At 63.9% G+C, this 62861-nt stretch overlaps 1 protein-coding gene across 2 annotated transcripts; it reads left to right on the top strand.

Annotated features, from left to right (window-relative positions):
* Nucleotides 1-2591: 2591 nt before the first annotated feature.
* Nucleotides 2592-21631, top strand: LOC147086811 (cyclin-Q-like). Of its 2 annotated transcripts, none has more exons than XM_085978987.1 (6): nt 2592-3255; nt 5429-5603; nt 7895-8078; nt 14057-14189; nt 20873-21100; nt 21452-21631. In XM_085978987.1, exons 2-6 carry the CDS (start codon nt 5492-5494, stop codon nt 21536-21538), a joined length of 744 nt encoding a protein of 247 aa, XP_085835113.1. In that variant the 5' UTR covers nt 2592-3255; nt 5429-5491; the 3' UTR covers nt 21539-21631. The 2 variants fall into 2 exon arrangements, with proteins under 2 accessions (XP_085835113.1, XP_085835112.1); XM_085978986.1 differs by having other exon boundaries at nt 2592-3283.
* The last annotated feature ends 41230 nt before the right edge of the window (nt 21632-62861 follow it).

Here is a 62861-nt window from a genome sequence, read left to right as displayed (position 1 = left end):
TAGGGGCTGGAGGAGGTTACAGAGATAGGGAGGGTTGTAGGGGCTGGAGGAGGTTACAGAGATAGGGAGGGTTGTAGGGGCTGGAGCAGGTTACAGAGATAGGGAGGGTTGTAGGGGGCTGGAGGAGGTTACAGAGATAGGGAGGGGTGTAGGGGCTGGAGGAGGTTACAGAGATAGGGAGGGTTGTAGAGGCTGGAGGAGGTTACAGAGATAGGGAGGGTTGTAGGGGGCTGGAGGAGGTTACAGAGATAGGGAGGGTTGTCGGGGGCTGGAGGAGGTTACAGAGATAGGGAGGGTTGTAGGGGGCTGGAGGAGGTTACAGAGATAGGGAGGGTTGTAGGGGGCTGGAGGAGGTTACAGAGATAGGGAGGGCTGTAGGGAGCTGGAGGAGGTTACAGAGATAGGGAGGGTTGTAGGGGCTGGAGGAGGTTATAGAGATAGGGTTGTAGAGGCTGGAGGAGGTTACAGAGATAGGGAGGGCTGTATGGTCTGGAGGAGGTTACAGAAATAGGGAGGGTTGTAGGGGGCTGGAGGAGGTTACAGAGATAGGGAGGGTTGTTGGGGGCTGGAGGAGGTTACAGAGATAGGGAGGGTTGTAGGGGCTGGAGGAGGGTACAGAGATAGGGAGGGATGTATGGGCTGGAGGAGGTTACAGAGATAGGGAGGGTTGTAGGGGCTGGAGGAGGTTACAGAGATAGGGAGGGTTGTAGGGGGCTGGAGGAGGTTACAGAGATAGGGAGGGTTGTAGGGGCTGGAGGAGGTTACAGAGATAGGGAGGGTTGTAGGGGCTGGAGGAGGTTACAGAGATAGGGAGGGTTGTAGGGGCTGGAGGAGGTTACAGAGATAGGGAGGGTTGTAGGGGCTGGAGGAGGTTACAGAGATAGGGAGGGTTGTAGGGGCTGGAGGAGGTTACAGAGATAGGGAGGGTTGTAGGGGCTGGAGGAGGTTACAGAGATAGGGTTGTAGGGGCTGGAGGAGGTTACAGAGAAAGGGAGGGCTGTATGGGCTGGAGGAGGTTACAGAGATAGGGAGGGTTGTAGGGGGCTGGCGGAGGTTACACAGATAGGGAGGGTTGTAGGGGCTGGAGGTGGTTACAGAGATAGGGAGGGTTGTAGGGGCTGGAGGAGGTTAGAGAGAGAGGGAGGGTTGTAGGGGCTGGAGGTGGTTACAGAGATTGGGACGGTTGTAGGGGCTGGAGGAGGTTACAGAGATAGGGAGCGGGGGAGAGGAGGCCACGGAGGGATTTGAAAACAAGGATGAGAATTTTTAAATCGAGGCATTGATGGACTGGGAGCCAGTGTAAGTCAGCTAGGACAGTGGGGTGGGGGGTGAACGGGACTGGGTGCGAGTTAGGACACGGGGCAGCGGGAGTTTCAGATAAGCTGATGGTTACTGAGGGTGGAGGTGGGAGAGCGTTGGATGAGTCGATGGAGGGTGAAATGTTGGGGATGAGGGTTTCTGTAGTTGTGCTGTTTGTCCACGAGATGTCCCCACTAACACTGATCAGAATTATCAACATTGGCAAGTCACCGATTGTGAGACGTTGAGTTGCAGCTGAGAAATCAACCGAGACCTGAATAAATCAAGATGGTAGACAGCACCGAGCTGGGCCTGTCGTACTGAGGGAGCGCCGCACTGTCGGAGGGGCGGTACTGAGGGAGCGCCGCACTGTCGGAGGGGCGGTACTGAGGGAGCGCCGCACTGTCGGAGTTGTGGTACTGAGGGAGCGCCGCACTGTCGGAGGGGCGGTACTGAGGGAGCGCCGCACTGTCGGAGGGGCAGTACTGAGGGAGCGCCGCACTGTCGGAGGGGCGGTACTGAGGGAGCGGCGCACTGTCGGAGGGGCGGTACTGTGGGAGCGCCGCACTGTCGGAGGGGCGGTACTGAGGGAGCGCCGCACTGTCGGAGGGGCGGTACTGAGGGAGGGCCGCACTGTCGGAGGGGCGGTACTGAGGGAGCGCCGCACTGTCAGAGCGGCAGTACTGAGGGAGCGTCGCAGTGTCGGAGGGGCGGTACTGAGGGAGCGCCGCACTGTCGGAGGGGCGGTACTGAGGGAGCGTCGCAGTGTCGGAGGGGCGGTACTGAGGGAGCGCCGCACTGTCGGAGGGGCGGTACTGAGGGAGCGCCGCACTGTCGGAGGGGCGGTACTGAGGGAGTGCCGCACTGTCGGAGGGGCGGTACTGAGGGAGCGCCGCACTGTCAGAGGGGCGGTACTGAGGGAGCGCCGCACTGTCGGAGGGGCGGTACTGAGGGAGCGCCGCACTGTCGGAGGGGCGGTACTGAGGGAGCGCCGCACTGTCGGAGGGGCGGTGCTGAGTGAGCGCCGCACTGTCGGAGGGGCGGCACTGAGGGAGCCAGTATTGGAAGAAGGGCAGTGGGGTGTTCTCCCCTCTATCCTGGGGCCAATATTTATCCTTACTAAAAACAGATGACCTGGTCATTATCACATTGCTGTTTGTGGGATCTTGCTGTGCGGCCAGCAGCCTCCTTCGGAGTAACTCGGCGTGCGCCAGGCTGCCTCGGCCAGTTCTCGAAGTGCGGGGGGGGGGGGCGAGGCTGCGAGGGCTCTCAGTGTGTTTGGTGGGGGGGGGGCAGATCGACACGGCAGGGAGACGCCCCAGAATAGAAGAGGGGGCGAATCAGGGAGCAGGAGGAGGCCCTTCTGGGCGCGCCCGCCTCGAGCCCGCTTTTTCCCGCCCACCGCCCCTCTGAGGGCTCAACGAGATCCGGAGCCGAGCTCCCAGCTCGACCCGACTTTCCCCCCCCCGCCTCCCGACCCCTGGATTCCACCTCGAGTCCGACAATCTCTCCCTCTCAGCCTCGATTCGACTCAACAACTGAACTTGTCGGGTGGAGAAGGCCAAAGATCCCGGGTGAAGAAATTCCGCCTCATCTCAGTCCTGAATTGGCCGACCCTCTTTTCTCCAGAGACTCGAAGCCCCTGATTCGAGATTCTCCAGCCAGTGAGAACCAGCATTTAAATACCCTGTCCAGCTCTCGAAAAGAATTTGAAATCTTTCAAAGGGTGTAACAAGGTCCTCCTGTGCAGCAGGAGGAAGCAGACTTCATTGCTCGTCTGCCTTGTTGAGCAACAGGAACCATCCTGCACACACACAGGAGCCTCGTCAGTGAGTGTGTGATCGGTTCCCGGAGTTGTTGCTGCTTTTGTGTCTTTCTAGCTCTTTGCAAGTTTCTCAGCACTCAGCTGACTGAACCGCCACCCCGGGAAAAGCTCGCTGTCTGTGACAGAGCCAGGTCTGTGCATGGTTTGAAAGACCAGGAGGTAAAGTCTGCTGGCGCGCGGTTTTGAGCTATCTGCCGGGGATCGCTGGGTCTCGTTCGCGCCTCCCACTCACAAGGTGGTGCGTTCGAGCCCCCGACATTTCCCACCGTGGGCAGTACTGAGGGAGTGTCGGACTGTCGGAGGGGCGATACTGAGGGAGCGCCGCACTGTCGGAGGGGCAGTACTGAGGGAGCGCCGCACTGTCACAGGGGCGGTACTGAGGGAGCACCGCACTGTCGGTGGGGCAATACTGAGGGAGCGCCGCACTGTCACAGGGGCGGTACTGAGGGAGCGCCGCACTGTCGGAGGGGCGGTACTGAGGGAGCGCCGCACTGTCGGAGGGGCGGTACTGAGGGAGCGCCGCACTGTCACAGGGGCGGTACTGAGGGAGCGCCGCACTGTCACAGGGGCGGTACTGAGGGAGCGCCGCACTGTCGGAGGGGCGGTACCGAGGGAACGCTGAACTGTCGAAGGGGCAGCACTGACGGAGCGCCGCACTGTCGGAGGGGCGGTACTGAGGGAGCGCCGCACTGTCGGAGGGGCGGTACTGAGGGAGCGCCGCACTGTCGGACGGGCGGTACTGAGGGAGCACCGCACTGTCGGAGGGGCAGTACTGAAGGAGCGCCGCACTGTCGGACGGGCGGTACTGAGGGAGCACCGCACTGTCGGAGGGGCGGTACTGAGGGAGCGCCGCACTGTCGGAGGGGCAGTACTGAAGGAGCGCCGCACTGTCGGAGGGGCAGTACTGAGGGAGCGCCACGCTGTCAGAGGGGCAGTACTGAGGGAACACCGCACTGTCGGAGGGGCGGTACTGAGGGAGCGCCGCACTGTCGGAGGGGCAGTACTGAGGGAGCGCCGCACTGTCGGAGGTGCCGTCTTTCGGGATGAGACGCTAAACCCGAGGCCCCCGTCTGCTCTCTCGGGTGGATGTAAAAGATCCCACGGCCACTATTGGAAGAAGAGCAGGGGGGAGTTCTCCCCGGTGTCCTGGGCCCAATATTTATCCCTCAATCAACATCACTAAAAACAGATGATCTGGTCATTTATCACATTGCTGTTTGTGGGAGCTTGCTGTGCGCAAATTGGCTGCTGTGTTTCCTACATTACAACAGTGACCACACTTCAGAAAAAGTCCTTCATTGGCTGTGAAGCCTTTCGGGACGTGAAAGGTGCAACCTGCTTGGGGTTGATTTGACGGACTTGATCTCTGAGATCCCCCCCTGACTGGCTCATAGAAACACAGAAGATAGGAGCAGGAGTCGGCCATTCGGCCCCTCGAGCCTGCTCCGCCATTCAATGAGATCATGGCTGATCATCCAAATTCAGTACCCTGTCCCTGCTTTCTCCCCATATCCCTTGATCCCTTTAGCCTTAAGAAATATATCCAACTCCTTCTTGAATATATTTAATGAATTGGCCTCATCTGCCTTCTGTGGTAGAGAATTCCACAGGTTCACCACTCTCTGGGTGAAGAAATTCCTCCTCATCTCAGTCCTAAATGGCTTACCCCTTATCCTTAGACTGTGACCCCTGGTTCTGGACTCCCCGACCATCGGGAACATCCTTCCTGCTTCTAGTCTGTCCAGTCCTGTTAGAATTTTATAAGTTTCAATGAGATCCCCTCTCATTCTTCTAAACTCCAGCGAGTACAAGCCCAATCGTCCCAATCTCTCCTCATACGTCATTCCTGCCATCCTAGGTATCAGTCTGGTGAATCTTCGCTGCACTCCTTCCATGGCAAGAACATCCTTCCTCAGATAAGGTGACCAAAACTGCACACAATACTCAAGGTGTGGTCTCACCAAGGCCTCTGTACAACTGCAGCAAGACATCCTTGCTCCTGTACTCGAACCCTCTTGCTACGAAGGCCAACATACCATTTGCCTTCTTAACCGCCTGCTGCACCTGCATGCTTACCTTCAGCGACTGGTGCACAAGGACACCCAGGTCTCGTTGCACTTCCCCTTCTCCCAATCTATTGCCGTTCAGATAATAATCTGCCTTCCTGTTTTTGACACCAAAGTGGATAACCTCGCATTTATCCACATTATACTGCATCTGCCCAAACGGCAAACCTGTCACACTCCGGCCTGTAATTCACACCTGGCTTACCCACTCCTTGCCTCTCTCGCCCTGGGCTTTTAGGTTGGACGAGGTGGGCCGGACCGCCGCAGGAGGCGGCTTCTCCACCTCCCGCCCGCCCCCGTCATGGAGGTGAGCGTGAGCTGGCGCCCCGGAGGTAAGAATGCGCCCGGAGCGGATTCTGCGGAGCTCGAGGCCAGGTCGCACTTCCGCGTCTGCCGGTTCATCATCGAGACAGGTGAGGTTGAAACGGCGGCCTGTTTCACAAAGTATACGGGGTCCTGGGCTTTATAGATTGAGGTGTAGAGCACACGAGCCAGGAAGTTATGCTAAACCTGGATAAAACACCAGCTGGCGAATTGTGTCCAATTCCAGGCACCGCACTTCAGGAAGGACGTGAAGGCTTTGGACTGGGTACAGAACGGATTTACTACAATCATTCCTGGAATGAGGGATTATAGTGACGTGGAGAGACTGGAGAAGCTGGGATTGTTCTCCTTGGAGCAGAGAAGGTTAAGGGGAGATTGACCAGAATGGTACCAGGGATGAGGGACTTCAGTGACGTGGAGAGACTGGAGAAGCTGGGGTTGTTCTCCTTAGAGCAGAGAAGGTTAAGGGGAGATTGACCAGAATGGTACCAGGGATGAGGGACTTCAGTGATGTGGAGAGACTGGAGAAGCTGGGGTTGTTCTCCTTAGAGCAGAGAAGGTTAAGGGGAGATTGACCAGAATGGTACCAGGGATGAGGGACTTCAGTGATGTGGAGAGACTGGAGAAGCTGGGGTTGTTCTCCTTAGAGCAGAGAAGGTTAAGGGGAGATTGACCAGAATGGTACCGGGGATGAGGGACTTCAGTGACGTGCAGAGACTGGAGAAGCTGGGGTTGTTCTCCTTAGAGCAGAGAAGGTTGAGAGGAGATTTAATAGAGGTGTTCAAAATTATGAAGGGTCTCGACAGAGCAGAGAGAGAGAAACTGTTCCCATTGGCGGAAGGGTCGAGAACCAGAGGACACAGATTTAAGGTGATTGGCAAAAGAAACAGGCGATACGAGGAGAAACTTTTTTACGCAGCGAGTGGTCAGGATTTGGAATGCGCTGCCTGAGAGGGCGGTGGATAAAGATTCAATAGTAGCCTTCGAAAGGGAATTGGAGAAATACTTGAAGGAGAAACAATCGCAGGGATATGGGGAAAGAGCGGGCGAGGGGGACCGACTGGATTGCTCTCCGACAGAGTCAGCACAGACTCAATGGGCTGAATGGCCTCCTCCTGTTCCTAATGTAACAGGCTCGAGGGGCTGAACGGCCTCCTCCTGTTCCTAATGTAACAGGCTCGAGGGGCTGAACGGCCTCCTCCTGTTCCTAATGTAACAGGCTCGAGGGGGCTGAACGGCCTCCTCCTGTTCCTAATGTAACAGGCTCGAGGGGGCTGAATGGTCTCCTCCTGTTCCTAATGTAACAGGCTCGAGGGGGCTGAATGGCCTCCTCCTGTTCCTAATGTAACAGGCTCGAGGGGGCTGAACGGCCTCCTCCTGTTCCTAATGTAACAGGCTCGAGTGGCTGAATGGCCTCCTCCTGTTCCTAATGTAACAGGCTCGAGGGGGCTGCACGGCCTCCTCCTGTTCCTAATGTAACAGGCTCGAGGGGGCTGAACGGCCTCCTCCTGTTCCTAATGTAACAGGCTCGAGGGGGCTGCACGGCCTCCTCCTGTTCCTAATGTAACAGGCTCGAGGGGGCTGAATGGCCTCCTCCTGTTCCTAATGTAACAGGCTCGAGGGGCTGAACGGCCTCCTCCTGTTCCTAATGTAACAGGCTCGAGGGGCTGAACGGCCTCCTCCTGTTCCTAATGTAACAGGCTCGAGGGGGCTGAACGGCCTCCTCCTGTTCCTAATGTAACAGGCTCGAGGGGGCTGAACGGCCTCCTCCTGTTCCTAATGTAACAGGCTCGAGGGGGCTGAACGGCCTCTTCCTGTTCCTAATGTAACAGGCTCGAGGGGCTGAATGGCCTCCTCCTGTTCCTAATGTAACAGGCTCGAGGGGGCTGAACGGCCTCCTCCTGTTCCTAATGTAACAGGCTCGAGGGGGCTGAACGGCCTCCTCCTGTTCCTAATGTAACAGGCTCGAGGGGCTGAACGGCCTCCTCCTGTTCCTAATGTAACAGGCTCGAGGGGGCTGAACGGCCTCCTCCTGTTCCTAATGTAACAGGCTCGAGGGGGCTGCACGGCCTCCTCCTGTTCCTAATGTAACAGGCTCGAGGGGGCTGAATGGCCTCCTCCTGTTCCTAATGTAACAGGCTCGAGGGGGCTGCACGGCCTCCTCCTGTTCCTAATGTAACAGGCTCGAGGGGGCTGAACGGCCTCCTCCTGTTCCTAATGTAACAGGCTCGAGGGGGCTGCACGACCTCCTCCTGTGTCGAATGGTTGTGTGATTCGAAGAGGAAAGGGGTTGATCCATGTACACTAACGCGTGAGGCGTATTCGGGTCCAACTGCAGCCCTCACCCCGCTTTGACCGCGCTTTCCCGCTCCGATTGCAGGCATTAAGCTGGGCATGCACTCTGTGCCGCTGGCCTCAGCCTGCACCATCTACCACCGGTTCTTCAACGAGACCTCCGTTCACAACTACGACCCCTACCTGGTGGCCATGGCGTCCATCTACCTGGCTGGCAAAGTGGAGGAGCAGCACCTGCGAGCGCGGGACATCATCAACGTCTGTCACAGGTCAGAGCGAAGCTCCCTCTACACTGTCCCCATCAAACACTCCCAGGGCAGGTACAGCACGGGTTAGATACAGAGTAAAGCTCCCTCTACACTGTCCCCATCAAACACTCCCAGGGCAGGTACAGCACGGGTTAGATACAGAGTAAAGCTCCCTCTACACTGTCCCCATCAAACACTCCCAGGGCAGGTACAGCACGGGTTAGATACAGAGTAAAGCTCCCTCTACACTGTCCCATCAAACACTCCCAGGGCAGGTACAGCACGGGTTAGATACAGAGTAAAGCTCCCTCTACACTGTCCCATCAAACACTCCCAGGGCAGGTACAGCACGGGTTAGATACAGAGTAAAGCTCCCTCTACACTGTCCCATCAAACACTCCCAGGGCAGGTACAGCACGGGTTAGATACAGAGTAAAGCTCCTTCTACACTGTCCCATCAAACACTCCCAGGGCAGGTACAGCACGGGTTAGATACAGAGTGATGTGCCTCAATAAATCCGAGACTCGATGTTAGCGAAACAAAACAAGGCTTTTATTGACTTAGAAGGTAACACACAGAGGAGAATGTATCTTCCATCCAGAGGTCTGCCGTACTGGATGTGCTGCAGGCTGGGCCAGCTTACATAGGAGCCAGGTATGGGCGGAGCCCTACACACAGTACAATACAATGGAAATGAAACTGAAACCAACCACAGTCACAGGCAGAGGAATACTGATGAGTGATGAATGGAATATTTCATCACATTCACCCCTTCTATAGATTTAGTCTGTTCGGGGGTTTGATAGTCCTCTGCGACCGACGTGGCTGTTGTGGTGCCGCGGGTGTCGGCTGGGTGTCCCCGGTGGCCTCCTGGGTCTCTGCCGGGGGTGCCGCCAGGGTTGTTGAAGGGGTAGTTGGTGGGGGTACCGTTGGTCGATGTTCTTCCGGGGGTGATGAAAGAGTAGTGGGTGGGTAAGAGTTGCTGTGGTCGTTGTTGCTGCTGTTGTCGTGGTTGTTGTCGTTACCGGCTGGGGCGACGTCTTTTATGGACACGGTGTCCTCCCTTCCGTCGGCGTGCCGGACATACGCGTATTGGGGGTTGGCGTGGAGTAGGTGCACTGACTCCACGAGAGGGTCCGTCTTGTGGCCCCTCACATGCCTTCGCACGAATACCGGACCTGGGGTGGAGAGCCATGACGGCATGGATACGCCTGAGGTGGATTTCCGGGGAAAGACAAACATTCGCTCGTGAGGCGTGGCATTAGTGGCAGTACACAATAGCGACCGTATCGAATGGAGCACATCTGGGAGGACTTCCTGCCAGCGGGAGATAGGGAGGCCTTTGGTCCTTAGAGCTAGAGTGACTGCTTTCCATACTGTCCCGTTCTCTCGCTCCACTTGACCGTTACCCCGGGGGTTGTAGCTGGTGGTACGGCTCGTGGCGATCCCCCTGGACAGCATGTACTGGCGTAGCTCTTCACTCATGAAGGACGCCCCCCTATCCGTATGGATGTAGCTCAGCATACCGAACAGGCAGAAAGGCTGTTGAGGCATTTAATGACCGTGGCGCTGGTCATGTCTGGGCAGGGGAAGGCGAATGGGAAACGAGAGTATTCGTCCACAATGTTCAGGAAGTAAACATTGCGGTCGACGGACGGGAGGGGGCCCTTGAAATCTAAGCTGAGCCGCTCAAAGGGCCGTGTAGCTTTGATTAAGTGGGCTCTATCTGGGCGGTAGAACCGAGGCTTGCACTCAGCGCAAGTGCGACAGTTCCTGGTCAGGGACCGAACTTCCTCAATTGAGTAGGGTAAGTTGCGGGACTTTATGAAGTGGAACAGCCGCGTGACCCCTGGGTGGCAGAGGTCATTGTGGAGGGTCTGTAGCCGATCCCCGGTGGCGCTGGCACACATCCCTCGTGAGAGGGCATCAGGGGATTCGTTAAGGGCCCCTGGCCGGTAAATGATGTCATACTCGAAGGTGGAGAGCTCGATCCGCCACCTAAGAATCTTATCATTTTTGATCTTCCCCCTCTGTTTATTATTGAACATAAATGCTACCGACCGCTGGTCGGTAAGTAGGGTGAAGTGTTTGCCGGCTAGGTAGTGGCGCCAGTGGCGCACTGCCTCCACGATGGCTTGGGCCTCCTTTTCTACGGAGGAGTGTCTGATCTCGGGCCCTTGGAGGGTCCTCGAGAAGAAAGCTATGGGCCGCCCCGCCTGGTTGAGGGTGGCCGCCAAGGCAAAGTCAGACGCATCACTTTCCACTTGAAAGGGAGTGTTCTCGTCCACTGCCTGTAGCGTGGCCCGCTCAATATCCTGCTTAATGCTTTTGAAGGCGGCATGGGCCTCAGCAGAGAGCGGAAAAGAGGATGCTTTCAAGAGGGGGCGGGCTTTGTCGGAGTAGTTGGGGACCCATTGGGAATAATAAGAAAATAACCCCAGGCACCTTTTCAGGGCTTTGGGAGTGTTGGGCAGGGGCAGCTCCTGTAGGGGGCGCAATCGGTCGGGGTCTGGTCCGATTTCCCCATTCTCCACCACGCTGCCTAGTATGCAGAGGCGCGTGGTGTTGTAAACGCACTTGTCCTCGTTGTAGGTGAGGTTGAGTTTTTGTGCGGTTTTCAGGAACCTCTCGAGGTTCGAGTCGTGATCCTGCTGGTTGTGACCGCAGATGGTGACGTTGTCGAGGTAGGGGAAGGTTGCCTGCAAGTGGTGGTCATCGACCATGCGGTCCATCTCCCTCTGGAAGACCGAGACCCCATTCGTCACCCCAAAGGGGACTCTGAGGAATTGGTAGAGGTGTCCGTTCGCCTCAAAGGCGGTGTACGGGCGGTCCTCTGGTCTGATAGGGAGCTGGTGGTACGCTGACTTGAGGTCGATGGTGGAGAACACCCGGTATTGGGCAATTTGGTTCACCATTTCTGATATGCGGGGTAGCGGGTAGGCGTCTAGTTGGGTGTACCTGTTGATCGTTTGACTATAGTCGATCACCATCCGTTTCTTCTCGCTACCCCTTACCACCACCACTTGGGCGCGCCACGGGCTATTGCTGCGTTCAATAATGCGCTCTTTCAGGAGCCTGTCTACCTCGGTCGCGATAAACCGCCTGTCCTCCCAGCTGTACCTCCTGCTTTTGGTCGCTATTGGCCGGCAGTTAGGGGTAAGGTTCGCGAATAGCGAAGGCGGCTTTACCTTCAGGGTAGCCAGACCGCACACTGTGAGGGGCGGCTGGGACCCACCGTAATTGAGCGTGATGCTTTGGTGGTAGCACTGGAAATCCAGGCCCAAGATCACGCTCGCACATAGATCCTTCATGATTAGTACTTTAAAATTATCGTATACAGTTCCGTTAACAGACAATTGTACCGTGCAGTAACCCATAATGGTCGATGTCTGGGTTTTATCAGCCATAGAGATGGTACCCCGAGTAGGGACCACCTTTAGGGAGAGTTGTTGTACCAGTTCAGGGTGGATAAAACTCTCCGTGCTTCCACTGTCAATTAAACATTTAACCCTGCACCCGTTTACCTCGATGTCCACCATTGATTTGGATAGCGGGTGCGGCCTGGTCTGGTCCACTGTGACCGATGCCACTGTAGGGCCCTGATCGAGACAAGATGGCGTCCACGCTGTCTGCTCACAAGATGGCGGACCCCACGAGGTCGGGCAAGATGGCGTCCAAGATGGCCGCTCCCACGGCGCACACGCGGCGGTGGCGGGTTTTCCGGCGGGGTTCCCTCTGCACACCTTCCCGAAGTGCCCCTTCTTACCGCACTTAAAGCAGGTGGTGCCTTTCACCGGGCACAGGTTTCTGGTGTGCTTCGGCTGCCCGCAGAAGTAGCAGTTGGGTCCCCGACGCGTTGCGGCTGTCGTAGGGCTTCTGGGGGGAGAGCGGGGCCCCGACGGTGTCGGGCTGGGAAGATGCCTTCCAAGATGGCGGCGCCCTTGGTGCACACGTGGCGGCGTGGACGGCGCGGGCTGAAGAGTAGCCGTCCAAGTTTCTCTGGGCCACATCCAGGGATCGTGCTGTGCCCGCAGCCTGTTTCAGGTCCAATCCCGTTTTTTCCAGCAGTCTCTGCCGGATGTAAGTGGAGCTGAGGCCTGTGATCAAGGCACCGCGAACAAGCTCGTCAGTGTACACTGCGGCTTTTACATCTTGGCACTTGCAGTCTTTGCCAAGCGTTTTCAGGGTGCCTAGGAACTCCTCCACCGATTCCCCAGGTCGCTGTGCGCGAGTAGCGAGCAGATGCCTAGCATACACCTCATTCGTAGGCTGCTGGTAATGCGCCTTTAAGATGTCGCAGGCAGCCGTGTACGTGTCGGCGTCTTGGATGAGGGGGTAAACCCGGTGGCTTACCCAATTCCGCAGAATTCCGAGTTTCATACTCGCAGCGTCCGTAGCGTCTTTGACGGCTGCGGAATTGTCCAGGAAGAATTCCATACACATAAACCAGTGTCCGAAGCGTGCCGATGCGTCCGAAGCATGCTGGTCCAAATCCAAACGTTCGGGTTTCAAGAGTTGATCCATTGTGTTGAAAATTAAGTCAATAAAATTGATGTGCCTCAATAAATCCGAGACTCGATGTTAGCGAAACAAAACAAGGCTTTTATTGACTTAGAAGGTAACACACAGAGGAGATTGTATCTTCCATCCAGAGGTCTGCCGTACTGGATGTGCTGCAGGCTGGGCCAGCTTACATAGGAGCCAGGTATGGGCGGAGCCCCACACACAGTACAATACAATGGAAATGAAACTGAAACCAACCACAGTCACAGGCAGAGGAATACTGATGAGTGATGAATGGAATATTTCATCACACAGAGTATAGCTCCCTCTACACTGTCCCATCAAACACTCCCAGGGCAGGTACAGCACGGGTTAGATACAGAGTAAACCTCCCTCTACACTGTCCCATCAAACACTCCCAGGGCAGGTACAGCACGGGTTAGATACAGAGTAAAGCTCCCTCTACACTGTCCCCATCAAACATTCCCAGGGCAGGTACAGCACGGGTTAGATACAGAGTAAAGCTCACTCTACACTGTCCCCATCAAACACTCCCAGGGCAGGTACTGCACGGGTTAGATACAGAGTAAAGCTCCCTCTACACTGTCCCATCAAACACTCCCAGGGCAGGTACAGCACGGGTTAGATACAGAGTAAAGCTCCCTCTACACTGTCCCATTAAACACTCCCAGGGCAGGTACAGCACGGGGTTAGATACAGAGTAAAGCTCCCTCTACACTGTCCCCATCAAACGCTCCCAGAGCAGGTACAGCACGGGTTAGATACAGAGTAAAGCTCCCTCTACACTGTCCCATCAAACACTCCCAGGGCAGGTACAACACGGGGTTAGATACAGAGTAAAGCTCCCTCTACACTGTCCCCATCAAACGCTCCCAGGGCAGGTATAGCACGGGGTTAGATACAGAGTAAAGCTCCCTCTACAGTGTCCCGATCAAACACTCCCAGGGCAGGTACAGCACGGGTTAGATACAGAGTAAAGCTCCCTCTACACTGTCCCCATCAAACACTCCCAGGGCAGGTACAGCACGGGGTTAGATACAGAGTAAAGCTCCCTGTACACTGTCCCCATCAAACACTCCCAGGGCAGGTACAGCACGGGGTTAGATACAGAGTAAAGCTCCCTGTACACTGTCCCCATCAAACACTTCCAGGGCAGGTACAGCACGGGTTAGATACAGAGTAAAGCTCCCTCTACACTGTCCCCATCAAACACTCCCAGGGCAGGTACAGCACAGGTTAGATACAGAGTAAAGCTCCCTCTACACTGTCCCATCAAACACTCCCAGGGCAGGGACAGCACGGGTTAGATACAGAGTAAAGCTCCCTCTACACTGTCCCCATCAAACGCTCCCAGGGCAGATATAGCACGGGGTTAGATACAGAGTAATATGTTGTGTTGAGCTGCCCCAGTGCGGGCGCGATGCCTCTCGGCGGTTCCTTGACCTATGTGTGTGTGTGTGTGTTTGTCCCCCAGGTACCTGAACCCCCACACGGAGCCCCTGGAGCTGGACACCAGGTTCTGGGAGCTGCGGGACAGCGTGGTGCACTGCGAGCTGCTGATGCTACGGGTGCTGAACTTCAATGTCTCCTTCCAGCACCCCCACAAAGTGAGTCGCGCTGGGGGCTGGCTGCTTCCTTTCCCGCGCGGCCCCACGGTTCCGTCGCCGCTCTCGAGGGGGCCTCGGGTGCGGTTAAGGGCCGCCTCACGGGCAGCCGCCTCCTTGTTGCATGCGGGCACGGACTGCTTCATTATCTGAGGAGTTGTGAGTGGAACTGAACACTGTGCAGTCGTCAGCGGACTTCCCCATTTCTGACCTTATGTTGGGGGGAAGGTCATTGATGAAGCAGCTTGTGATGAAATATTACATTCATCACTGCCTGTGACTGTGGTTGGTTTCAGGTTTCAGTTCCCTTACCTCAGTTCCGTCTCCTCACCATTGTATTGTATATTGTAATGTATTGTGTGTAGGGCTCCGCCCATACCTGGCCCCTATGTAAGCAAGCTCAGTCTGGCCTCATATCCAGTACTGCAGACCTCCAGATGGAAGATACCTCTCTCCACTGCGTGTTACGCAGCTGAAGATGGTTAAAGGCGCTGGTTAAATGCAAGTTGTTGTTATAACGCGCCTGTGTATTCTTCTTCTTAGGCACTCCCTCGGAACCGAGGATGACTTGCTTCCACACTAACAATGAGTTCTCAGGTGACTGATGAGTCCAATGCGGGACCTACAGTCTCTGTCACAGGTGGGGCAGACGGTGGTTGAAGGGGCGGGTGGGTGTGGGGTGCTCGGGTTGACGTGCGCTCCTTGCGCTGCCTGCGCTTGGCTTCCGCTTGCTCCCGGCGAAGAGACTCGAGGTGTTCGGCGCCTTCCCAGATGCTTCTCCTCCACTTTGTGCGGTCCCAGGTTCCCAGGTGTCGGTGGTGGGGGATGTTGCACTTTTTCCAAGGAGGCTTTGAGGGTGTCCTTGAAGCGTTTCCTCTGCCCACCTGGGGCTCTCTTGCCGTGTCGGAGCTCCGAGTAGAGCGCTTGTTTCGGGAGTCTCGTATCGGGCATGCGGACAGTGTGACCCGTCCATCGGAGCTGATCGAGCGTGGTCAGAGCTTCGATGCTGGGGTAATGTTGGCCTGAGCGAGAACACTGACGTTGGTGCGCCTATCCCGCCAATGGATTTGCAGGATCTTGCGGAGGCAGCGTTGGTGGTACCTCTCCAGTGCTTTGAGGTGCCTGCTGTACATGGTCCATGTCTCTGAGGCATACAGCAGGGCGGGTATCACTGCTGCCCTGTAGAGCATGAGCTTGGTGCCGGGTTTGAGGTCCTGGTCTTCAAACACTCTCTTCCTCAGGCGACCGAAGGCTGCACTGGCACACTGAAGGCGGTGTTGGACTTCATCATCGACGTCTGCCCTTGTTGACAGTCGGCTCCCGGTTAACCGCAAGCTCGTTTGTTAAACCTGTTTGCCAAAGCAAACAAGGCATTGGGATTTATTCACAGAACTGTTCCGTGCCAGTCATAGGGCACCATTCAGTCATCACACAGGTCGCTTGATTGATTCCTGGGATGAGAGGGTTGTCCTATGAGGAGAGGTTGAGTAGATTGGGCCGATACTCCCTGGAGTTTAGAAGAATGAGAGGTGATCTCGTTGAAACATTGAGGCCTAGAAGTTCAGTATAGCCACGTTCGGGGCGCTACAGTCGGGCGGCCGCTAAAGTTTGCGCCCGGCGCAAGTTCGCGCCACCTTCGCCGATATTCAGTGGCATCGCCCCAAGAGGTTGCTGCTGCGCTAAAGCAGGCGATGCACGACTATCATTAGGCGCTAAGCCGGCGGCCTGGGGCGAAACCCCCGAGGGCGGGCGCAGCGCAGGTGCGGCGAGTTGCTGATTGACGGCAGACACTCTGGCGCCGGTGAGCTCTTAAAGGGGGAGGGTGGATTTGTTTGCCTGCCACGCCCTGCACACTGCAGCCCTGAAGCAAGGCCTGACCACTGCTGCTTCATCTGTACAACGCCCAGGACTATGGAGAAGGCCAGGGAGACCACCCATTGCAGCCCCCATTATATGTTTCCAATCAATGCTATGGCTCTGAAGTTAAAGACAAGTGCAAAGCTGTGGCCTGAAGCCACAAGTACCTGTGCGAGTGTTGAGCCAAACCAGAAAGCTCTCTACCTTTGTCTCTCTGCAAAGGTCCGTCTCTCACAAAGAAGGAGTGGAGCAAAATGGCTGCCTTTTCTCCTGCAGGAGGAGTGCCCTTTAATTTGCGCCCCCCGCGCCCCGCATCGACTGAGAACCGTTCCCCTCTACCAGTCGCTAGGGGCGCCAGGCGCACAATAGGGCGGCGCCACTGAATTTCCGGTTTGGGGCACACAAAGGGCATTGCACGATGAAATGATGTCAGGACCTGCGCGCGCAGCTGAGCGCGCGCAAAGGCTTTGTGTCGCCGCTAAATCTTTACTGAAGTTGGGGAGAGGCGCAGATCGCGCTGCGCCCGGCCGCTAGCCGCCTAGCGCCCAACATCTCCTCCTCCTAAGGCGCTAGCGGCTGGCGCAAACAACTGAATTTCTAGGCCACAAGATTCTGAGGGGGATTGACAGGGTCGATGCTGAGAGGCTGTTTCCCCCCTGGCTGGAGAGTCTAGAACCAGGGGTCACAGTCTCAGGATAAGAAAGACTCCCATTTCTCCAGCGCCTTTCACCACCTCAGGACGTCCCAAAGCTCTTCACAGCCAATGAAGGACTTTTTTTGAAGTGTGGTCACTGTTGTAATGTGGGAAACGCGGCAGCCAATTTGTGCACAGCAAGCTCCCACAAACAGCAATGTGATAAATGACCGGATCATCTGTTTTTAGTGATGTTGGTTGAGGGATAAATATTGGGCCCAGGACACCGGGGTGAACTCCCCCCTGCTCTTCTTCCAATAGTGGTCATGGGATCTTTTACATCCACCTGAGAGGGCAGACAGGGCCTCGGGTTTAACGTCTCATCCCGAAAGACGGCGCCTCCGACAGTGCGGCGCTCCCTCAGTACCGCCCCTCCGATAGTGCAGCGCTCCCTCAGTACCGCCCCTCCGATAGTGCGGCGCTCCCTCAGTACTGCCCCTCCGACAGCGCGGCGCGCCCTCAGTACCGCCCCTACAACAGTGTGGCGCTCCCTCAGCACTGCCCCTCCGACAGTGCGACGCGCCCTCAGTACCGCCCCTCCGACAGTGCGGCGCTCCCTGAGTACCGCCCCTCCGACAGTGCGGCGCTCCCTCAGTACTGCCCCTCCGACAGTGCGGCGCGCCCTCAGTACCGTCCCTCCGACAGTGCGGCGCTCCCTCAGTACCGTCCCTCCGACAGTGCGGCGCTCCCTCAGTACCGCCCCTCCGACAGTGCGGCGCTCCCTCAGTACAGCCCCTCCGACAGTGCGGCGCTCCCTCAGTACCGCCCCTCCGACAGTGCGGCGCTCCCTCAGTACCGCTCCTCCGACAGTGCGGCGCTCCCTCAGTACCGCCCCTCTCACAGTGCGGCGCTCCCTCAGTACCGCCCCTCCGACAGTGCAGCGCTCCCTCAGCACCGCCCCTCCGATAATGCGGCGCTCCCTCAGTACCGCCCCTCCGACAGTGCGGCGCTCCCTCAGTACCGCCCCTCCGACAGTGCGGCGCTCCCTCAGTACCGCCCCTCCGACAGTGCGGCGCTCCCTCAGTACCGCCCCTCTCACAGTGCGGCGCTCCCTCAGTACCGCCCCTCCGACAGTGCGGCGCTCCCTCAGCACCGCCCCTCCGATAATGCGGTGCTCCCTCAGCACCGCCCCTCCGACAGTGCGGCGCTCCCTCAGTACTGCCCCTCTGACAGTGCGGCGCTCCCTCAGTCCCGCCCCTCCGACAGTGCGGCGCTCCCTCAGTACCGCTCCTCCGACAGTGCGGCGCTCCCTCAGTACCGCCCCTCTCACAGTGCGGCGCTCCCTCAGTACCGCCCCTCCGACAGTGCGGCGCTCCCTCAGCACCGCCCCTCCGATAATGCGGTGCTCCCTCAGCACCGCCCCTCCGACAGTGCGGCGCTCCCTCAGTACTGCCCCTCTGACGATGCGGCGCTCCCTCAGTACCGCCCCTCCGACAGTGCGGCGCTCCCTCAGCACCGCCCCTCCGACAGTGCGGCGCTCCCTCAGTACTGCCCCTCTGACAATGCGGCGCTCCCTCAGTACTGCACTGGAGGTTCAGCTTAGATTTATGTGTTCGAGTCTCTGGAGTGGGACATAAGGGGTTGGCCATTTTGGACTGAGATGAGGAGGAATTTCTTCACTCAGAGGGCGGTGAATCTTTGGAATTCTCTGCCCCAGAGGGCTGTGGAGGCTCAGTCGTTGAGTATATTCAAGGCCGAGATCGAGAGATTTTTGGACTCTAGTGGAATCGAGGGATATGGAGATCAGGCGGGAGAGTGGAGTTGAGGTCGAAGATCAGCCATGATCTCATTGAATGGCGGAGCAGGCTCGAGGGGCCGAATGGCCGACTCCTGCTTCTGTTTCTTATGTTCTTATGTACTGGGCCCAGTTTTGGTCCCCCTCACATGTTGGGCGTACAATGGCCTTGGGAGAGCTCCGAAAATCATTTCCAGCTTAAAGAAGCTCAGCCACTTACAGGCTCAGAGAGCTGGGTCCACTTGGAGCCGCCTGGACTGAGAGGCGACCTGATCGAGATCTGTAAAATAAGGAGAGGGCTGGGTAGCGTCCCTTTCGATAGATGGATAAGTCACCCTGGTCCGGAAGGGACGCATCCTCGAATGCTGAGGGAGGTTCAGGAGGAAATCGCGGAGGTACTGGCCATAATCTTCCAATCCTCCTTCGACATGGCGAGTTCGTGCCAGAGGATAAAGGCTTGCAAATGTCACACCCTTGTTCAACAAGGGGGAGAGGGATAAACCCGGCATTTACGGGCCAGTCGGTTTATCGTCAGTGCTGGGGAAGCTTTTACAAACAGTAATCCGGGAGAAAATCAACAACCACTTCGGACAAGCGCGGATTCATTTAAGGAAAGCCAGCACGGATTTGTTCAAGGCAAATCGTGTTTGACTAACTGGATTTTGAGTTTTTTGATGAGGTTACAGAGAGGGTGGATGAGGGCAATGCGGTTGACGTGGTGTACATGGGCTTTCAAACAGCGTTTGATAAAGTGCCACATAATCGGCTTACCAGCAAAGTTGAAGCCCATGAAATAAAAGGGACAGTGGCTGCATGGATACGGAATTGGCTGAGTGACAGGAAACCGAGAGATGGGGTGAGCGGTTGTTTCTCGGACTGGAGGAAGGTACACAGTGGTGTTCCTCAGGGGTTGGTTCTTGGCCCACTGTTTGTCTTGATATATATTAATGACTTGGACTTGGGTGTACAGGGCACAATTTCAAAACTTGCAGATGACACAAAACTTGGAGGTATAGTGAACAGGGAGGAGAATAGTAACAGACTTCAAGAGGACGTCGACAGGCTGGTGGAATGGGCGGACACGTGGCAGATGACATTTACCGCAGAAAAGTGCGAAGTGATACATGTTGGTAGGAAGCTCAAGGAGAGGCGATATAAACTAAAGGGGACAATCCTAAAGGGGGTGCATGAACAGAGAGACCTGGGGGTAAATGTGCACAAATCATTGAAGGTGGCAGGGCTGGTTGAGAAAGCGGTTAAAAAGGCATACGGGATCCTGGGCTTCATAAATAGAGGTATAGAGTACAAAAGCAAGGAGGTTATGATGAACCTTTGTAAAACACTGGTTCGGCCACAACTGGAGTATTGTGTCCAATTCTGGGCACCGCACTTTAGGAAGGATGTGAAGGCCTTGGAGAGGGTGCAGAGGAGATTGATCAGAATGGTACCAGGGATGAGGGATTACAGTGATGTGGAGAGACTGGAGAAGCTGGGATTGTTCTCCTTAGAGCAGAGAAGGTTAAGGGGAGATTGATTGACCAGAATGGTACCGGGGATGAGGGACTTCAGTGATGTGGAGAGACTGGAGAAGCTGGGGTTGTTCTCCTTAGAGCAGAGAAGGTTAAGGGGAGATTGATTGACCAGAATGGTACCAGGGATGAGGGACTTCAGTGATGTGGAGAGACTGGAGAAGCTGGGATTGTTCTCCTTAGAGCAGAGAAGGTTAAGGGGAGATTGACCAGAATGGTACCAGGGATGAGGGACTTCAGTGATGTGGAGAGACTGGAGAAGCTGGGATTGTTCTCCTTGGAGCAGAGAAGGTTAAGGGGAGATTGACCAGAATGGTACATGGGATGAGGGATTTCAGTGATGTGGAGAGACTGGAGAAGCTGGGGTTGTTCTCCTTAGAGCAGAGAAGGTTAAGGGGAGATTGACCAGAATGGTACATGGGATGAGGGATTTCAGTGATGTGGAGAGACTGGAGAAGCTGGGGTTGTTCTCCTTAGGGCAGAGAAGGTTGAGAGGAGATTTGATAGAGGTGTTCAAAATCATGAGGGGTCTGGACAGCGTAGAGAGAGAGAAACTGTTCCCTTTGGCGGAAGGGTCAAGAACCAGAGGACACAGATTTAAGGCAGAAGAACCAAAGGCGACACGAGGAAAAACTTTTTTACGCAGCGAGTGGTTATGATCTGGAACGCGCTGCCTGAGAGGGTGGTGGAGGCAGACTCAATCGTGGCTTTCAAAGGGGGATTGGATAAATACTTGAAGGAAAAAATATTGCAGGGATGTGGGGAAAGAGCGTGGGGAGTGGGACTGACTGGAATGCTCTCCGACAGAGCCGGCGCAGATTCGACGTGCCGCACTGTTCCGTGATTCTCTGGTTCTCTGCTCTCTTCTCAGTACCTGCTGCACTACCTGATCTCGCTGAAGAACTGGATGAACCGGCACACCTGGGACCGGACGCCGGTGGTGGTCACCGCCTGGGCCGTGCTGCGCGACAGTTACCACGGCCCGCTGTGCCTGCGCCACCGGCCTCAGCACGTGGCCGTCGCGGTGCTGTACTTCGCGCTGCAATGCTACGGCGTGGAGGTGCCGGGCGACGCCACGGCCGAGCGGGCCTGGTGGCAGGTGAGTCGAGAGGTCGACCAGCCCGCTGGACGGGCCGCGGCGGACACGCCTGTCCCGGGTCAAATGGCGTTGTTCTCCTTAGAGCAGAGAAGGTTTAGGGGAGATTGACCAGAATGGTACCAGGGATGAGGGACTTCAGTGATGTGGAGAGACTGGAGAAGCTGGGATTGTTCTCCTTGGAGCAGAGAAGGTTAAGGGGAGATTGACCAGAATGGTCCCAGGGATGAGGGACTTCAGTGATGTGGAGAGACTGGAGAAGCTGGGGTTGTTCTCCTTAGAGCAGAGAAGGTTAAGGGGAGATTGACCAGAATGGTACCAATGTTAAACGCGGCGTCCATTTTGTTTGCGCAGGTCTTCTGCGAGGGAACCACAAAGCCCATCATCGACGCCATCGTCGCGGAGATTGTACAGATCTACGAAATGGACGCTAAACCTTGAGGGTGGCCAAGGTGCCTGGGAGATCCCCTGGGCCCCCTCCCGGTCCTTGACTACTCTACACACTCCCATCCCTCCACACCAATCGCGGGGGGCGGGGTGGGGAGGGGCGGTTTGGGAGTCATTCGAGACATTCCGGCAAGTAATCGGGGGTATCCTGCTGCCGACTGTTTGATAGAAACCGTCCCCCTTCCCCCACGTGTTAGGTGAATACATATCTCCGTCAAGTGGCCATTTCGTCTCCGTATCCCCAGCGTGTTATTGCACTCGCTCCTCACTGTCCCGCGCGCTCCTCGCTGTCCCGCGCGCTCCTCGCTGTCCCGCGCGCTCCTCGCTGTCCCGCGCGCTCCTCGCTGTCCCGCCCGCTCCTCGCTGTCCCGCGCGCTCCTCGCTGTCCCGCGCGCTCCTCGCCGTCCCGCGCTCTCGTCGCCGTCCCGCCCGCTCCTCGCCGTCCCGCCCGCTCCTCGCCGTCCCGCCCGCTCCTCGCCGTCCCGCCCGCGCCTCGCCGTCCCGCCCGCTCCTCCCCGACCCGCCCGCTCCTCGCCGTCCCGCCCGCTCCTCGCCGTCCCGCCCGCTCCTCGCCGTCCCGCGCTCTCCTCGCCGTCCCGCGCTCTCCTCGCCGTCCCGCGCTCTCCTCGCCGTCCCGCGCGCTCCTCGCCGTCCCGCGCGCTCCTCGCCGTCCCCCGCCCGCTCCTCGCCGTCCCGCGCGCCCCTCACTGTCCCGCACACACACTCAATCTCACACTCACACTCACTCACTCGCACACACACAGTCACACTCAAACGTCCCAAGGCGCTTCACAGGAGTGTAAATCAAACAAAATTTGATCCCGAGCCACAGAAGGAGATATTAGGAACGGGCGACCAAAATCTGGGCCAAAGAGGTCGGCTTTAAGGAGCGTCTTAAAGGAGGAGAGAGAGAGAGGCGGAGAGATTTAGGGAGGAAATTCCAGAGCTCGGGGCCCACACAGGGACAAGAGTTTTCCTGCGGGAGTCGCTGGACAATTATCGGGAGAAGGAACCAGTTCCAAAGCCCGAGAGCCGGAAGCGGGAACCATGTCCCGAGCAAGCACAGACTCGACTGGGAAACGGAGCCAGCACTGAACGAACTATTGTCTGACGGCAGCCTGTCCCTGGCTCACTCACGAGAGGTGTTACCAGTTGTGTTCTTCGATATCTTTACCCATTAAATATCTCTTTGTTTCACTCTGATAAACTGAGTTTTGTGGCTGTGAGCTGGGTGTTAACTGGAAGGGTGCGGAACAAACCGGACCTCACGGCCTCATTGACATCTTGGGCCATCGCTCCCAGCCTCACCGGCCTTGTCCCGTAACTCAACTCACGCCGGGGCGAGGCTCCACTGATGTCAGGCGGCCCTGCTTTTCCTCACCCGCGTGGCCCAGACATTGCGACGGCTATTCCACCATGCACAGCATCGCAGCAGAACCCGTGCCCCACAGCCAGCCGCGCTCCTTCTCCAATAGGGGTCACTAGAGAGAGGCCGCACTGTCGGAGGGGCGGGACTGAGGGAGCGCCGCACTGTCGGAGGGGCGGTACTGAGGGAGAGCCGCACTGTCGGAGGGGCGGTGCTGAGGGAGCGCCGCACTGTCGGAGGGGCGGTACTGAGGGAGCGCCGCACTGTCGGAGGGGCGGTACTGAGGGAGCGCCGCAATGTCGGAATGGCAGTACTGAGGGAGCGCCGCACAGTCGGAGGGGCAGTACTGAGGGAGAGCCGCACTGTCGGAGGGACGGTACTGAGGGAGCGCCGCACTGTCGGAATGGCAGTACTGAGGGAGCGCCGCACTGTCGGAGGGGCGGTACTGAGAGAGCGCCGCACTGTCGGAGGGGCGGTACTGTGGGAGCCCCGCACTGTCGGAGGGGCGGTACTGAGGGAGCACCGTACTGTCGGAGGGGCGGTACTGAGGGAGCGCCGCACTGTCTATGGGGCAGTACGGCGGGAGCACCGCACTGTCGGAGCGCCGCTACTGAGGGAGTGCCGCACTGTTGGAGCGGCGGTACTGAGGGAGCGCCGCACTGTCAGAGGGGCAGTACTGCGGGAGGGCCGCACTGTCGTAGGGGCGGTACTGAGGGAGCGCCGCACTGTCGGAGGGGCAGTACTGAGGGAGCGCCGCACTGTCGGAGGGGCGGTACTGAGGGAGGGCCGCACTGTCGGAGGGGCAGTACTGAGCGAGGACCGCACTGTCGGCGGGCAGTACTGTCGGAGGGGCAGTACTGAGGGAGCGCCGCACTGTCGGAGGGGCAGTACTGAGGGAGCGCCGCACTGTCGGAGGGGCGGTACTGAGTGAGGGCAGCACTGTCGGAGGGGCGGTACTGAGGGAGCGCCGCAATGTCGGAGGGGCGGTACTGAGGGAGCGCCGCACTGTCGTGGCGGCAGTACTGAGGGAGCGCCGCACTGTCGGAGGGGCGGTACTGAGGGAGCGCCGCACTGTCTATGGGGCAGTACGGCGGGAGCACCGCACTGTCGGAGCGCCGCTACTGTCGGAGGGGCAGTACTGAGGGAGCACCGCACTTTCGGAGGGGCAGTACTGAGGGAGCGCCGCACTGTTGGAGCGGCGGTACTGAGGGAGCGCCGCACTGTCGGAGGGGCAGTACTGCGGGAGGGCCGCACTGTCGTAGGGGCGGTACTGAGGGAGCGCCGCACTGTCGGAGGGGCAGTACTGAGGGAGCGCCGCACTGTCGGAGGGGCGGTACTGAGGGAGGACCGCACTGTCGGCGGGCAGTACTGTCGGAGGGGCAGTACTGAGCAGGGACCGCACTGTCGGCGGGCAGTACTGTCGGAGGGGCAGTACTGAGGGAGCGCCGCACTGTCGGAGGGGCGGTACTGAGTGAGGGCAGCACTGTCGGAGGGGCGGTACTGAGGGAGCGCCGCAATGTCGGAGGGGCGGTACTGAGGGAGCGCCGCACTGTCGTAGCGGCAGTACTGAGGGAGCGCCGCACTGTCGGAGGGGCGGTACTGAGGGAGGGCCGCAATGTCGGAGGGGCGGTACTGAGGGAGCGCCGCACTGTCGGAGGGGCGGTACTGAGGGAGCGCCGCACTGTCGGAGGGGCGGTACTGAGGGAGCGCCGCACTGTCGGAGGGGCGGCACTGAGGGAGCGCCGCACTGTCGGAGGGGCGGTACTGAGGGAGCGCCGCACCGTCGGAGGGGCGGTACTGAGGGAGCGCCGCACTGTCGGAGGGGCGGTACTGAGGGAGCGACGCACTGTCGTAGGGGCGGTACTGAGGTAGCGCCGCACTGTCGGAGGGGCGGTACTTAGGGAGCGCTGCACTGTCGGAGGGGCGGTACGGAGGGAGCGCCGCACTGTCGGAGGGGCAGTACTGAGGGAGCACCGCACTGTCGGAGGGGCAGTACTGAGTGAGGACCGCACTGTCGGAGGGGCAGTGCTGTTGGAGGGGCAGTACTGAGGGAGCGCCGCACTGTCGGAGGGACAGTATTGAGGAAGCGCTGCACTGTCGGAGGAGCGGTACTGAGGGAGCGCTGCACTGTCAGAGCAGCGGTACTGAGGGAGCGCCGCACTGTCGGAGGGGCGGTACTGAGGGAGCGCCGCACTGTCGGAAGAGCAGTACTGAGGGAGAGCCACACTGTTGGAGGGGCGGTACTAAGGGAGCCCGCACTGTCGGAGGGGCGGTACTGAGGGAGCGCCGCACTGTCGGAGGGGCGTTACTGAGGGAGCGCCGCACTGTTGGAGGGGCGGTACTGAGGGAGCGCCGCACTGTCGGATGGGCAGTACTGAGGGAGTGCCACACTGTCGGAGGGGCGGTACTAAGGGAGCGCCGCACTGTCGGAGGGGCTGTAATGAGGGATCGCTGCACTGTCGGAGGGGCAGTACTGAGGGAGCGCCGCAATGTCGGAGGGGCAGTACTGCGGGAGGGCCGCACTGTCGTAGGGGCGGTACTGAGGGAGCGCCGCACTGTCGGAGGGGCAGTACTGAGGGAGCGCCGCACTGTCGGAGGGGCGGTACTGAGGGAGGGCCGCACTGTCGGAGGGGCAGTACTGAGCGAGGACCGCACTGTCGGCGGGCAGTACTGTCGGAGGGGCAGCACTGAGGGAGCGCCGCACTGTCGGAGGGGCAGTACTGAGGGAGCGCCGCACTGTCGGAGGGGCGGTACTGAGGGAGCGCTGCACTGTCGGAGGGGCAGGACTGAGGGAGCGCCGCACTGTCGAAGGGGCAGTACTGAGGGAGTGCCGCACTGTCGGAGGGGTGGTACTGAGGGAGCGCCGCACTGTCGGAGGGGCAGTACTAAGGAAGCACTGCACTGTCGGAGGGGCAGTACTGAGGGAGCGCTGCACTGCTGGAGGGGCAGTACTGAGGGAGCGCCGCACTGTCGGAGGAGCAGTACTGAGGGAGCGCCGCACTGTCGGAGGGGCAGTACTGAGGGAGCGCCGCACTGTCGGAGGGTCGGTACTGAGGGAGCGCCGCACTGTCGGAGGGGCGGTACTGAGGGAGCGCCGCACTGTCGGAGGGGCGATACTGAGGGAGCGCCGCACTGTCGGAGGGGCGGTACTGAGGGAGCGCCGCACTGTTGGAGGGGCAGTACTGAGGGAGCGCCGCACTGTTGGAGGGGCGGTACTTAGGGAGCACAGCACTGTCGGAGGGGCAGTACTGAGGGAGCGCCGCACTGTCAGAGCAGCGGTACTGAGGGAGCGCCGCACTGTCGGAGGGGCGGTACTGAGGGAGCGCCGCACTGTCGGAAGAGCAGTACTGAGGGAGAGCCACACTGTTGGAGGGGCGGTACTAAGGGAGCCCGCACTGTCGGAGGGGCGGTACTGAGGGAGCGCCGCACTGTTGGAGGGGCGGTACTGAGGGAGCGCCGCACTGTCGGATGGGCAGTACTGAGGGAGTGCCACACTGTCGGAGGGGCGGTACGAAGGGAGCGCCGCACTGTCGGAGGGGCTGCAATGAGGGATCGCTGCACTGTCGGAGGGGCAGTACTGAGGGAGCGCCGCACTGTCGGAGGGGCAGCACTGAGGGAGCGCCGCACTGTCGGAGGTGCAGTACTGAGGGAGCGCCGCACTGTCGGAGGGGCTGCAATGAGGGATCGCTGCACTGTCGGAGGGGCAGTACTGAGGGAGCGCCGCACTGTCGGAGGGGCAGCACTGAGGGAGCGCCGCACTGTCGGAGGTGCAGCACTGAGGGAGCGCCGCACTGTCGGAGGGGCAGTACTGAGGGAGCGCCGCACTGTCGGAGGGGCGGTACTGAGGGAGCGCTGCACTGTCGGAGGGGCAGGACTGAGGGAGCGCCGCACTGTCGAAGGGGCAGTACTGAGGGAGCGCCGCACTGTCGGAGGGGTGGTACTGAGAGAGCGCCGCACTGTCGGAGGGGCAGTACTAAGGGAGCACTGCACTGTCGGAGGGGCAGTACTGAGGGAGCGCTGCACTGCTGGAGGGGCAGTACTGAGGGAGCGCCGCACTGTCGGAGGAGCAGTACTGAGGGAGCGCCGCACTGTCGGAGGGGCAGTACTGAGGGAGCGCCGCACTGTCGGAGGGGCGGTACTGAGGGAGCGCCGCACTGTCGGAGTGGCAGTACTGCGGGAGGGCTGCACTGTCGTAGGGGCGGTACTGAGGGAGCGCCGCACTGTCGGAGCGGCAGTACTGAGCGAGGAACGCACTGTCGGAGGGGCGGTACTGAGGGAGCGCCGCACTGTCGGAGGGGCGGTACTGAGGGAGTGTCGGAGGGGCGGTACTGAGGGAGCACCGCACTGTCGGAGGGGCAGTACTGAGGGACTGTCGGAGGGGCGTTACTGAGGGAGCGCCGCACTGTCTATGGGGCGGTATGGGGGGAGCACCGCACTTTTGGAGGGGCAGTACTGCGGGAGGGCCGCACTGTCGTAGGGGCGGTACTGAGGGAGAGCCGCACTGTCGGAGGGGCGGTACTGATGGAGCGCCGCTCTGTCGGAGGGTCGGTACTGAGTGAGTGCCACACTGTCGGAGGGGCGGTACCAATGGAGCACCGCACTGTCGGAGGGGCTGTAATGTGGGATCGCCGCACTGTCGGAGGGGCAGTACTGAGGGAGCGCCGCACTCTCGGAGGGGCAGTACTGAGGGAGCGCCGCACGGTCGGAGGGGCAGTACTGAGGGAGCGCCGCACTGTCGGAGGGGCAGTACTGAGGGAGCGCCGCACTGTCGGAGCTGCAGTACTGAGGGAGCGTCGCACTGTCGGAGGGGCAGTACTGAGGGAGCGCCGCACTGTCGGAGGGGGCGGCACTGAGGGAGCGCCGCACTGTCGGAGGTGCAGTACTGAGGGAGCGCCACACTGTCGGAGGTGCAGTACTGAGGGAGCGCCACACTGTCGGAGGGGCGGTACTGAGGGAGCGCCGCACTGTCGGAGGGGCGGTACTGAGGGAGCGCCGCACTGTCGGAGGGGCGATAGTGAGGGAGCGCCGCACTGTCGGAGGGGCGGTACTGAGGGAGCGCCGCACTGTTGGAGGGGCAGTACTGAGGGAGCGCCGCACTGTTGGAGGGGCGGTACTTAGGGAGCACTGCACTGTCGGAGGGGCAGTACTGAGGGAGCGCCGCACTGTCAGAGCAGCGGTACTGAGGGAGCGCCGCACTGTCGGAGGGGCGGTACTCAGGGAGCGCCGCACTGTCGGAGGGGCAGTACTAAGGGAGCCCGCACTGTCGGAGGGGCGGTACTGAGGGAGCGCCGCACTGTCGGAGGGGCGGTACTGAGGGAGCGCCGCACTGTTGGAGGGGCGGTACTGAGGGAGCGCCGCACTGTCGGATGGGCAGTACTGAGGGAGTGCCACACTGTCGGAGGGGCGGTACTAAGGGAGCGCCGCACTGTCGGAGGGGCTGTAATGAGGGATTGCTGCACTGTCGGAGGGGCAGTACTGAGGGAGCGCCGCACTGTCGGAGGGGCAGTACTGAGGGAGCGCCGCACTGTCGGAGGTGCAGTACTGAGGGAGCGCCGCACTGTCGGAGGGGCGGTACTGAGGGAGCGCTGCACTGTCGGAGGGGCAGGACTGAGGGAGCGCCGCACTGTCGAAGGGGCAGTACTGAGGGAGCGCCGCACTGTCGGAGGGGTGGTACTGAGGGAGCGCCGCACTGTCGGAGGGGCAGTACTAAGGGAGCACTGCACTGTCGGAGGGGCAGTACTGAGGGAGCGCTGCACTGCTGGAGGGGCAGTACTGAGGGAGCGCCGCACTGTCGGAGGAGCAGTACTGAGGGAGCGCCGCACTGTCGGAGGGGCTGTACTGAGGGAGCGCCGCACTGTCGGAGGGGCGGTACTGAGGGAGCGCCGCACTGTCGGAGTGGCAGTACTGCGGGAGGGCCGCACTGTCGTAGGGGCGGTACTGAGGGAGCGCCGCACTGTCGGAGGGGCAGTACTGAGGGAGCGCCGCACTGTCAGAGGGGCAGTACGGAGGGAGCGCCGCACTGTCGGAGGGGCGGTACTGAGGGAGCGCCGCACTGTCGGAGGGGCGGTACTGAGGGAGCACCGCACTGTCGGAGGGGTGGTACTGAGGGAGTGTCGGAGGGGCGGTACTGAGGGAGCGCCGCACTGTTGGAGGGGCAGTACTGAGGGAGCGCCACACTGTCGGAGGGGCGTTACTGAGGGAGCGCCGCACTGTCTATGGGGCCGTATGGGGGGAGCACCGCACTTTCGGAGGGGCAGTACTTAGCAAGGGGCAGTACTGAGGGAGCACCGCATTGTCGGAGGGGCAGTACTGAGCAAGGGGCAGTACTGAGGGAGCGCCGCAATGTCGGAGTGGCAGTACTGAGGGAGTGCCGCACTGTCGGAGGGGCAGTACTGAGGGAGAGCCACACTGTCGGAGGGGCGGTACTGAGGGAGTGCCGCACTGTCGGAGGGGGCGGTACTGAGGGAGCGCGGCACTGTCGGAGGGGCGGTACTGAGGGAGCGCCGCACTGTCGGAGCGGCAGTACTGAGGGAGCGCCGCACTGTCGGAGGGGCGGTACTGAGGGAGCGCCGCACTGTCGGAGGGGCAGTACTGAGGGAGAGCAGCACAGTCGGAGGGACAGTACTGAGGGAGCGCCGCAATGTCGGAGGGACAGTACTGCGGGAGCGCCGGACTCTCGGAGGGGTGGTACTGAGGGAGCGCCGCACTGTCGGAGGGGCAGTACTGAGGGAGCGCCGCACTGTCGGAGGTGTGGGTACTGAGGGAGCGCCGCACTGTCGGAGGGGCCGTACTGAGGGAGCGCCGCACTGTCGGAGGGGCAGTACTGAGGGAGCGCTGCACTGTCGGAGAGGCGGTACTGAGGGAGCGCCGCACTGTCGGCCGGGCAGTACTGAAGGAGTGCCGCACTGTCGGAGGGGCGGTACTGAGGGAGCGCCGCACAGTCGGAGGGGCAGTACTGAGGGAGCGCCGCACTGTCGGGGGGGGCGGTACTGAGGTAGCGCCACACTGTCGGAGGGGGGCGGTACTGAGGGAGCGCCGCACTGTCGGAGGGGCGGTACTGAGGGAGTGCCGCACTGTCGGAGGGGCGGTACTGAGGGAGCGCCGCACTTTCGGAGGGGCAGTACTGAGGGAGCGCCGCACTGTCGGAGGGGCGGTACTGAGGGAGCGCCGCACTGTCGGAGCGGCTGTAATGAGGCATCGCTGCACTGTCGGAGGGGCAGTACTGAGGGAGCGCCGCACTGTCGGAGGGACAGTACTGACGGAGCGCCGCACTCTCGGAGGGGTGGTACTGAGGGAGCGCCGCACTGTCGGAGGGGGCGGTACTGAGGGAGCGCCGCACATTCGAAGGGGCAGTACTGAGGGAGCGCTGCACTGTCGGAGGGGCAGTACTGAGGGAGCGCCGCACTGTCGGAGGGGTGGTACTGAGGGAGCGCCGCACTGTCGGAGGGGCAGTACTGAGGGAGCGCCGCACTGTCGGAGGGGCAGTACTGAGGGAGCGCTGCTCTGTCGGAGAGGCGGTACTGAGGGAGCACCGCACTGTCGGAGGGGCAGTACTGAGGGAGCGCCGCACTTTCGGAGGGGCAGTACTGAGGGAGCGCCGCACAGTCGGAGGGGCAGTACTGAGGGAGCACCGCACTGTCGGAGGGGCGGTACGGAGTGAGCGCCGCACTGTCGGCTGGGCAGTATTGAGGAAGCGCTGCACTGTCGGAGGAGCGGTACTGAGGGAGCGCCGCACTTTCGGATGGGCAGTACTGAGGGAGTGCCGCACTGTGGGAGGGGCAGTACTGAGGGAGCGCCGCACTGTCGGAGGGGCAGTACTGAGGGAGCGCCGCACTGTCGGAGCTGCAGTGCTGAGGGAGCGCCGCACTGTCGGAGGGGCGGTACTGAGGGAGCGCCGCACTGTCAGAGGGGCAGTACTGAGGGAGAGCCACACTGTCGGAAGGGCAGTACTGAGGGAGCGCTGCACTGTCGGAGGGGCAGTACTGAGGGAGCGCCGCACTGTCGGAGGAGCATTCCTGAGGGAGCGCCGCACTGTCGGAGGGGCAGTACTGAAGCAGCGCCGCACTGTCGGAGGGGCGCTCCTGAGGGAGCGCCGCACTGTCGGAGTGGCGGTACTGAGGGAGCGCCGCACTGTGGGAGGGGCAGTACTGAGGGAGAGCCACACTGTTGGAGGGGCGGTACTGAGGGAGCCCGCACTGTCGCAGGGGCAGTACTGAGGGAGCGCCGCACTGTCGGAGGGGCGGTTATGAGGGAGCGCCGCACTGTCGGAGGAGCATTCCTGAGGGAGCGCCGCACTGTCGGAGGGGCAGTACTGAGGGAGCGCCGCAGTGTCGGAGGGGCGGTACTGAGGGAGCGCCGCACTGTCGGAGGGGCAGTACTGAGGGAGCGCCGCAGTGTCGGAGGGGAGGTTATGAGGGAGCGCCGCACTGTCGGAAGGGCAGTACTGAGGGAGCGCCGCAGTGTCGGAGGGGCAGTACTGAGGGAGCGCCGCACTGTCGGAGGGGCGGTACTGAGGGAGCGCCGCACTGTCGGAGGGGCGGTACTAAGGGAGCGCCGCACTGTCGGAGGGGCGGTACTGAGGGAGCGCCGCACTGTCGGAGGGGCTGTATTGAGGGAGCGCCGCACTGTCGGAGGGGGGTTACTGAGGGAGCGCGGCACTGTCGGAGGGGCTGTATTGAGGGAGCGCCGCACTGTCGGAGGGGCTGTATTGAGGGAGCGCCGCACTTTCAGAGGGGCAGTAATGAGGGAGCGCCGCACTGTCGGAGGGGCAGTACTAAGGGAGCACTGCACTGTCGGAGGGGCAGTACTGAGGGAGCGCTGCACTGTTGGAGGGGCGGTACTGAGGGAGCGCCGCACTGTCGGAGTGGCAGTACTGAGGGAGCGCTGCACTGTCGGAGGGGCGGTACTTAGGGAGCTCCGCACTGTTGGAGGGGCAGTACTGAGGGAGCGCTGCACTGTTGGAGGGGCAGTACTGAGGGAGCGCCGCACTGTCGGAGGTGCAGTACTGAGGGAGCGCCGCACTGTCGGAGGGGCGGTACTGAGGGAGCGCCGCACTGTCGGAGGGACAGTACTGAGGGAGCGCCGCACTGTCGGTTGGGTGGCACTGAGGGAGTGCCGCAATGTCGGAGGGACAGTACTGAGGGAGTGCCGCACTCTCGGAGGGGCGGTACTGAGGGAGCGCCGCACTGTCGGAGGGGCAGTACTGAGCGAGCGCCGCACGGTCGGAGGGGCAGTACTGAGGGAGCGCCGCACTGTCGGAGGGGCAGTACTGAGGGAGCGCCGCACTGTCGGAGCTGCAGTACTGAGGGAGCGCCGCACTGTCGGAGGGGCGGTACTGAGGGAGCGCCGCACTGTCGGAGGGGCAGTACTGAGGGAGCACCGCACATTCGAAGGGGCAGTACTGAGGGAGCGCCGTACTGTCGGAGGGGCAGTACTGAGGGAGCGCCGCACTGTCGGAGGTGTGGTACTGAGGGAGCGCCGCACTGTCGGAGGGGCACCACTAAGGAAGCACAGCACTGTCGGAGGGGCAGTACTGAGGGAGCGCCGCACTGTCGGAGGGGCGGTACTGAGGGAGCGCCGCACTGTCGGAGGGGCAGTACTGAGGGAGCGCCGCACTGTCGGAGGGGCAGTACTGAGGGAGCGCCGCACTGTCGGAGGGGCAGTACTGAGGGAGAGCCCCACAGTCGGAGGGGCAGTACTGAGGGAGCGCCGCAATGTCGGAGGGACAGTACTGAGGGAGCGCCGCACTGTCGGAGGGGCAGTACTAAGGGAGCACTGCACTGTCAGAGGGGTTGTACTGAGGGAGCACCGCACTGTCGGAGGGGCAGTACTGAGGGAGCGCTGCACTGTCGGAGGGGCGGTACTGAGGGAGCGCCGCACTGTTGAAGGGGCGGTACTTAGGAAGCACTGCACTCTCGGAGGGGCAGTACTGAGGGAGTGCTGCACTGTCGGAGGGGCAGTACTGAGGGAGCGCTGCACTGTCGGAAGGGCAGTATTGAGGGAGTGCTGCACTGTCGGAGGGGTGGTACTGAGGGAGTGCTGCACTGTCGGAGGGGCGGTACTGAGGGAGCGCCGCAGTGTCGGGGGGGGCGGTTATGAGGGAGCGGCGCTCTGTCGGAGGGGCGGTAGCAAGGGAGCCCTGCAATGTCGGAGGGCCAGTACCGAGGGAGCGCCGCACTGTCGGAAGGGCAGTATTGAGGGAGCGCCGCACTGTCGGAGGGGCAGCACTGAGGGATTGCCGCACTGTCGGAGGGGCGGTACTGAGGGAATGCCGCACTGTCGGAGGGGCGGTACTGAGGGAGCGCCGCTCTGTCGGAGGGGCGGTACTGAGGGAGCGCCGCACTGTCGGAGGGGCGTTACTGGGGGAGCGCCGCAGTGTCGGAGGGGCAGTTATGAGGGAGCGCCACTCTGTCGGAGGGGCGTTTCCAAGGGAGCCCCGCAATGTCGGAGGGGCAGTACTGAGGGAGCGCCGCACTGTCGGACGGGCGGTTATGAGGGAGCGCCGCACTGTCGAAGGGGCGGTACTGAGGGAGCGCCGCACTGTCGGAGGGGCAGTACTGAGGGAGCGCCGCAGTGTCGGAGGGGCGGTACTGAGGGAGCGCCGCACTGTCGGAGGGGCAGTACTGAGGGAGCGCCGCAGTGTCGGAGGGGAGGTTATGAGGGAGCGCCGCACTGTCGGAAGGGCAGTACTGAGGGAGCGCCGCAGTGTCGGAGGGGCAGTACTGAGGGAGCGCCGCACTGTCGGAGGGGCGGTACCAAGGGAGCCCCGCAATGTCGGAGGGGCAGTACTGAGGGAGCGCCGCACTGTCGGAGGGACGGTACTGAGGGAGCGCCGCACTGTCGGAGGGGCGGTACTAAGGGAGCGCCGCACTGTCGGAGGGGCGGTACTGAGGGAGCGCCGCACTGTCGGAGGGGCTGTATTGAGGGAGCGCCGCACTGTCGGAGGGGGGTTACTGAGGGAGCGCGGCACTGTCGGAGGGGCTGTATTGAGGGAGCGCCGCACTGTCGGAGGGGCTGTATTGAGGGAGCGCCGCACTTTCGGAGGGGCAGTACTGAGGGAGCGCCGCACTGTCGGAGGGGCAGTACTAAGGGAGCACTGCACTGTCGGAGGGGCAGTACTGAGGGAGCGCTGCACTGTTGGAGGGGCGGTACTGAGGGAGCGCCGCACTGTCGGAGTGGCAGTACTGAGGGAGCGCTGCACTGTCGGAGGGGCGGTACTTAGGGAGCTCCGCACTGTTGGAGGGGCAGTACTGAGGGAGCGCTGCACTGTTGGAGGGGCAGTACTGAGGGAGCGCCGCACTGTCGGAGGTGCAGTACTGAGGGAGCGCCGCACTGTCGGAGGGGCGGTACTGAGGGAGCGCCGCACTGTCGGAGGGACAGTACTGAGGGAGCGCCGCACTGTCGGTTGGGTGGCACTGAGGGAGTGCCGCAATGTCGGAGGGACAGTACTGAGGGAGCGCCGCACTCTCGGAGGGGCGGTACTGAGGGAGCGCCGCACTGTCGAAGGGGCAGTACTGAGGGAGCGCCGCACTGTCGGAGGGGTGGTACTGAGGGAGCGCCGCACTGTCGGAGGGGCAGTACTAAGGGAGCACTGCACTGTTGGAGGGGCAGTACTGAGGGAGCGCTGCACTGTTGGAGGGGCGGTACTGAGGGAGCGCCGCACTGTCGGAGGGGCAGCACTGAGGGAGCGCTGCACTGTCGGAGGGGCGGTACTTAGGGAGCTCCGCACTGTTGGAGGGGCGGTACTTAGGGTGCACTGCACTGTCGGAGGGGCAGTACTGAGGGAGCGCTGCACTGTCAGAGGGGCAGTAATGAGGGAGCGCCACACTGTCGGAAGGGCAGTACTGAGGGAGCGCTGCACTGTCGGAGGGGCAGTACAGAGGGAGCGCCGCACTGTCGGAGGAGCAGTACTGAGGGAGCGCCGCACTGTCGGAGGGGCAGTACTGAGGGAGCGCCGCACTGTCGGAGGGGCGGTACTGAGGGAGCGCCGCACTGTCGGAGTGGCGGTACTGAGGGAGCGCCGCACTGTGGGTGGGGCAGTACTGAGGGAGAGCCACACTGTCGGAGGGGCTGTACTGAGGGAGCCCGCACTGTCGCAGGGGCGGTACTGAGGGAGCGCCGCACTGTCGGAGGGGCGGTATTGAGGGAGCGCCGCACTGTCGGAGGGGCAGTACTAAGGGAGCACTGCACTGTTGGAGGGGCAGTACTGAGGGAGCGCTGCACTGTTGGAGGGGCGGTACTGAGGGAGCGCCGCACTGTCGGAGGGGCAGTACTGAGGGAGCGCTGCACTGTCGGAGGGGCGGTACTTAGGGAGCTCCGCACTGTTGGAGGGGCGGTACCTAGGGTGCACTGCACTGTCGGAGGGGCAGTACTGAGGGAGCGCTGCACTGTTGGAGGGGCAGTAATGAGGGAGCGCCACACTGTCGGAAGGGCAGTACTGAGGGAGCGCTGCACTGTCGGAGGGGCAGTACTGAGGGAGCGCCGCACTGTCGGAGGAGCAGCACTGAGGGAGCGCCGCACTGTCGGAGGGGCAGTACTGAGGGAGCGCCGCACTGTCGGAGGGGCGGTACTGAGGGAGCGCCGCACTGTCGGAGTGGCGGTACTGAGGGAGCGCCGCACTGTGGGAGGGGCAGTACTGAGGGAGAGCCACACTGTTGGAGGGGCGGTACTGAGGGAGCCCGCACTGTCGCAGGGGCGGTACTGAGGGAGCGCCGCACTGTCGGAGGGGCGGTATTGAGGGAGCGCCGCACTGTCGGATGGGCAGTACTGAGGGAGGGCCGTACTGTCGTAGGGGCGGTACTGAGGGAGCGCCGCACTGTCGGATGGGCAGTACTGAGGGAGGGCCGTACTGTCGTAGGGGCGGTACTGAGGTAGCGCCACACTGTCGGAGGGGCGGTACTGTTGGAGCGCCGCACTGTCGGAGGGGTGGTACGGAGGGAGCGCCGCACTGTCGGAGGGGGAGTACTGGGGGAGGTCCGCACTGTCGGAGGGGCAGTACTGAGGGAGCACCGCTCTGTCGGAGGGGCAGTACTGAGCGAGGGGCAGTACTGAGGGAGCGCCGCACTGTCGGAGGGGCAGTATTGAGGAAGCGCTGCACTGTGGGAGGGGCAGTACTGAGGGAGAGCCACACTTTTGGAGGGGCGGTACTGAGGGAGCCCGCACTGTCGGAGGGGCGGTACTGAGGGAGCGCCGCACTGTCGGAGGGGCGGTACGGAGGGAGCGCCGCACTGTCGGAGGGGCAGTACTGAGGGAGCGCGGCACTGTCGGAGGGGCGGTACTGAGGGAGCGCCGCACTGTCGGAGGGGCGGTATTGAGGGAGCGCCGCACTGTCGGATGGGCAGTACTGAGGGAGTGCCACACTGTCGGAGGGGCGGTACTAAGGGAGCACCGCACTGTCGGAGGGGCAGTACTGAGGGAGCGCCGCACTGTCGGGGGGGCGGTACTGAGGGAGCGCCGCACTGTAGGAGGGGCGGTACAGAGGGAGCGCCGCACTGTCGGAGGGGCAGTGCTGAAGGAGCGCCGCCCTGTCGGAGGTGCAGTACTGAGGGAGCGCCGCACTGTCGGAGGGGCGGTACTAAGGGAGCGCCGCACTGTCGGAGGGGCAGGACTGAGGGAGCGTCGCACTGTCGGAGGGGCAGTACTGAGGGAGCGCCGCACTCTCGGAGGGGCGGTACTGAGGGAGCGCCGCACTGTCGAAGGGGCAGTACTGAGGGAGCGCCGCACTGTCGGAGGGGTGGTATTGAGGGAGCGCCGCACTGTCGGAGGGGCAGTACTAAGGGAGCACTGCACTGTCGGAGGGGCAGTACTGAGGGAGCGCTGCACTGTTGGAGGGGCGGTACTGAGGGAGCGCCGCACTGTCGGAGGTGCAGTACTGAGGGAGCGCCGCACTGTCGGAGGGGCGGTACTGAGGGAGCGCCGCACTGTCGGAGGGACAGTACTGAGGGAGCGCCGCACTGTCGGAGGGGTGGTACTGAGGGAGTGCCGCAATGTCGGAGGGACAGTACTGAGGGAGCGCCGCACTCTCGGAGGGGCGGTACTGAGGGAGCGCCGCACTGTCGAAGGGGCAGTACTGAGGGAGCGCCGCACTGTCGGAGGGGTGGTACTGAGGGAGCCCGCACTGTCGGAGGGGCGGTACTGAGGGAGCGCCGCACTGTCGGAGGGGCGGTATTGAGGGAGCGCCGCACTGTCGGATGGGCAGTACTGAGGGAGGGCCGCACGGTCATAGGGGCGGTACTGAGGGAGCGCCGCACTGTCGGAGGGGCAGTACTGAGGGAGCGCCACAGTGTCGGAGGGGAGGTTATGAGGGAGCGCCGCACTGTCGGAAGGGCAGTACTGAGGGAGCGCCGCAGTGTCGGAGGGGCAGTACTGAGGGAGCGCCGCACTGTCGGAGGGGCGGTACCAAGGGAGCGCCGCACTGTCGGAGCTGCAGTGCTGAGGGAGCGCCGCACTGTCGGAGGGGCGGTACTGAGGGAGCGCCGCACTGTCAGAGGGGCAGTACTGAGGGAGAGCCCCACAGTCGGAGGGGCAGTACTGAGGGAGCGCCGCAATGTCGGAGGGACAGTACTGAGGGAGCGCCGCACTCTCGGAGGGGCGGTACTGAGGGAGCGCCGCACTGTCGGAGGGGCAGTACTGAAGGAGCGCTGAACTGTCGGAGGGGCGGTATTGAGGGAGCGCCGCACTGTTGGAGGGGCGGGTACTTAGGAAGCACTGCACTGTCGGAGGGGCAATACTGAGGGAGCGCTGCACTGTCGGAGGGGTAGTACTGAGGGAGCGCTGCACTGTCGGAAGGGCAGTATTGAGGGAGTGCTGCACTGTTGGAGGGGTGGTACTGAGGGAGTGCCGCACTGTCAGAGGGGCAGTACTGAGGGAGCGCTGCACTGTCGGAGGGGCGGTACTGAGGGAGCGCCGCACTGTCGGAGGGGCGGTACTGAGGGAGCGACGCACTGTCGGCGGGACAGTATTGAGGAAGAGCTGCACTGTCGGAGGGGCGGTACTGAGGGAGGGCCGCACTGTCGGAGGGGCGATACTGAGGGAGCGCCGCACTGTTGTAGCGGCAGTACTGAGGGAGCGCCGCACTGTCGGAGGGGCGGTACTGAGGGAGTGCCGCACTGTCGGAGGGGCGGGACTAAGGGAGCGCCGCACTGTCGGAGGGGCGGTACTGAGGGAGCGCCGCACTGTCGGAGGGGCGGTACTGAGGGAGCGCCGCACTGTCGGAGGGGCGGTACTGAGGGAGCGCCGCACTGTCGGAGGGGCTGTATTGAGGGATCACCGCACTGTCGGAGGGGCGGTACTGAGGGAGCGCCGCACTGTTGGAGGGGCGGTACGGAGGGAGCGCCGCACTGTCGGAGGGGCATTACTGAGGGAGAGCCACCCTGTTGGAGGGGCAGTACTGAGGGAGCCCGCACTGTTGGAGGGGCGGTACTGAGGGAGCGCCGCACTTTCGGAAGGGCAGTACTGAGGGAGAGCCACCCTGTTGGAGGGGCGGTACTGAGGGAGCCCGCACTGTCGGGGGGGCGGTACTGAGGGAGCGCCGCACTGTCGGAGGGGCGGTACTGAGGGAGCGCCGCACTGTCGGAGGGGCGGTACTGAGGGAGCGCCGCACTGTCGGAGGGGCGGTACTGAGGGAGCGCCGCACTGTCGGAGGGGCGGTACTGAGGGAGTGCCACACTGTCGGAGGGGCGGTACTAAGGGAGCACCGCACTGTCGGAGGGGCTGTAATGAGGGATCGCCGCACTGTCGGAGGGGCAGTACTGAGGGAGCGCCGCACTGTCGGAGGGGCAGTACTGAGGGAGCGCCGCACGGTCGGAGGGGCAGTACTGAGGGAGCGCCGCACTGTCGGAGGGGCAGTACTGAGGGAGCGCCGCACTGTCGGAGCTGCAGTACTGAGGGAGCGCCGCACTGTCGGAGGGGTGGTACTGAGGGAGCGCCGCACTGTCGGAGGGGCAGTACTGAGGGAGCGCCGCACATTCGAAGGGGCAGTACTGAGGGAGGGCCGTACTGTCGGAGGGGCAGTACTGAGGGAGCGCCGCACTGTCGGAGGGGTGGTACTGAGGGAGCGCCGCACTGTCGGAGGGGCACTACTAAGGAAGCACAGCACTGTCGGAGGGGCAGTACTGAGGGAGCGCCGCACTGTCGGAGGGGCGGTACTGAGGGAGCGCCGCACTGTCGGAGGGGCAGTACTGAGGGAGCGCCGCACTGTCGGAGGGGCAGTACTGAGGGAGCGCCGCACTGTCGGAGGGGCAGTACTGAGGCAGAGCCCCACAGTCGGAGGGGCAGTACTGAGGGAGCGCCGCACTGTCGGAGGGGCAGTACTAAGGGAGCACTGCACTGTCAGAGGGGTTGTACTGAGGGAGCGCCGCACTGTCGGAGGGGCAGTACTGAGGGAGCGCTGCGCTGTCGGAGGGGCGGTACTGAGGGAGCGCCGCACTGTTGGAGGGGCGGTACTTAGGAAGCACTGCACTCTCGGAGGGGCAGTACTGAGGGAGCGCTGCACTGTCGGAGGGGCAGTACTGAGGGAGCGCTGCACTGTCGGAAGGGCAGTATTGAGGGAGTGCTGCACTGTCGGAGGGGTGGTACTGAGGGAGTGCTGCACTGTCGGAGGGGCGGTACTGAGGGAGCGCTGCACTGTCGGAAGGGCAGTATTGAAGGAGAGCTGCACTGTCGGAGGGGCAGTACTGAGGGAGCGCCGCACTGCCGGAGGAGCAGTACTGAGGGAGCGCCGCACTGTCGGAGGGGCAGTACTGAGGGAGCGCTGCACTGTCGGAGGGGCGGTACTGAGGGAGCGCCGCACAGTCGGAGGGGCAGTACTGAGGGAGCGCTGCACTGTCGGAGGGGCAGTACTGAGGGAGCGCCGCACTGTCGGAGTTGCGGTACTGAGGGAGCGCCACACTGTCGGAGGGGCGGTGCTGAGGGAGCGCCGCACTGTCGGAGGGTCGGTACTGAGGGAGCGCCGCACTGTCGGAGGGGCGGTTATGAGGGAGCGCCGCACTGTCGGAGGGGCGGTACCAAGGGAGCCCTGCAATGTCGGAGGGGCGGTACTGAGGGAATGCCGCACTGTCGGAGGGGCGGTACTGAGGGAGCGCCGCACTGTCGGAGGGGCGGTACTGAGGGAGCGCCACAGTGTCGGAGGGGCAGTTATGAGGGAGCGCCGCACTGTCGGAGGTGCGGTTATGAGGGAGCGCCCGCACTGTCGAAGGGGCGGTACTGAGGGAGCACCGCACTGTCGGAGGGGCAGTACTGAGGGAGCGCCGCAGTGTCGGAGGGGCGGTACTGAGGGAGCGCCGCACTGTCGGAGGGGCAGTACTGAGGGAGCGCCGCAGTGTCGGAGGGGAGGTTATGAGGGAGCGCCGCACTGTCGGAAGGGCAGTACTGAGAGAGCGCCACAGTGTCGGAGGGGCAGTACTGAGGGAGCGCCGCACTGTCGGAGGGGCGGTACCAAGGGAGCCCCGCAATGTCGGAGGGGCGGTACTGAGGGAGCGCCGCACTGTTGGAGGGGCGGTACTGAGGGAGCGCCGCACTGTCGGAGGGGCGGTACTGAGGGAGCGCTGCACTGTCGGAGGGGCGGTACTAAGGGAGCGCCGCACTTTCGGAGGGGCGGTACTGAGGGAGCGCCGCACTGTCGGAGGGGCGTTACTGAGGGAGCGCGGCACTGTCGGAGGGGCTGTATTGAGGGAGCGCCGCACTGTCGGAGGGGCAGTACTGAGGGAGCGCCGCACTGTTGAAGGGGCAGTACAGCGGGAGGGCCGCACTGTCGTAGGGGCGGTACTGAGTTAGTGCCACACTGTCGGAGGGGCGGTACTAAGGGAGCGCTGCACTGTCGGAGTGGCGGTACTGAGGGAGCGCCGCACTGTCGGAGGGGCAGTACTGTTGGAGGGGCAGTACTGAGGGAGCGCTGCACTGTCGGAGGAGCGGAACTGAGGGAGCGCTGCACTCTCAGAGCAGCGGCACTGAGGGAGCGCCGCAATGTCGGTAGAGCAGTACTGAGGGAGAGCCACACTGTTGGAGGGGCCGTACTGAGGGAGCCCGCACTGTTGGAGGGGCGGTACTGAGGGAGCGCCGGACTGTCGGAGGGGCGGTATTGAGGGAGCGCCGCACTGTCGGATGGGCAGTACTGAGGGAGGGCTGCACTGTCGTAGGGGCGGTACTGAGGGAGCGCCGCACTGTCGGAGGGGCAGTATTGAGGTAGCGCTGCACTGTCAGAGCAGCGGTACTGAGGGAGCGCCGCACTGTCGGAGGGGCGGTACTGAGGGAGAGCCACACTGTTGGAGGGGCGGTACTGAGGGAGCCCGCACTGTCGGAGGGGCGGTACTGAGGGAGCGCCGCACTGTCGGAGGGGCGGTACTGAGGGAGCGCCGCACTGTCGGAGGGGTGGTACTGAGGGAGCGCGGCACTGTCGGAGGGGCGGTACTGAGGGAGCCCCGCACTGTCGGAGGGGCGGTACTGAAGGAGCGCCGCACTGTCGGAGGGGGTGGTACTGAGGGAGCGCGGGCACTGTCGGAGGGGCGGGTACTGAGGGAGCGCCGCACTGTCGGAGGGGCGGGTACTGAGGGAGCGCCGCACTGTCGGAGGGGTGGTACTGAGGGAGCGCGGCACTGTCGGAGGGGCGGTACTGAGGGAGCGCCGCACTGTCGGAGGGGGAGGACTGAGGGAGCGCCGCACTGTCGGAGGGGCAGTACTGAGGGAGCGCCGCACTGTCGGAGGTGCTGCAATGAGGGAGCACTGCACTGTCGGAGGGGCGGTACTTAGGAAGCACTGCACTCTCGAGAGGGGGCAGTACTGAGGGAGCGCTGCACTGTCGGAGGGGCAAGTACTGAGGGAGCGCTGCACTGTCGGAAGGGCAGTATTGAGGGAGTGCTGCACTGTCGGAGGGGTGGTACTGAGGGAGTGCTGCACTGTCGGAGGGGCGGTACTGAGGGAGCGCTGCACTGTCGGAAGGGCAGTATTGAAGGAGAGCTGCACTGTCGGAGGGGCAGTACTGAGGGAGCGCCGCACTGCCGGAGGAGCAGTACTGAGGGAGCGCCGCACTGTCGGAGGGCAGTACTGAGGAGCGCTGCACTGTCGGAGGGGCGGTACTGAGGGAGCGCCGCACAGTCGGAGGGGCAGTACTGAGGGAGCGCTGCACTGTCGGAGGGGCAGTACTGAGGGAGCGCCGCACTGTCCGGAGTTGCGGTACTGAGGGAGCGCCACACTGTCGGAGGGGCGGTGCTGAGGGAGCGCCGCACTGTCGGAGGGGCGGTACTGAGGGAGCGCCGCACTGTCGGAGGGGCGTTATGAGGGAGCGCCGCACTGTCGGAGGGGCGGTACCAAGGGAGCCCTGCAATGTCGGAGGGGCGGTACTGAGGGAATGCCGCACTGTCGGAGGGGCGGTACTGAGGGAGCGCCGCACTGTCGGAGGGGCGGTACTGAGGGAGCGCCACAGTGTCGGAGGGGCAGTTATGAGGGAGCGCCGCACTGTCGGAGGTGCGGTTATGAGGGAGCGCCGCACTGTCGAAGGGGCGGTACTGAGGGAGCACCGCACTGTCGGAGGGGCAGTACTGAGGGAGCGCCGCAGTGTCGGAGGGGCGGTACTGAGGGAGCGCCGCACTGTCGGAGGGGCAGTACTGAGGGAGCGCCGCAGTGTCGGAGGGGAGGTTATGAGGGAGCGCCGCACTGTCGGAAGGGCAGTACTGAGAGAGCGCCACAGTGTCGGAGGGGCAGTACTGAGGGAGCGCCGCACTGTCGGAGGGGCGGTACCAAGGGAGCCCCGCAATGTCGGAGGGGCGGTACTGAGGGAGCGCCGCACTGTTGGAGGGGCGGTACTGAGGGAGCGCCGCACTGTCGGAGGGGCGGTACTGAGGGAGCGCCGCACTGTCGGAGGGGCGGTACTAAGGGAGCGCCGCACTTTCGGAGGGGCGGTACTGAGGGAGCGCCGCACTGTCGGAGGGGCGTTACTGAGGGAGCGCGGCACTGTCGGAGGGGCTGTATTGAGGGAGCGCCGCACTGTCGGAGGGGCAGTACTGAGGGAGCGCCGCACTGTTGAAGGGGCAGTACAGCGGGAGGGCCGCACTGTCGTAGGGGCGGTACTGAGTTAGTGCCACACTGTCGGAGGGGCGGTACTAAGGGAGCGCTGCACTGTCGGAGTGGCGGTACTGAGGGAGCGCCGCACTGTCGGAGGGGCAGTACTGTTGGAGGGGCAGTACTGAGGGAGCGCTGCACTGTCGGAGGAGCGGAACTGAGGGAGCGCTGCACTCTCAGAGCAGCGGCACTGAGGGAGCGCCGCAATGTCGGTAGAGCAGTACTGAGGGAGAGCCACACTGTTGGAGGGGCCGTACTGAGGGAGCCCGCACTGTTGGAGGGGCGGTACTGAGGGAGCGCCGGACTGTCGGAGGGGCGGTATTGAGGGAGCGCCGCACTGTCGGATGGGCAGTACTGAGGGAGGGCTGCACTGTCGTAGGGGCGGTACTGAGGGAGCGCCGCACTGTCGGAGGGGCAGTATTGAGGTAGCGCTGCACTGTCAGAGCAGCGGTACTGAGGGAGCGCCGCACTGTCGGAGGGGCGGTACTGAGGGAGAGCCACACTGTTGGAGGGGCGGTACTGAGGGAGCCCGCACTGTCGGAGGGGCGGTACTGAGGGAGCGCCGCACTGTCGGAGGGGCGGTACTGAGGGAGCGCCGCACTGTCGGAGGGGTGGTACTGAGGGAGCGCGGCACTGTCGGAGGGGCGGTACTGAGGGAGCCCCGCACTGTCGGAGGGGCGGTACTGAAGGAGCGCCGCACTGTCGGAGGGGTGGTACTGAGGGAGCGCGGCACTGTCGGAGGGGCGGTACTGAGGGAGCGCCGCACTGTCGGAGGGGCGGTACTGAGGGAGCGCCGCACTGTCGGAGGGGTGGTACTGAGGGAGCGCGGCACTGTCGGAGGGGCGGTACTGAGGGAGCGCCGCACTGTCGGAGGGGGAGGACTGAGGGAGCGCCGCACTGTCGGAGGGGCAGTACTGAGGGAGCGCCGCACTGTCGGAGGTGCTGCAATGAGGGAGCACTGCACTGTCGGAGGGGCGGTACTTAGGGAGCACTGCACTGTCGGAGGGGCAGTACTGAGGGAGCGCTGCACTGTCGGAGGGGCAGAACTGAGGGAGCGCCGCACTGTCGGAGGAGCAGTACTGAGGGAGCGCCGCACTGTCGGAGGGGCAGTCCTGAGGGAGCGCTGCACTGTCGGAGGGGCGGTACTTAGGGAGCTTCGCACTGTTGGAGGGGCGGTACTTAGGGAGCACTGCACTGTCGGAGGGGCAGTACTGAGGGAGCGCTGCACTGTCGGAGGGGCAGTACTGAGGGAGCGCCGCACTGTCGGAAGGGCAGTACTGAGGGAGGGCTGCACTGTCGGAGGGGCAGTACTGAGGGAGCGCCGCACTGTCGGAGGAGCAGTACTGAGGGAACGCCGCACTGTCGGAGGGGCGGTACTGAGGGAGCGCCGCACTGTCGGAGGGGCAGTACTGCGGGAGGGCCGCACTGTCGTAGGGGCGGTACTGAGGGAGCGCCGCAGTGTCGGAGGGGCAGTACTGAGCGAGGACCGCACTGTCGGCGGGGCAGTACTGTCGGAGGGGCTGTATTGAGGGAGCGCCGCACTGTCGGAGGGGCAGTACTAAGGGAGCGCCGCACTGTCGGAGGGGCGGGTACTGAGGGAGCGTCGCACTGTCGGAGGGGCAGGACTGAGGGAGCGCCACACTGTCGGAGGGGCAGTACTGAGGGAGCGCCGCACTCTCGGAGGGGCGGTACTGAGGGAGCGCCGCACTGTCGAAGGGGCAGTACTGAGGGAGCGCCGCACTGTCAGAGGGGTGGTACTGAGGGAGCGCCGCACTGTCGGAGGGGCAGTACTAAGGGAGCACTGCACTGTCGGAGGGGCAGTACTGAGGGAGCGCTGCACTGTTGGAGGGGCGGTACTGAGGGAGCGCCGCACTGTCGGAGTGGCAGTACTGAGGGAGCGCTTCACTGTCGGAGGGGCGGTACTTAGGGAGCTCCGCACTGTTGGAGGGGCAGTACTGAGGGAGCGCTGCACTGTTGGAGGGGCAGTACTGAGGGAGCGCCGCACTGTCGGAGGTGCAGTACTGAGGGAGCGCCGCACTGTCGGAGGGGCGGTACTGAGGGAGCGCCGCACTGTCGAAGGGACAGTACTGAGGGAGCGCCGCACTGTCGGAGGGGTGGTACTGAGGGAGTGCCGCAATGTCGGAGGGGCAGTACTGAGGGAGCGCCGCACTCTCGGAGGGGCGGTACTGAGGGAGCGCCGCACTGTCGAAGGGGCAGTACTGAGGGAGCGCCGCACTGTCGGAGGGGTGGTACTGAGGGAGCGCCGCACTGTCGGAGGGGCAGTACTGAGGGAGCGCCGCACTGTCGGAGGGGCGGTACTGAGGGAGCGCCGCACTGTCGGAGGGGCGGTACTGAGGGAGCCCGCACTGTCGGAGGGGCGGTACTGAGGGAGCGCCGCACTGTCGGAGGGGCGGTATTGAGGGTGCGCCGCACTGTCGGATGGGCAGTACTGAGGGAGGGCCGCACTGTCGTAGGGGCTGTACTGAGGGAGCGCCGCACTGTCGGAGGGGCGGTACTGAGGTAGCGCCACACTGTCGGAGGGGCGGTACTGATGGAGCGCCGGAATGTCGGAGGGGTGGTACGGAGGGAGCGCCGCACTGTCGGAGGGGGAGTACTGGGGGAGGGCCGCACTGTCGGAGGGGCAGTACTGAGGGAGCACCGCACTGTCGGAGGGGCAGTACTGAGCGAGGGGCAGTACTGAGGGAGCGCCGCACTGTCGGAGGGGCAGTATTGAGGAAGCGCTGCACTGTCAGAGCAGCGGTACTGAGGGAGCGCCGCACTGTCAGAGGGGCGGTACTGAGGGAGAGCCACACTGTTGGAGGGGCGGTACTGAGGGAGCCCGCACTGTCGGAGGGGCGGTACTGAGGGAGCGCCGCACTTTCGGAGGGGCAATACGGAGGGAGCGCCGCACTGTCGGAGGGGTGGTACTGAGGGAGCGCATGACTGTCGGAGGGGCGGTACTGAGGAAGCGCCGCACTGTCGGAGGGGCGGTATTGAGGGAGCGCCGCACTGTCGGATGGGCAGTACTGAGGGAGTGCCACACTGTCGGAGGGGCGGTACTAAGGGAGCACCGCACTGTCGGAGGGGCAGTACTGAGGGAGTGCCGCACTGTCGGGGGGGGCGGTACTGAGGGAGCGCCGCACTGTTGGAGGGGCGGTACAGAGGGAGCGCCGCACTGTCGGAGGGGCAGTGCTGAGGGAGCGCCGCCCTGTCGGAGGTGCAGTACTGAGGGAGCGCCGCACTGTCGGAGGGGCGGTACTGAGGGAGCGCCGCACTGTCGGAGGGGCAGGACTGAGGGAGCGCCGCACTGTCGGAGGGGCAGTACTGAGGGAGCGCCGCACTCTCGGAGGGGCGGTACTGAGGGAGCGCCGCACTGTCGAAGAGGCAGTACTGAGGGAGCGCCGCACTGTCGGAGGGGTGGTACTGAGGGAGCGCCGCACTGTCGGAGGGGCAGTACTAAGGGAGCACTGCACTGTCGGAGGGGCAGTACTGAGGGAGCGCTGCACTGTTGGAGGGGCGGTACTGAGGGAGCGCCGCACTGTCGGAGTGGCAGTACTGAGGGAGCGCTGCACTGTCGGAGGGGCGGTACTTAGGGAGCTCCGCACTGCTGGAGGGGCAGTACTGAGGGAGCGCTGCACTGTCGGAGGTGCAGTACTGAGGGAGCGCTGCACTGTCGGAGGGGCGGTACTGAGGGAGCGCTGCACTGTCGGAGGGACAGTACTGAGGGAGCGCCGCACTGTCGGAGGGGTGGTACTGAGGGAGTGCCGCAATGTAGGAGGGACAGTACTGAGGGAGCGCCGCACTCTCGGAGGGGCGGTACTGAGGGAGCGCCGCACTGTTGGAGGGGCGGTACTGAGGGAGCCCGCACTGTCGGAGGGGCGGTACTGAGGGAGCGCCGCACTGTCGGAGGGGCGGTACGGAGGGAGCGCCGCACTGTCGGAGGGGTGGTACTGAGGGAGCGCGGCACTGTCGGAGGAGCGGTACTGAGGGAGCGCCGCACTGTCGGAGGGGCGGTATTGAGGGAGCGCCGCACTGTCGGATGGGCAGTACTGAGGGAGTGCCACACTGTCAGAGGGGCGGTACTAAGGGAGCACCGCACTGTCGGAGGGGCAGTACTGAGGGAGCGCCGCACTGTCGGGGGGGCGGTACTGAGGGAGCGCCGCACTGTTGGAGGGGCGGTACAGAGGGAGCGCCGCACTGTCGGAGGGGCAGTGCTGAGGGAGCGCCGCCCTGTCGGAGGTGCAGTACTGAGGGAGCGCCGCACTGTCGGAGGGGCGGTACTGAGGGAGCGCCGCACTGTCGGAGAGGCAGGACTGAGGGAGCGCCGCACTGTCGGAGGGGCAGTACTGAGGGAGCGCCGCACTCTCGGAGGGGCGGTACTGAGGGAGCGCCGCACTGTCGAAGAGGCAGTACTGAGGGAGCGCCGCACTGTCGGAGGGGTGGTACTGAGGGAGCGCCGCACTGTCGGAGGGGCAGTACTAAGGGAGCACTGCACTGTCGGAGGGGCAGTACTGAGGGAGCGCTGCACTGTTGGAGGGGCGGTACTGAGGGAGCGCCGCACTGTCGGAGTGGCAGTACTGAGGGAGCGCTGCACTGTCGGAGGGGCGGTACTTAGGGAGCTCCGCACTGCTGGAGGGGCAGTACTGAGGGAGCGCTGCACTGTTGGAGGGGTAGTACTGAGGGAGCGCCGCACTGTCGGAGGTGCAGTACTGAGGGAGCGCTGCACTGTCGGAGGGGCGGTACTGAGGGAGCGCTGCACTGTCGGAGGGACAGTACTGAGGGAGCGCCGCACTGTCGGAGGGGTGGTACTGAGGGAGTGCCGCAATGTAGGAGGGACAGTACTGAGGGAGCGCCGCACTCTCGGAGGGGCGGTACTGAGGGAGCGCCGCACTGTTGGAGGGGCGGTACTGAGGGAGCCCGCACTGTCGGAGGGGCGGTACTGAGGGAGCGCCGCACTGTCGGAGGGGCGGTACGGAGGGAGCGCCGCACTGTCGGAGGGGTGGTACTGAGGGAGCGCGGCACTGTCGGAGGAGCGGTACTGAGGGAGCGCCGCACTGTCGGAGGGGCGGTATTGAGGGAGCGCCGCACTGTCGGATGGGCAGTACTGAGGGAGTGCCACACTGTCAGAGGGGCGGTACTAAGGGAGCACCGCACTGTCGGAGGGGCAGTACTGAGGGAGCGCCGCACTGTCGGGGGGGGCGGTACTGAGGGAGCGCCGCACTGTTGGAGGGGCGGTACAGAGGGAGCGCCGCACTGTCGGAGGGGCAGTGCTGAGGGAGCGCCGCCCTGTCGGAGGTGCAGTACTGAGGGAGCGCCGCACTGTCGGAGGGGCGGTACTGAGGGAGCGCCGCACTGTCGGAGGGGCAGGACTGAGGGAGCGCCGCACTGTCGGAGGGGCAGTACTGAGGGAGCGCCGCACTCTCGGAGGGGCGGTACTGAGGGAGCGCCGCACTGTCGAAGGGGCAGTACTGAGGGAGCGCCGCACTGTCGGATGTGCGGTACTGAGGGAGCGCCGCACTGTCGGAGGGGCAGTACTAAGGGAGCACTGCACTGTCGGAGGGGCAGTACTGAGGGAGCGCTGCACTGTTGGAGGGGCGGTACTGAGGGAGCGCCGCACTGTCGGAGTGGCAGTACTGAGGGAGCGCTTCACTGTCGGAGGGGCGGGTACTTAGGGAGCTCCGCACTGTTGGAGGGGCAGTACTGAGGGAGCGCTGCACTGTTGGAGGGGCAGTACTGAGGGAGCGCCGCACTGTCGGAGGTGCAGTACTGAGGGAGCACCGCACTGTCGGAGGGGCGGTACTGAGGGAGCGCCGCACTGTCGAAGGGACAGTACTGAGGGAGCGCCGCACTGTCGGAGGGGTGGTACTGAGGGAGTGCCGCAATGTCGGAGGGACAGTAGTGAGGGAGCGCCGCACTCTCGGAGGGGCGGTACTGAGGGAGCGCCGCACTGTCGAAGGGGCAGTACTGAGGGAGCGCCGCACTGTCGGAGGGGCAGTACTGAGGGAGCCCGCACTGTCGGAGGGGCGGTACTGAGGGAGCGCCGCACTGTCGGAGGGGCGGTATTGAGGGAGCGCCGCACTGTCGGATGGGCGGTACTGAGGGAGGGCCGCACTGTCGTAGGGGCGGTACTGAGGGAGCGCCGCACTGTCGGAGGGGCGGTACTGAGGTAGCGCCACACTGTCGGAGGGGCGGTACTGATGGAGCGCCGCACTGTCGGAGGGGTGGTACGGAGGGAGCGCCGCACTGTCAGAGGGGGAGTACTGGGGGAGGGCCGCACTGTCGGAGGGGCAGTACTGAGGGAGCACCGCACTGTCGGAGGGGCAGTACTGAGCGAGGGGCAGTACTGAGGGAGCGCCGCACTGTCGGAGGGGCAGTATTGAGGAAGCGCTGCACTGTCAGAGCAGCGGTACTGAGGGAGCGCCGCACTGTCAGAGGGGCGGTACTGAGGGAGAGCCACACTGTTGGAGGGGCGGTACTGAGGGAGCCCGCACTGTCGGAGGGGCGGTACTGAGGGAGCGCCGCACTTTCGGAGGGGCGGTACGGAGGGAGCGCCGCACTGTCGGAGGGGTGGTACTGAGGGAGCGCGGCACAGTCGGAGGGGCGGTACTGAGGGAGCGCCGCACTGTCGGAGGCGCGGTATTGAGGGAGCGCCGCACTGTCGGATGGGCAGTACTGAGGGAGTGCCACACTGTCGGAGGGGCGGTATTAAGGGAGCACCGCACTGTCGGAGGGGCAGTACTGAGGGAGTGCCGCACTGTCGGAGGTGCAGTACTGAGGGAGCGCCGCACTGTCGGAGGGGCGGTACTGAGGGAGCGCCGCACTGTCGGAGGGGCAGGACTGAGGGAGCGCCGCACTGTCGGAGGGGCAGTACTGAGGGAGCGCCGCACTCTCGGAGGGGCGGTACTGAGGGAGCGCCACACTGTCGAAGAGGCAGTACTGAGGGAGCGCCGCACTGTCGGAGGGGTGGTACTGAGGGAGCGCCGCACTGTCGGAGGGGCAGTACTAAGGGAGCACTGCACTGTCGGAGGGGCAGTACTGAGGGAGCGCTGCACTGTTGGAGGGGCGGTACTGAGGGAGCGCCGCACTGTCGGAGTGGCAGTACTGAGGGAGCGCTGCACTGTCGGAGGGGCGGTACTTAGGGAGCTCCGCACTGCTGGAGGGGCAGTACTGAGGGAGCGCTGCACTGTTGGAGGGGCAGTACTGAGGGAGCGCCGCACTGTCGGAGGTGCAGTACTGAGGGAGCGCCGCACTGTCGGAGGGGCGGTACTGAGGGAGCGCTGCACTGTCGGAGGGGCGGTACTGAGGGAGCCCGCACTGTCGGAGGGGCGGTACTGAGGGAGCCCGCACTGTCGGAGGGGCGGTACTGAGGGAGCGCCGCACTGTCGGAGGGGCGGTACGGAGGGAGCGCCGCACTGTCGGAGTGGTGGTACTGAGGGAGCGCGGCACTGTCGGAGGGGCGGTACTGAGGGAGCGCCGCACTGTCGGAGGGGCGGTATTGAGGGAGCGCCGCACTGTCGGATGGGCAGTACTGAGGGAGTGCCACACTGTCGGAGTGGCGGTACGAAGGGAGCACCGCACTGTCGGAGGGGCAGTACTGAGGGAGTGCCGCACTGTCGGGGGGGCGGTACTGAGGGAGCGCCGCACTGTTGGAGGGGCGGTACAGAGGGAGCGCCGCACTGTCGGAGGGGCAGTGCTGAGGGAGCGCCGCCCTGTTGGAGGTGCAGTACTGAGGGAGCGCCGCACTGTCGGAGGGGCGGTACTGAGGGAGCGCCGCACTGTCGGAGGGGCAGGACTGAGGGAGCGCCGCACTGTCGGAGGGGCAGTACTAAGGGAGCACTGCACTGTCGGAGGGGCGGTACGGAGGGAGCGCCGCACTGTCGGAGGGGTGGTACTGAGGGAGCGCGGCACTGTTGGAGGGGCAGTACTGAGGGAGCGCCGCACTGTTGGAGGGGCGGTATTGAGGGAGCGCCGCACTGTCGGATGGGCAGTACTGAGGGAGTGCCACACTGTCGGAGGGGCGGTTCTAAGGGAGCACCGCACTGTCGGAGGGGCAGTACTGAGGGAGTGCCGCACTGTCGGGGGGGCGGTACTGAGGGAGCGCCGCACTGTTGGAGGGGCGGTACAGAGGGAGCGCCGCACTGTCGGAGGGGCAGTGCTGAGGGAGCGCCGCCCTGTCGGAGGTGCAGTACTGATGGGAGCGCCGCACTGTCGGAGGGGCGGTACTGAGGGAGCGCCGCACTGTCGGAGGGGCAGGACTGAGGGAGCGCCGCACTGTCGGAGGGGCAGTACTGAGGGAGTGCCGCACTCTCGGAGGGGCGGTACTGAGGGAGCGCCGCACTGTCGAAGAGTCAGTACTGAGGGAGCGCCGCACTGTCAGAGGGGTGGTACTGAGGGAGCGCCGCACTGTCGGAGGGGCAGTACTAAGGGAGCACTGCACTGTCGGAGGGGCAGTACTGAGGGAGCGCTGCACTGTTGGAGGGGCGGTGCTGAGGGAGCGCCGCACTGTCGGAGTGGCAGTACTGAGGGAGCGCTGCACTGTCGGAGGGGCGGTACTTAGGGAGCTCCACACTGCTGGAGGGGCAGTACTGAGGGAGCGCTGCACTGTTGGAGGGGCAGTACCTGAGGGAGCGCCGCACTGTCGGAGGTGCAGTACTGAGGGAGCGCCGCACTGTCGGAGGGCGGTACTGAGGGAAGCGCTGCACTGTCGGAGGGACAGTCCTGAGGGAGCGCCGCACTGTCGGAGGGGTGGTACTGAGGGAGTGCCGCAATGTCGGAGGGGACAGTACTGAGGGAGCGCCGCACTCTCGGAGGGGCGGGTACTGAGGGAGCGCCGCACTGTCGGAGGGGCAGGACTGAGGGAGCGCCGCACTGTCGGAGGGGCAGTACTGAGGGAGTGCCGCACTCTCGGAGGGGCGGTACTGAGGGAGCGCCGCACTGTCGAAGAGGCAGTACTGAGGGAGCGCCGCACTGTCAGAGGGGTGGTACTGAGGGAGCGCCGCACTGTCGGAGGGGCAGTACTAAGGGAGCACTGCACTGTCGGAGGGGCAGTACTGAGGGAGCGCTGCACTGTTGGAGGGGCGGTGCTGAGGGAGCGCCGCACTGTCGGAGTGGCAGTACTGAGGGAGCGCTGCACTGTCGGAGGGGCGGTACTTAGGGAGCTCCGCACTGCTGGAGGGGCAGTACTGAGGGAGCGCTGCACTGTTGGAGGGGCAGTACTGAGGGAGCGCCGCACTGTCGGAGGGGCGGTATTGAGGGAGCGCCGCACTGTTGGATGGGCAGTACTGAGGGAGGTCCGCACTGTCGTAGGGGCGGTACTGAGGAGAGCGCCGCACTGTTGGAGGGGCAGTACTGAGGGAGGTCCGCACTGTCGTAGGGGCGGTACTGAGGGAGCGCCGCACTGTTGGAGGGGCGGTACTGAGGTAGCGCCACACTGTCGGAGGGGCGGTATTGAGGGAGCGCCGCACTGTTGGATGGGCAGTACTGAGGGAGGTCCGCACTGTCGTAGGGGCGGTACTGAGGGAGCGCCGCACTGTTGGAGGGGCGGTACTGAGGTAGCGCCACACTGTCGGAGGGGCGTTACTGATGGAGCGCCGCACTGTCGGAGGGGTGGTATGAAGGGAGCGCCGCACTGTCGGAGGGGGAGTACTGGGGGAGAGCCGCACTGTCGGAGGGGCAGTACTGAGGGAGCACCGCACTGTCGGAGGGGCAGTACTGAGCGAGGGGCAGTACTGAGGGAGCGCCGCACTGTCGGAGGGGCAGTATTGAGGAAGCGCTGCACTGTCAGAGCAGCGGTACTGAGGGAGCGCCGCACTGTCAGAGGGGCGGTACTGAGGGAGAGCCACACTGTTGGAGGGGCGGTACTGAGGGAGACCGCACTGTCAGAGGGGCGGTACTGAGGGAGCGCCGCACTGTCGGAGGGGCGGTACGGAGGGAGCGCCGCACTGTCGGAGGGGTGCTACTGAGGGAGCGCGGCACTGTCGGAGGGGCGGTACTGAGGGAGCGCCGCACTGTCGGAGGGGCGGTATTGAGGGAGCGCCGCACTGTCGGATGGGCAGTACTGAGGGAGTGCCACACTGTCGGAGGGGCGGTACGAAGGGAGCACCGCACTGTTGGAGGGGCGGTACTGAGGGAGCGCCGCACTGTCGGAGGGGCAGTGCTGAGGGAGCGCCGCACTGTCAGAGGGGCGGTACTGAGGGAGAGCCACACTGTTGGAGGGGCGGTACTGAGGGAGACCGCACTGTCAGAGGGGCGGTACTGAGGGAGCGCCGCACTGTCGGAGGGGCGGGGTACTTAGGGAGCTCCGCACTGCTGGAGGGGCAGTACTGAGGGAGCGCTGCACTGTTGGAGGGGCGGTATTGAGGGAGCGCCGCACTGTCGGATGGGCAGTACTGAGGGAGTGCCACACTGTCGGAGGGGCGGTACTAAGGGAGCACCGCACTGTCGGAGGGGCAATACTGAGGGAGTGCCGCACTGTCGGGGGGGCGGTACTGAGGGAGCGCCGCACTGTTGGAGGGGCGGTACAGAGGGAGCGCCGCACTGTCGGAGGGGCAGTGCTGAGGGAGCGCCGCCCTGTCGGAGGTGCAGTACTGAGGGAGCGCCGCACTGTCGGAGGGGCGGTACTGAGGGAGCGCCGCACTGTCGGAGGGGCAGGACTGAGGGAGCGCCGCACTGTCGGAGGGGCAGTACTGAGGGAGTGCCGCACTCTCGGAGGGGCGGTACTGAGGGAGCGCCGCACTGTCGAAGAGGCAGTACTGAGGGAGCGCCGCACTGTCAGAGGGGTGGTACTGAGGGAGCGCCGCACTGTCGGAGGGGCAGTACTAAGGGAGCACTGCACTGTCGGAGGGGCAGTACTGAGGGAGCGCTGCACTGTTGGAGGGGCGGTACTGAGGGAGCGCCGCACTGTCGGAGTGGCAGTACTGAGGGAGCGCTGCACTGTCGGAGGGGCGGTACTTAGGGAGCGCCGCACTGTTGGATGGGCAGTACTGAGGGAGGTCCGCACTGTCGTAGGGGCGGTACTGAGGGAGCGCCGCACTGTTGGAGGGGCGGGTACTGAGGTAGCGCCACACTGTCGGAGGGGCGTTACTGATGGAGCGCCGCACTGTCGGAGGGGTGGTATGAAGGGAGCGCCGCACTGTCGGAGGGGGAGTACTGGGGGAGAGCCGCACTGTCGGAGGGGCAGTACTGAGGGAGCACCGCACTGTCGGAGGGGCAGTACTGAGCGAGGGGCAGTACTGAGGGAGCGCCGCACTGTCGGAGGGGCAGTATTGAGGAAGCGCTGCACTGTCAGAGCAGCGGTACTGAGGGAGCGCCGCACTGTCAGAGGGGCGGTACTGAGGGAGAGCCACACTGTTGGAGGGGCGGTACTGAGGGAGACCGCACTGTCAGAGGGGCGGTACTGAGGGAGCGCCGCACTGTCGGAGGGGCGGTACGGAGGGAGCGCCGCACTGTCGGAGGGGTGCTACTGAGGGAGCGCGGCACTGTCGGAGGGGCGGTACTGAGGGAGCGCCGCACTGTCGGAGGGGCGGTATTGAGGGAGCGCCGCACTGTCGGATGGGCAGTACTGAGGGAGTGCCACACTGTCGGAGGGGCGGTACGAAGGGAGCACCGCACTGTTGGAGGGGCGGTACTGAGGGAGCGCCGCACTGTCGGAGGGGCAGTGCTGAGGGAGCGCCGCACTGTCAGAGGGGCGGTACTGAGGGAGAGCCACACTGTTGGAGGGGCGGTACTGAGGGAGACCGCACTGTCAGAGGGGCGGTACTGAGGGAGCGCCGCACTGTCGGAGGGGCGGGTACTTAGGGAGCTCCGCACTGCTGGAGGGGCAGTACTGAGGGAGCGCTGCACTGTTGGAGGGGCGGTATTGAGGGAGCGCCGCACTGTCGGATGGGCAGTACTGAGGGAGTGCCACACTGTCGGAGGGGCGGTACTAAGGGAGCACCGCACTGTCGGAGGGGCAATACTGAGGGAGTGCCGCACTGTCGGGGGGGCGGTACTGAGGGAGCGCCGCACTGTTGGAGGGGCGGTACAGAGGGAGCGCCGCACTGTCGGAGGGGCAGTGCTGAGGGAGCGCCGCCCTGTCGGAGGTGCAGTACTGAGGGAGCGCCGCACTGTCGGAGGGGCGGTACTGAGGGAGCGCCGCACTGTCGGAGGGGCAGGACTGAGGGAGCGCCGCACTGTCGGAGGGGCAGTACTGAGGGAGTGCCGCACTCTCGGAGGGGCGGTACTGAGGGAGCGCCGCACTGTCGAAGAGGCAGTACTGAGGGAGCGCCGCACTGTCAGAGGGGTGGTACTGAGGGAGCGCCGCACTGTCGGAGGGGCAGTACTAAGGGAGCACTGCACTGTCGGAGGGGCAGTACTGAGGGAGCGCTGCACTGTTGGAGGGGCGGTACTGAGGGAGCGCCGCACTGTCGGAGTGGCAGTACTGAGGGAGCGCTGCACTGTCGGAGGGGCGGGTACTTAGGGAGCTCCGCACTGCTGGAGGGGCAGTACTGAGGGAGCGCTGCACTGTTGGAGGGGCAGTACTGAGGGAGCGCCGCACTGTCGGAGGTGCAGTACTGAGGGAGCGCCGCACTGTCGGAGGGGCGGTACTGAGGGAGCGCTGCACTGTCGGAGGGACAGTCCTGAGGGAGCGCCGCACTGTCGGAGGGGTGGTACTGAGGGAGTGCCGCAATGTCGGAGGGACAGTACTGAGGGAGCGCCACACTCTCGGAGGGGCGGTACTGAGGGAGCGCCGCACTGTCGAAGGGGCAGTCCTGAGGGAGCGCCGCACTGTCGGAGGGGTGGTACTGAGGGAGCGCCGCACTGTCGGAGGGGCAGTACTAAGGGAGCACTGCACTGTCGGAGGGGCAGTACTGAGGGAGCGCTGCACTGTTGGAGGGGCGGTACTGAGGGAGCGCCGCACTGTCGGAGGGGCGGTATTGAGGGAGCGCCGCACTGTCGGATGGGCAGTACTGAGGGAGGGCCGCACTGTCGTAGGGGCGGGTACTGAGGGAGCGCCGCACTGTCGGCGGGGCGGAACTGAGGTAGCGCCACACTGTCGGAGGGTCGGTACTGATGGAGCGCCGCACTGTCGGAGGGGTGGTACGGAGGGAGCGCCGCACTGTCGGAGGGGGAGTACTGGGGGTGGGCCGCACTGTCGGAGGGGCAGTACTGAGGGAGCACCGCTCTGTCGGAGGGGCAGTACTGAGCGAGGGGCAGTACTGAGGGAGCGCCGCACTGTCGGAGGGGCAGTATTGAGGAAGCGCTGCACTGTCAGAGCAGCGATACTGAGGGAGCGCCGCACTGTCAGAGGGGCGGTACTGAGGGAGAGCCACACTGTTGGACGGGCGGTACTGAGGGAGCCCGCACTGTCGGAGGTGCGGTCCTGAGGGAGCGCCGCTCTGTCGGAGGGGCGGTACGGAGGGAGCGCCGCACTGTCGGAGGGGCGGTACTGAGGGAGCGCCGCACTGTCGAAGGGACAGTACTGAGGGAGCGCCGCACTGTAGAAGGGGTGGTACTGAGGGAGTGCCGCAATGTCGGAGGGACAGTACTGAGGGAGCGCCGCACTCTCGGAGGGGCGGTACTGAGGGAGCGCCGCACTGTCGAAGGGGCAGTACTGAGGGAGCGCCGCACTGTCGGAGGGGCGGTACTGAGGGAGCCCGCACTGTCGGAGGGGCGGTACTGAGGGAGCGCCGCACTGTCGGAGGGGCGTTATTTAGGGAGTGCCGCACTGTTGGATGGGCAGTACTGAGGGAGGTCCGCTCTGTCGTAGGGGCGGTACTGAGGGAGCGCCGCACTGTTGGAGGGGCGGTACTGAGGTAGCGCCACACTGTCGGAGGGGTGGTATGAAGGGAGCGCCGCACTGTCGGAGGGGGAGTACTGGGGGAGGGCCGCACTGTCGGAGGGGCAGTACTGAGGGAGCACCGCACTGTCGGAGGGGCAGTACTGAGCGAGGGGCTGTACTGAGGGAGCGCCGCACTGTCGGAGGGGCAGTATTGAGGAAGCGCTGCACTGTCAGAGCAGCGGTACTGAGGGAGCGCCGCACTGTCAGTGGGGCGGTACTGAGGGAGAGCCACACTGTTGGAGGGGCGGTACTGAGGGAGACCGCACTGTCGGAGGGGCGGTACTGAGGGAGCGCCGCACTGTCGGAGGGGCGGTACGGAGGGAGCGCCGCACTGTCGGAGGGGTGGTACTGAGGGAGCGCGGCACTGTCGGAGGGGCGGTACTGAGGGAGCGCCGCACTGTCGGAGGGGCGGTATTGAGGGAGCGCCGCACTGTCAGATGGGCAGTACTGAGGGAGTGCCACACTGTCGGAGGGGCGGTACTAAGGGATCCCCGCACTGTCGGAGGGGCAGTACTGAGGGAGTGCCGCACTGTCGGGGGGGCGGTACTGAGGGAGCGCCGCACTGTTGGAGGGGCGGTACAGAGGGAGCGCCGCACTGTCGGAGGGGCAGTGCTGAGGGAGCGCCGCCCTGTCGGAGGTGCAGTACTGAGGGAGCGCCGCACTGTCAGAGGGGCGGTACTGAGGGAGCGCCGCACTGTCGGAGGGGCAGGACTAAGGGAGCGCCGCACTGTCGGAGGGGCAGTACTGAGGGAGCGCCGCACTCTCGGAGGGGCGGTACTGAGGGAGCGCCGCACTGTCGAAGAGGCAGTACTGAGGGAGCGCCGCACTGTCGGAGGGGTGGTACTGAGGGAGCGCCGCACTTTCGGAGGGGCAGTACTAAGGGAGCACTGCACTGTCGGAGGGGCAGTACTGAGGGAGCGCTGCACTGTTGGAGGGGCGGTACTGAGGGAGCGCCGCACTGTCGGAGTGGCAGTACTGAGGGAGCGCTGCACTGTCGGAGGGGCGGGTACTGAGGGAGCTCCGCACTGCTGGAGGGGCAGTACTGAGGGAGCGCTGCACTGTTGGAGGGGCAGTACTGAGGGAGCGCCGCACTGTCGGAGGTGCAGTACTGAGGGAGCGCCGCACTGTCGGAGGGGCGGGTACTGAGGGAGCGCTGCACTGTCGGAGGGACAGTACTGAGGGAGCGCCGCACTCTCGGAGGGGCGGGTACTGAGGGAGCGCCGCACTGTCGAAGAGGCAGTACTGAGGGAGCGCCGCACTGTCGGAGGGGTGGTACTGAGGGAGCGCCGCACTTTCGGAGGGGCAGTACTAAGGGAGCACTGCACTGTCGGAGGGGCAGTACTGAGGGAGCGCTGCACTGTTGGAGGGGCGGTACTGAGGGAGCGCCGCACTGTCGGAGTGGCAGTACTGAGGGAGCGCTGCACTGTCGGAGGGGCGGTACTTAGGGAGCTCCGCACTGCTGGAGGGGCAGTACTGAGGGAGCGCTGCACTGTTGGAGGGGCGGTATTGAGGGAGCGCCGCACTGTCGGATGGGCAGTACTGAGGGAGTGCCACACTGTCGGAGGGGCGGTACTAAGGGAGCACCGCACTGTCGGAGGGGCAGTACTGAGGGAGTGCCGCACTGTCGGGGGGGCGGTACTGAGGGAGCGCCGCACTGTTGGAGGGGCGGTACAGAGGGAGCGCCGCACTGTCGGAGGGGCAGTGCTGAGGGAGCGCCGCCCTGTCGGAGGTGCAGTACTGAGGGAGCGCCGCACTGTCGGAGGGGCGGTACTGAGGGAGCGCCGCACTGTCGGAGGGGCAGGACTGAGGGTGCGCCGCACTGTCGGAGGGGCAGTACTGAGGGAGTGCCGCACTCTCGGAGGGGCGGTACTGAGGGAGCGCCGCACTGTCGAAGAGGCAGTACTGAGGGAGCGCCGCACTGTCAGAGGGGTGGTACTGAGGGAGCGCCGCACTGTCGGAGGGGCAGTACTAAGGGAGCACTGCACTGTCGGAGGGGCAGTACTGAGGGAGCGCTGCACTGTTGGAGGGGCGGTGCTGAGGGAGCGCCGCACTGTCGGAGTGGCAGTACTGAGGGAGCGCTGCAATGTCGGAGGGGCGGTACTTAGGGAGCTCCGCACTGTCGGAGGTGCAGTACTGAGGGAGTGCCGCACTGTCGGAGGGGCGGTACTGAGGGAGCGCTGCACTGTCGGAGGGACAGTCCTGAGGGAGCGCCGCACTGTCGGAGGGGTGGTACTGAGGGAGTGCCGCAATGTCGGATGGACAGTACTGAGGGAGCGCCGCACTCTCGGTGGGGGGCGGTACTGAGGGAGCGCCGCACTGTCGAAGGGGCAGTCCTGAGGGAGCGCCGCACTGTCGGAGGGGGTGGTACTGAGGGAGCGCCGCACTGTCGGAGGGGCAGTACTAAGGGAGCACTGCACTGTCGGAGGGGCAGTACTGAGGGAGCGCTGCACTGTTGGAGGGGCGGTACTGAGGGAGCGCCGCACTGTCGGAGGGGCGGTATTGAGGGAGCGCCGCACTGTCGGATGGGCAGTACTGAGGGAGGGCCGCACTGTCGTAGGGGCGATACTGAGGGAGCGCCGCACTGTCGGCGGGGCGGAACTGAGGTAGCGCCACACTGTCGGAGGGTCGGTACTGATGGAGCGCCGCACTGTCGGAGGGGTGGTACGGAGGAGCGCCGCACTGTCGGAGGGGGGAGTACTGGGGGTGGGCCGCACTGTCGGAGGGGCAGTACTGAGGGAGCACCGCTCTGTCGGAGGGGCAGTACTGAGCGAGGGGCAGTACTGAGGGAGCGCCGCACTGTCGGAGGGGCAGTATTGAGGAAGCGCTGCACTGTCAGAGCAGCGGTACTGAGGGAGCGCCGCACTGTCAGAGGGGCGGTACTGAGGGAGAGCCACACTGTTGGACGGGCGGGTACTGAGGGAGCCCGCACTGTCGGAGGTGCGGTCCTGAGGGAGCGCCGCTCTGTCGGAGGGGCGGTACGGAGGGAGCGCCGCACTGTCGGAGGGGCGGTACTGAGGGAGCGCCGCACTGTCGAAGGGACAGTACTGAGGGAGCGCCGCACTGTAGAAGGGTGGGTACTGAGGGAGTGCCGCAATGTCGGTGGGACAGTACTGAGGGAGCGCCGCACTCTCGAGGGGGCGGTACTGAGGGAGCGCCGCACTGTCGAAGGGGCAGTACTGAGGGAGCGCCGCACTGTCGGAGGGGCGGTACTGAGGGAGCCCGCACTGTCGGAGGGGGCGTACTGAGGGAGCGCCGCACTGTCGGAGGGGCGGTATTGAGGGAGTGCCGCACTGTTGGATGGGCAGTACTGAGGGGAGGTCCGCTCTGTCGTAAGGGGCGGTACTGAGGAGCGCCGCACTGTTGGAGGGGCGGTACTGAGGTAGCGCCACACTGTCGGAGGGGGTGGTATGAAGGGAGCGCCGCACTGTCGGAGGGGGAGTACTGGGGGAGGGCCGCACTGTCGGAGGGGCAGTACTGAGGGAGCACCGCACTGTCGGAGGGGCAGTACTGAGCGAGGGGCAGTACTGAGGGAGCGCCGCACTGTCGGAGGGGCAGTATTGAGGAAGCGCTGCACTGTCAGAGCAGCGGTACTGAGGGAGCGCCGCACTGTCAGAGGGGGCGGTACTGAGGGAGAGCCACACTGTCGGAGGGGGCGGTACTGAGGGAGGACCGCACTGTCGGAGGGGCGGGTACTGAGGGAGCGCCGCACTGTCGGAGGGGCGGTACGGGAGGGAGCGCCGCACTGTCGGAGGGGTGGTACTGAGGGAGCGCCGCACTGTCGGAGGGGCGGTATTGAGGGAGCGCCGCACTGTCGGATGGGCAGTACTGAGGGAGTGCCACACTGTCGGAGGGGCGGTACTAAGGGAATCACCGCACTGTCGGAGGGGGCAGTACTGAGGGAGTGCCGCACTGTCGGGGGGGCGGTAGCTGAGGGAGCGCCGCACTGTCGGAGGGGGCGGTACAGAGGGAGCGCCGCACTGTCGGAGGGGCAGTGCTGAGGGAGCGCCCGCCCTGTCGGAGGTGCAGTACTGAGGGAGCGCCGCACCTGTCAGAGGGGCGGTACTGAGGGAGCGCCGCACTGTCGGAGGGGCAGGACTGAGGGAGCGCCGCACTGTCGGAGGGGCAGTACTGAGGGAGCGCCGCACTCTCGAGGGGGCGGTACTGAGGGAGCGCCCGCACTGTCGAAGAGGCAGTACTGAGGGAGCGCCGCACTGTCGGAGGGGTGGTACTGAGGGAGCGCCGCACTTTCGGAGGGGGCAGTACTAAGGGAGCACTGCACTGTCGGAGGGGCAGTACTGAGGGAGCGCTGCACTGTTGGAGGGGCGGGTACTGAGGGAGCGCCGCACTGTCGGAGTGGCAGTACTGAGGGAGCGCTGCACTGTCGGAGGGGCGGTACTTAGGGAGCTCCGCACTGCTGGAGGGGCAGTACTGAGGGAGCGCTGCACTGTTGGAGGGGCAGTACTGAGGGAGCGCCGCACTGTCGGAGGTGCAGTACTGAGGGAGCCGCCGCACTGTCGGAGGGGCGGGTACTGAGGGAGCGCTGCACTGTCGGAGGGGACAGTACTGAGGGAGCGCCGCACTGTCGGAGGGGTGGTACTGAGGGAGTGCCGCAATGTCGGAGGGACAGTACTGAGGGAGCGCCGCACTCTCGGAGGGGCGGTACTGAGGGAGCGCCGCACTGTCGAAGGGGCAGTACTGAGGGAGCGCCGCACTGTCGGAGGGGTGGTACTGAGGGAGCGCCGCACTGTCGGAGGGGCAGTACTAAGGGAGCACTGCACTGTCGGAGGGGCAGTACTGAGGGAGCGCTGCACTGTTGGAGGGGGCGGTACTGAGGGAGGCGCCGCACTGTCGGAGGGGCAGTACTGAGGGAGCGCTGCACTGTCGGAGGGGCGGGGGTACTTAGGGAGCTCCGCACTGTTGGAGGGGGCGGTACTTAGGGAGCACTGCACTGTCGGAGGGGCAGTACTGAGGGAGCGCTGCACTGTCGGGAGGGGGCAGTAATGAGAGAGCGCCCACCACTGTCGGAAGGGCAGTACTGAGGGAGCGCTGCACTGTCGGAGGGGCAGTACTGAGGGAGCGCCGCACTGTCGGAGGAGCAGTACTGAGGGAGCGCCGCACTGTCGGAGGGGCAGTACTGAGGGGAGCGCCGCACTGTCGGAGGGGCGGTACTGAGGGAGCGCCGCACTGTCGGAGGGGCAGTAATGCGGGAGGGCCGCACTGTCGTAGGGGCGGGTACTGAGGGGAGCGCCGCACTGTCGGAGGGGCAGTACTGAGCGAGGACCGCACTGTCGGCGGGGCAGTACTGTCGGAGGGGCAGTACTGAGGGAGCACCGCACTGTCGGAGGGGCAGTACTGAGGGAGCGCCGCACTGTCGGAGGGGGCGGTACTGAGGGAGCGACGCACTGTCGGCGGGACAGTTTTGAGGAAGAGCTGCACTGTCGGAGGGGGGCGGTACTGAGGGAGGCGCCGCACTGTCAGAGGGGTGGTACTGAGGGAGCGCCGCACTGTCGGAGGGGCGGTTCTGATGGAGTGCCGCACTGTCGGAGGGGCGGTACTGAGGGAGTGCCGCACTGTCGGAGGGGTGGTACTGAGGGAACGCCGCACTGTCGGAGGGGCGGTGCTGAGGGAGCGCCGCACTGTCGGAGGTGCGGTACTGAGGGAGCGCCGCACTGTCGGAGGGGCTGTATTGAGGGATTACCGCACTTTCGGAGGGGCAGTACTGAGGGGAGCGCCGCACTTTCGGAGGGGAGGTACTGAGGGAGCGCCACACTGTCGGAGGGGCGTTACTGAGGGAGCGCCGCACTGTCCCATGGGGCGGTATGGGGCGAGCACCGCACTTTCGGAGGGGCAGTACTGCGGGAGGGCCGCACTGTCGTAGGGGCGGTACTGAGGTAGCGCCGCACTGTCGGAGGGGCGGTACTGAGGGAGCGCCGCACTGTCGGAGGGGGCGGTACTGAGGGAGCGCCGCACTGTCGGAGGGGCGGAACTGAGGGAGCGCCGCACTGTCGGAGGGGGCGGTACTGAGGTAGCGCCGCACTGTCGGAGGGGCGGTACTGAGGTAGCGCCGCACTGCCGGAGGG

This window comes from Somniosus microcephalus, unplaced genomic scaffold (genome assembly GCF_052327205.1).
Source record: "Somniosus microcephalus isolate GS21.2 unplaced genomic scaffold, FLI_Smic_1.0 unresolved_chr7, whole genome shotgun sequence".
Classification (NCBI taxonomy): Eukaryota; Metazoa; Chordata; class Chondrichthyes; order Squaliformes; family Somniosidae; genus Somniosus; species Somniosus microcephalus.
The sequence above is the reverse complement of the archived record's forward strand: the minus strand, read 5'-3'. Positions and strand labels throughout refer to the sequence as shown.

Coding starts and splice junctions, on each gene's coding strand:
- LOC147086811 (XM_085978987.1), top strand. CDS start 5,492: ATGGAGGTGAGCGTGAGCTGGCGCCCCGGAGGTAAGAATGCGCCCGGA. Junction 5,604..7,894: donor CCGGTTCATCATCGAGACAG/GTGAGGTTGAAA, acceptor CTCCGATTGCAG/GCATTAAGCTGGGCATGCAC. Junction 14,190..20,872: donor CCTTCCAGCACCCCCACAAA/GTGAGTCGCGCT, acceptor CTCTCTTCTCAG/TACCTGCTGCACTACCTGAT.